General features: G+C 42.9%; 1 protein-coding gene across 4 annotated transcripts; it reads left to right on the forward strand.

The window, feature by feature from the left end:
- Positions 1–10,672: 10,672 nt before the first annotated feature.
- Positions 10,673–43,448, forward strand: MSANTD3 (Myb/SANT DNA binding domain containing 3). Of its 4 annotated transcripts, XM_006064062.4 has the most exons (4): positions 10,673–10,772; positions 10,856–10,923; positions 33,982–34,432; positions 42,281–43,448. In XM_006064062.4, exons 3-4 carry the CDS (start codon positions 34,015–34,017, stop codon positions 42,688–42,690), a joined length of 828 nt encoding a protein of 275 aa, XP_006064124.1. In that variant the 5' UTR covers positions 10,673–10,772; positions 10,856–10,923; positions 33,982–34,014; the 3' UTR covers positions 42,691–43,448. The 4 variants fall into 4 exon arrangements, with proteins under 4 accessions (XP_006064124.1, XP_025137927.1, XP_025137930.1 ...); XM_025282142.3 differs by lacking the exons at positions 10,673–10,772; positions 10,856–10,923 and adding an exon at positions 17,777–17,906; XM_025282145.3 differs by lacking the exons at positions 10,673–10,772; positions 10,856–10,923 and adding an exon at positions 17,954–18,062.
- Positions 43,449–57,695: the final 14,247 nt, after the last annotated feature.

Genomic DNA, 57,695 nt, shown 5'->3' on the forward strand with positions numbered 1-57,695 from the left:
CAGGCTCACTGTGCCAATTCTGCCAACAAAATTGTCTGTAGGAGCCTGAGAGGTGCCTTGACTTCCTGTCCAGTCAGAGGAACCTCTGAGGGCTTTGTGGATGTCCCCATATGGGGGTCCTTCCAGCGCTCCCTTGGTTTCCTCACTTACCTGTGAGCAAGCAGGGAGGGGACTCTCCAGAGGGAGACCTGTCTTTGTTGTTATCACTTTCTCTCCCAGGTGGTGCTGAGGACGTTTTCCCAAGCCCTAGGTTAACTGGGTTTTTGAGTGGTCCCCAGAGTCACAGGTGGCTTTCAAGGTAGATCCTGGAAGGGGTATGGGGTGAGCCCTTGTTAACTTAGAGCGACGTATGAACTTGAGGACCTTAAGAAGTAGGTCCCACCTGCACCTCACCCAAAACTGAAAGCTTATGGTGAATCGTGCTGGTATTCCTGGTCTCTAAAGGCGAAAATTTCAAAACTAAAATTTCACAAAAATTTCAGTTTTGACTGAAATACAGTCTCAGTCACTCAGCACTTTGTGTAACAAAGTTTTATTAGAGTGAAAAGTTTAGAGAAAGCCTCCAGAAAAAGGGGGAAGGAGAGTACCCACCGTCACTAGTTTTTAAGCAAGTTGTCATATATGAGAAGCATATAATGCCCTGCTTAAAAAAAAAAAAACTCTGGTGTTGGTTAAGACTCTTGAGAGTCCCTTGGACTGCAAGGCGATCCAACCAGTCCATCCTAAAGGAAATCAGTCCTGAATATGCAATGGAAGGACTGATGCTGAAGCTGAAACTCCAATACTTTGGCCACCAGATGCAAAGAACTGACTCACTGGAAAAGACCCTGATGCTGGGAAAGATTGAAAGTGGGAAGAGAAGGGGACGACAGATGATGAGATGGTTGGATGGCATCACTGACTCGATGGACATGAGCTTGAGTAAGCTCCAGGAGTTGGTTATGGACAGGGAAGCCTTGCGTGCTGCAGTCTATGGGGTCACAGAGTCGGACACAACTGAGCGACTGAACTGAACTATATACTTCTCAACTGGCTGCTGAAAACAGATAAAAAGAATATCTCGAGGTTGTAAGAGTTCCACCAGACCCTTTCCCAAGTCACACATCCTGAGATAACTTCAGTACAAGATTAGCCAGAAGGAAGGAGTTCGGGGAGTTCTGGAGCACCGTGTTTCTGGGCGAGATATATTGTTGTTGAGAAACAGACTCCCAGGCAAGATTTGTTACAATTATAATCATTAAGATAGAGTCTAAGAAAAGCATACCCATGAGTAAGATATATTGTGCTTTGTAATGGTTAGTTCTGGACCTAAAGAAGGCCAGGTCTCAAGCGAGATATATTGTTGCAATACCAGTACAGGGCTTAAAAGAAACATGTCCTACCTGACTAAGGCAAAAGAATGGATAAAGGAATGCTTGCTGCCTCCTCCTTTAAGGGCCTTGGGCTACTTGCCTATGCTTTAACTCTCTCATTCTCCCCCTTTTCTTTTAGGAGAATATTGTTTCTGATGGGAAAGGGGTGAAGAAATCTGTCTTTAACTGCTCTGTGTTGGCGAGGGGCGTTGGCCCTAAGTTGCTGAAGCAACATACTCTTCTTACCCTTTTATTTAGTGTTTCTGATCCAGGGGCCCCAAGTAATAGCTAGAGGAGGCAGTAGGAATTGCAGGAGCATGAACAATCATTAGCAACTTAAATGCCTCAAGCTGCTTAGATGCAAAATTCATTAGACAATTAAAGATACAGGGTGCAAATAGTAAAAATAACTACTAAAGTAGTTTTCCACCAGGTTAGGCCCACAGACTACACATTCCCAATAGTCTCTGAATTTTGGGAAACTATAATTCCCAAATCAAGATTGGATCTATGACCAGAGTGGAACATCAGGGGAGTCCATCTTGAAGAGTGACCAGAATCTCTACATCACTGTTACTTTGTCTGGGAAGCCATTGCATCATTTAGGAAGAACAAACTAGACAAGTAGATTTAAAAGGCAGAGACCAAAAATCAGTAAAAGAATTATTATAAGCAGCAGTCCAAGCAAGAATAAGAATCAGGTTACATTTGGCAGGAAATTTGATCCTGGTCTAGACAGAGTCAACACTTGGGTTGCCCTGTCTGTAAGAATGGAGCCATTTGGTGTGGTCACATACATTTTGAATGTGGGTATAGCAAACCCAGTTCTCAGAAGTAGTTGAAAGAGTGACAACTTGCATTTTAACAGACAAAATAAATCTCATCATTTTTTTTTAGGAGAATGTGTCTCAAACCCAATGTAGACAGGTGCATTATGTAAACGTATAGCCAGGCAGCCAGCTGTCCAGGTTTGTGCAAGTAGGCTTTAGCCTCTTACTGTGGTATTAACGTATAAGCCATTGTAGTTGTGACCGTTAACAACTTTAGTGTTTTTCTAGGTATGAGAAGATGCAAGAATTTGGGCTCAAGAAAATTTTTACCTGAAAATATCGAACTATCTGTTCCATAGATAGGCCTGTTTTGTCCATTTTGCCAAGAGCACAGAGTGACTGCATAATTTCTGATTTCTACTCTGAACTCCTTTCAGGGGATGTTAAAGGTCAGCAGCTATAATGTCCATGATTTAATATTTGTAGAGGAAGTTGGCAAGTGCCAGTTTCCAGTCAGCAGGGCCCCATTATGGCCATGAGTTTGACCATTGTTTGGGGCGTTTCATGATCTGAGCCACAGTCAGCTCCTGGTCTTGTTTTTGCTGACTGTATAGAGCTTCTCCATCTTTGGCTGCGATCTGATTTCGGTGTTGACCATCTGGTGATGTCCATGTGTAGAGTCTTCTCTTGTGTTGTTGGGAGAGAGTGTTTGTTATGACCAGTGTGTTCTCTTGGCAAAACTCTATTAGCCTTTGCCCTGCTTCATTCCGTACTCCAAGGCCAAATATGCCTGTTACTCCAGGTGTTTCTTGACTTCCTACTTTTGCATTCCAGTCCCCTATAATGAAAAGGACATCTTTTTGGGGTGTTAGTTCTAAAACTCATTGGAAAAGACCCTGATGCTGGGAGGGACTTGGGGACAGCAGGAGAAGGGGACGACAGAGGATGAGATGGCTGCATGGCATCACCGACTCTATGGACATGGGTTTGAGTGAACTCTGGGAGTTGGTGATGGACAGGGAGGCCTGGCGTGCTGTAATTCACGGGGTCGCAAAGAGTCGGACACGACTGAGCGACTGAACTGAACTGAGGCATTTCATGACCATCTTGTCCCATGGTGCTGGGAAGGCTCATTCCCAGGTCTGTCAAAGATTTCACTGATAGGCCACCCAGTGTGATATTACTGGACTAGGCCCTGTGAGTAACAAAAGTCTCTGGACCACACCTGTCTTACTAGCCTCTTGGTCCAGGAAAATATTTCCTCTTGTTGCTTCTTCTAATATAGAGAGTCACATTGCTACAATTATGGATTTCATATGGAACTGTATACCATCATTATATCAGTGGCTCAGTCACACAATTGATAATGTAAGGGACAATTTTTGAAACAGGCAATGTAGAAAACAATACAGTTAGCACTAATAGTAAAATCATAAGTAAGAACTTAAGAACTTCCATTAGATATAGCCCCGTGATATTTCCACGTCATCTGACTTAGTTTGTTACATGACTATAGCCTGCTGTTAATCTCCTGGTTGTAGATCTTGAAGGATCTGATCTTTATTCAAAGATTGGTTTAGAGATAAGATAGGCTTTAAAGATAAGCTTTAGAAACAAACTCAGAGAAACAAACTGTGTTCCCCAGTGGCTCAGAGGATAAAGCACCTGCCTGCCATGCGGGAGACTTGGGTTCGATCCCTGGGTTGGGAAGATCCCCTGGAGAAGGAAATGGCAACCCACTCCAGTATTCTTGCCTGGAGAATCCCGTGGACAGAGGAGCCGGCGGGCTACAGTCCAGAGGGTTGCAAAGAGTCGGACACGACTGAGCAAGTTCACTTTAGAAACAAACTCAGAGTGTCCTTTTCAATAACTTAATTAAACCTCTTAGCAATTTAACATAGCCACAAGGAGCTATCTCATAAATGAGTCTTAGTAAATACAGATCTTAATTAACAAAACTAGAACTTAGTATTCAGTGAAACATAATATTTTTCTACAATTATCCCCATTTTTATTAAATATAGTGAAAACTAATTTCCCTTCTAAAGTAAGTTTGGTCCATTGACTATAGATGCCATAGGACTGACATCAGTTTTTATCGAGGTGAATTTTTCTTTTAGACGTCCCCTGTATACTTTGGGAGAAGGCAATGGCACCCCACTCCAGTACTCTTGCCTGGAAAATCCCATGGGCAGAGGAGCCTGGTAGGCTGCAGTTCATGGAGTTGGACACGACTGAGTGGCTTCACTTTCACTTTTCACTTTCATGCATTGGAGAAGGAAATGGCAACCCACTCCAGTGTTCTTGCCTGGAGAATCCCAGGGGTGGGAGAGCCTGGTGGGCTGCCCTCTATGGGGTCACACAGAGTTGGACACAACTGAAGCGACTTAGCAGCAGCAGCAGCAGCAGTATACTTTGAGATTTCTGTATATATTGGGAGACAGTCTTTTTATTTACCTGATAAATCTGTTCAGAACCCAGTGTCTCCAATTTCTGGAAGGACAAGACAGAGAGAAAAAAGCTATAATTTTACCCACAGGTGTAAATTACTAAGTTGCTTTAAACCATCAGTAACTTGAGGAGAAGAGCCTCTTTATATCTGAAAACAAAGATTAAAAACCAGCAGTATGTCAGACAAAAAGTCATGAAAACTGTAATGCTTGTATGGTTTGTCCAGTAAAGTGGGTGCCTTGATCACTGCAGATTGTAGAAAACATAGTTGAACCATTTTTTCTCCACTGTGAGAGACTAACCCTGAAGCCAGGAAAAGCCTTATCCTATCAAATAAAAGTGAGGTTTGTCAGGGTGCCAGGAAAAGCCAAGCAGCCATATTGGATTTCCCATAGCCCCAGCTGTTTGGTTTACAGCCATTATTTATCCATTTTAAATTCCCTGATGAAGGGTTAATTTTGTAGAAGCAGAATGAGCTTTGTCTATGTTTGACATAGCCTTCATAGAGCTTTGTGAAATAATATTTATTCATTTTATCAAAGTAACAAAAGATTTAAAAAACAAATACGAATCACTTAAAGGCAAAGAAATCTACATAGTCTGTTATCAAAAGCCATATTCCAAGAAAACTTTGTTCTTTTCATCAGGGAGAGAAAACCAAATTCCAGTTTGGTGCCAGCTTACATTCGCTGTGAAACAATAGTTATCTACTTAATCAAAGTAACAATGAAAGATTTCAAAGGCAGTTTAATGTCTTAAGAAACTTTTACCATGTCCACAAACCTTTTTTATACTTTCAGTATTCATCACTTTATTTGTACTTATACAGGAATACTCACAGCAGCTTTATTCATAATAACCCAAACTAGAAACACCCCCACTGTCTATTGACAGAAGAATGGACAAAGAAATTGTGGTATATTCATACAGTTGAATCCTACAGCTATATAAAGGAAGGGACAATTCATATATATAACAGCACACACTGTACGATTCCATTTATAGGAAGTTCAAGAACAGACAAAAGCAAGTTAAGAAATCAGAATAGTGGTTGTGTTGTGCCATGGCAGGGAGTCAGGGGAGGGAGGGTTCAGGGCATAGAAAAACATGGAATTTTCTGAGGTGAAGGACTACAGATTGATAGAAAATTGCACAATACAAGAGTTGTGAGCTAAGTTTAATTTAGGGTCTTATTGAAGACTATAACCTGAGTAAGAGCCTTTCAGTAGCTCTGAGAAACTGCTCTGAAGAGATAGCTGGGGAAACTAATTTATATATGATTTTTGGCTGGGGAATACATGCAGTCAAGTATATTATATATCTTGGTAACAGATTACTGTTAGTCATCAAGAATGGATGTATCGAGCTAATGATTTTGGTGCTTTTCAATGCATGGAAAGTTGTAAGAAACTTCATTCACTAAAATTCTTCCTGAGACACATCTAACCACGTAAGGCCCTGCTTGTCCAAAGCACAGAGCATCCTGTTATCATTTTAATTTCTTCTGTCTGAAGCACAGAGTGCTTCATCCCATTATCATCTTAATTTCCTCTGAAGTAGAATGCACTGTCAGTCAACAACTGCAGCAAGTTAATCTTTGCAGAAGTGGGTGAAATGCAATGCTCTCTGTCTTTCTTCTTTTACAAGTCTTTTCTTTATATTGATCTAGACATTGGTTGCACAAGTATATCTGTCAAAATGCAATAAGCTTTACACTTAAATTTGTTCATTTTTTCATATATAAAGTATGTATTACCAAAACACCGTTAGGATAAAGAGTTGGAAAAAAAGAGACAATACACATTTGTGTGATTTCTTTTTTTTTTTCAATTATTTTTTAAAAAAATCTTAAAAAGAAATTTTTTGGGCCACAAGGCATGTGGGATCTTAGTGCCCTGACCAGGGATTGAACTTGTGCCCCTGCATTGGAAGCACAGAATCTTAACCACTGGACTGTCAGGAAGTCCCATTTGTGTGATTTCTGAAGGTGAGTGCAAGACGTGTTGATGATCTCTAAAAGCTGATGGCATTCATTCTTTTTTAAAGTTAATTTTCTTTTGAAACTTTCTGATGTCCTTTTCCTGTGTTCTATCACTAGCACTCATTTTACCAGATTAGTTTCATTTCCAGAACCAAAATAGGAGGAAAGGAGAAAAAATTGTACATGATGTACTATGATAAAGATAGAAAGACATAATTACTTAACAAAAAGCTTGTAATAGTATTAAGTAAGTTGTGGGTAGTGATAAATACAGGAAAAGAAGTATTTCTCTGGAGGGAAGGAAGGATGTCTTGGAGGAAGTCTTTGGAGGAGAGCGTGAGCTGAGAGCACTAATTAGCAGTACATGGCCTCAGCGAAGTCATTTGAGCCCTCTGAGGATGATTCCGTATTATACATTTCCTTAATTGGAGAAGGAAATGGCAACACACTCCAGTACTCTTGCCTGGAGAATCCCATGGAGGGAGGAGCCTGGTAGGCTACAGTCTATGGGGTCGCAAAGAGTCGGACACGACTGAGAGACTTCACTTCACTTTATATGCTAAATGATAGGATTGAACTGAGCTCAGAGCATCATGCTATAATATTAAAGTACAGTATAATGACTAATATCCCAAGTCATTCAAAAAAAGCTAATTTCTATTCTCTGTATTTAGTTTCATAAGGCAGAGAGGTATGTAAAACATGATTTGTAATAAGAAACTATTTTGACATATTGAATGCCTCCTCTGTGCCAACTAATAGGCACATACGCTAGGCAATATACTTTCATTGTCTTATTTAACTTTTACTTTAATTGATTAATTACTTTTATAACTTGTATTGGATCAAGAAAAAATGTTTTTAAATAACATATATATATATATATATTTCATCATCATGGTAATGTAGCATTATTGCAGACAACAGAGAAAAAATAGAAAAATCATAAAGAAAAAACAACCCTGTCATTCTTAGGAGCTATTACCATTTTGGCAACATATATGTTGACTCTTTTATACACACACATTTGTTTTATTTTTTTTTACACACATTTGTTTTAGTTTATTATCTTTGGTTTTATAAAACTGAGATCAAATTCAGTATATTCCTTTGTATCCTGTTTTCATTTTTCAAAAGTATGATTTTTCAATAACCAATAGCATTCCATTTTGTAAATACAATAGATTAGATAATCTCTTATTTTTGGCCAGAAGAAGGGTTTTGACACTAATAATGTAAATTTTAGTTATCTGAAAAATCCCAGGGGCAATGTCTTTATCAGGGTCCCCAGGGGAAACAGATGACACACTTGGAGACAGTAATTTGAGGAGTGTTTAACACAAGATCTGTTTACAAAAGAGTGGGCAGAGATTAAAGAAGCCAAAAGTAATAATGGAGTATGTGACCACATTGCTGATGGTACCTTTGGGCCTGAAGTGGTGACAGGTGGAAGGAGGGGCAATTATGGGAACCTGGAAATCAAGAAAGCTGGCAGAAACTCCTGCTTGACAGAAGCTTAGTAAGTACTTGGTTGAGGGAGCAGCTAGTCTTCAGGGACCCGAAAGGAGGAAGCAGGGGGATAAAAGCCACAATACCTCACCTGATTCTGAGCTCTTGCCTATGCACCCCACTCAGACTGTTCTCCCCAGTCAGAAGCCATGGGGCCAAGGAGACTTTGGTGTGTTCTGCACAGGTTGGCTCCCTTGGGTATAATGCATAGCAAAGAAAAGCGAAAAGTAGATCCAGAAGAGCAAATGGAATTCCAAGCACATACATTTTCTTGCTTGCTTGCCAGAGTTTATCTCTGTGATGACCTGCACTGGGAATCTGAGAAATGTTCTCCTGAGAAGTGATGTTGAATCTGAAATCTAAAGAATGTGCAGTTGTTTAGAATGTGATCAGTTCAAAGAAGACATAATGGTCAAAGTGAAAAGATGCTCAACACCACTAAGCATCAGGGAAATGAAAATCAAAATCACAGTGAGATATCACCTCACACAGGTTAAATGGCTATAAGAAAAAAGACAAGAGATAACAACCCTTGGTGTGAATGTGGAAGCATGTTGACTGTAGTTAATAATATGGTATTATATACTTGAAAATTACTGAGACAGTACATCACAAGCATTCTTACCTGAAAAAAAAGAGTTGTGTGAGGTGTTGAATGTATTAATTATCTTCACCTTGGTAATTATTCTAATCATTTGATAAATAGATCAAATCTCATTTTACCCTTTAAGTACATACAACTATATTGTCAATTTTTCCTCAGTAATATTGGAAAAAATGTGACTAATAAGTAATGTTGCAAGTAAGGAAAAGAACATTCTAAGCAGAGAGAATAGCATGTGCAAAGTCCCCTGAGGTGAGAGCACATTCAAAGAACTGAAAGAAGGCAGTGGGTGAAATAGACAAAGGAGAGAATAGAATCAAAGAGAGTGCAGATTTTGGCAGGGCATTGTACGTCCTGCCAAGGATTTTGGTTTTTATCCTTAAAGCAAAGGTAAGCCATTGATAGGTATTAGGCATCCAATGACAGATTAGATTTTGTTTCTCAAGAAAATTACTCTGGGGAGAATGGATTAACAGTAAGGGAAAAATGAAATGGATGTGGTTATACCAGAGATTCAGATGAATGCTTAAACTAAGGTCGTGGACAGACATGGTGAGACAAAGAAAAGTTTGAGAAATTTTAGGGATGTGAAACTGACAAGACTTACTGATATATACGGGATATAGCAGTTTGGAGGTGATGGCAGTGTCAAGGAGTGTACTAGATCACTTGCTTGTAAGATGAAATTAGGAGAAAAGCTTTTTGGAACTGGGAAGTTACAAAATAATTAATAATAATTAACCAAAAAGTGAAAAAGGAGAAGGGCTGACTGTTTTTTAGTGAATTAAAGACTGTAGACTCCAGAAATAAAAGAAGATGCTTTAGAAGCTGAACACTGAGAGCAGAAACCATTTCTAAAATTTAGCATTTGTTGAACAATTATTACAGGAAGGTGGAAGGCAGGGAAAGGAAAATCTGAGAGGGAGGGCAGAGGAATGACATGAGACAGACCTTGAGGAAAGAAGAACTTATGCAAAAATAGCACAGTTTGTTCCAGATTCAAGAAATGACTCAACTTTGGGGAAAATAGGAATGCAATAAAATAGCTATCACAAAAATACAAATAAGCAAGCAAACAAAATTATATTCATTATTTATTTCGTTTCCTCCTAGTAAATAGCACAGCCTCCTGTTTCCACCTCTTTATTTCTTTTATTCTACTGTCTGCCCCTCTCTTTCTTTCTTGAAACATCGTGAGCTCTCTGACGGAGGGCCCACACTTCTCAAGTATTTTGAACACTGGTTCTATCATTATCTAGCTCCTTTGGACCACAGTGAGGATTAACCAGCATGAGGATTAATCGTCTGCCTTCTACAGACCTATCCTTAGCTATTTACTCCTCTTTTGAGTGCCCCCTTTCCTCATCTGTATCATGCTGCAGTGTTCTAACCCCGCTACAGTGTAAACTTCTGGAAAGCAGAATTGACAGGACCCTGACATAAGGGCGGTTGGGATAAGTACAAGTGACTGGGAGAAGAGAAGAACATGGAATGACAAGCCTAGAGACAAGCGGGACCTATTTCCCAGGTAGGTGCAGATCTGAACCCTTGACCTGGCCCTGCTTTTCCTCCTGCAGTACAGGAATTCTGTGTTGGGGGTTGGGGGGTGAGGCTCAAGGAACCCCGCTCCCGCACGTTCTCAAGTATCTATTCAAGCTGGGGAGCCCTGTGGGCACATTCTTCGTGCTAAGTAGATAGCCGCACTCAGTAGCCACTAACACCTATTTCTGGAATAAATAGATGTGTGGATGAAATACTTGTGCAATAGAAACTTCTTGTGGCAACTCCCGAGCGAGTAGAATCCTTATAATCCCCGCCATTCATTCCGCAAGTCCTGGGCTCGCGTGTCTCCGCCAGTCACATGGAGGCCCCGCCCACCTCTGGGCGCGGCCCCGCTCGGCGCGCTCCTTCTGCTCGGGTCCGTAGCCCTCGGGGACGAGCGGAGAGGTAGGCAAGTTCCGGACCACAGTGCGCTTGCGCAGAAGGTGCTACGGCCCGGGGAGGGGCGGAGCCTGAGGAGCTTAGACTGAGGTGATAAGGAAAATACGGAAAGGATCTGGATGGCTGTCAGCTCTAGCTCCCCCGGGAGAGAGGAGATGGGCCAGGTTAGTGGGTGTTTGCAGGGTACACAAAGACAATCTGTTGGTGAGTTTACATTTTTACTGATTTTGCCTTTTTTTCAATTAAGCTCGGTGTTCAAGAGCTGATGCTTTGGAGGTCCCAGTGTTCTGACACCGCGTGCCTACGTGGCTTTGGGTAAGTTACCTGCCCGAGCTTCAGTGTCTGCCTGTGTAAAGTGGACCTGGTAATAGTTGTGGGCTTCACAGGACTTTTGTGAAGATGACATCAGACAGTGTGTGTAAAGTACTTGGCACAATGTTTGTCAGAAACGCCCAATAAGTGCTAAGTGCTGTTACTCTCATCAATGTTAGAAGCATTAAGTATCATCATAATGTGTTTTTTTGTGTGCCAGGATCTTTTGTATGCAGTTGTTATGCTGGTAATCTTTGGAAAATATCAGAGAACCTGAGAAGTAACAGGAAGTTAGAAATTGGAAAATACTCTGATTTTAGAAAGGAGAAAAAAGTAGATCTTGAAAAATGGACTCTAATAATCTTGAATTTTACTGAGCACCAACACAAACCCAGGATGGATCGTATCAAAGGTAGTTTTGTGAGGAGAATTTCCTGGCTATGCAGTGGTTAGGATGCCACCCTTTCACTGATGAGGCTGTAGGTTTGATTCCTTATGGGGCAGCTAAGATCCCACAAGCCAAGCAGTACTGCCTAAAAAAAAAAAAAGTAGTTTGTGAACTTTTAGAAAAGGAACTGGTACTCACTATGAAGCAGTCTGCCTTCTCTAAGAACAAATAAATCAAGCCAGATTAACTTTTTTGAACAAAGAGTAAACTGATAGCTCAGTGGAAAAACTTTCTTTGGTTTAGTCATTTACCTCAGCCTGAGATGCTGCCCCATTTTAAGAGTCTCTTGTCAGAGTCTCTTTCATTTCTGACATAAATCTTACAGAAATAATTTTTTAAGCTAAATGGGGAATATGTGAATACCTTTATGTTGTAAAAAATTCAAAAACTGAAAATGAAGGGAAAGTCCCCTTCCCAATTCTGTTTCCACCTCCACTCATCAATTTAGTGTGCATTTTGCTCTGATACTTAAAAATCTATCTCTACACTGATTTGTAGCAGTTAGAACTTTATTCTGCCAACTGAATAACCAGCAAAAGAAAGCAGTTTTTTAGTCTCATTTGAAAGGAAACCCAAGGGCAGGTAGTGTAGAGCCAGCAGACTCTTTCTGTCTTGGTTTCACCATCCACACATTTGTCCTCATGGTCACAAGGTGATTGCTGCTTCTCTAAAACTGAGTCCATATATTGGACAGGAAAGGACAAAAGCTATCTTGTGAAGTTTTATATTTTAATTCAGGAAAGGAAGCCGACTGGAACATCTGCCTACAACTCATTGGCCAGACTGTATCACATGACCCTGCAACAAGGGAGTCTGGTGGTCAAGTGGTTAAGACTCCATCCTTCCACTGTAGGGAGCATGGGGAATATAGACTCCTGAGAGTCCTTTGGACAGCAAGGAGATCAAACCAGTCAATCCTAAAGGAAATCAACCCTGAATATTCATTGGAAGGACTGATGCTGAAACTCCAACACTTTGGCCACCTGATGCAAAGAGCCAACTCACTGGAAAAGACCCTGCTGCTGGGAAGGATTGAGGGCAGGAGGAGAAGGGGATGACAGAGGATGAGATACTTGGACAGCATCACCAACTCAGTGGATTTGAGTTTGAGCAAACTCTGGGAGATAGTGAAGGACAGGGAAGCCTGATGTGCTACAGTCCAAGGGGTGCAAAGAATCGGACACGACTTAGTGATTGAACAACAGCAAAGTACAGAACGACATAGTAAAAGTGAGCGGTGAATATCTTTGGGCTAAACAAGTTTTCAGTGCCTGCTGCAGAAATATAGAGGTTGGTTTTGCTTTTCCGAAAATAAATTCACACTATATATTTTTGGCAACTTGCTAATTTTCCTTGGCAGTATGAATGAATTAATACTTTCCGAGGTGGCCTGTATGAAATTTCCTTGGCTCCTTTAGCTGCTGCATAATACCCTTTTTTCATTATTCTAAGGCATACTCTTTCATTCATATGTTATTATCTCTAAAATTGGTTTGCATCTTACACTTGCCATCATCTAGGCAGTAGTAGTGATGTAATTGTCATTGCCTGCTGGATATGCTTCAAAACTTGCAGAATGGATGTTAGCAGCCTGGAATATTAATGATTCTGAGTCTACATATGACTCAGAATGTTCTGACTCCAAGAAGAAGATTTATATATGTTTTAATCAATTTATTTGATGAATACTCTTACTTTAATGTATGCATGAGGATGACATGGAATTAAAAATTCATGTCTTAAGTTTCATGTGGCTTTTTGAATAAATATAAAATAAAAATTATAAGTGTTAAGAAAACTTTTTTGTCATAGTTTAATTAGGAGCACTTTTTTCTTTTTTAGTGATACATAAAATAATGGTGTTTATCATTCATGATGTCCTGAAGTCAGTGAAATATGATTTTCTACACTGTGGCTATTCCATAGTTTAATCATTTTTGTATTAATAGATGTTAAATTTTCACTTTTTTTACAGTAGTGCTTCAGTAAACTCTTTTTCATTCCTCCTTTTCCATATGTGCAAATAGTATTTCTCTTGATTCCTAGAACCACATTTTTAAAAATTCTAAAGCTGCTGGCCCCTCCAATCTATTGTTGTTTTTCAGGTGCTCAGTCATGTCCAGCTATTCATGACCCCATAGACTGCAGCACAGCAGGCTTTCCTGTCCCTCACTATCTCCCACAGTTTGCTCAAACTCATTTCTGTCCAATCAGTGATGCCATCCAGCCATCTCATCCTCTGTTGCCTCTTCTCTTCATACCCTCAATCTTTCCCAGCATCAGGGTCTTTTCCAATGAGTTGGTTCTTTGCATCAGGTGGCCAAAGTATGGGAGCTTCAGCTTCAGCATCAGTCCTTCCAATAAATATTCTGGGTTGATTTCCTTCAGGATTGACTGTTTCGCTCTCCTTGTTGTCCAAGGGACTCTCAAGAGTCTTCTCCAGTACCACAGTTCGAAAGCATTAATTCTTCAGTGCTCAGCCTTCAGTGCCATAAAGGTCCAATTCTCACATCTGTACATGACTCCAGGAAAAACCATAGCTTTGACTAAATGGACCTTTGTCGGTAAAGTGATGTCTCTGGTTTCTAATACGTTGTCTAGGTTTGTCATAGCTGTTCTTCCAAGCAGCAAGCATCTTTTAATTTCATGGCTGCACTCATCATCTGCAGTGATTTTGGAGTCCAAGAAAATAAAGTCTGCCACTGTTTCCACTTTTCCCCCATCTATTGGCTATGAAGTGATGGGACTGGATGCCATGATCTTCGTTTTTTTAATGTTGAGTTTTAAGGCACTCTCCTCTTTCACCTTCATCAAGAGGCTCTTTAGTTCCTCTTCACTTTCTGCCATTAGGGTGGTGTCATCTGCATGTCTGAGGTTGTTGATATTTCTCCTGGCAATCTGGATTTCAACTTGTGATTCATCCAACCAGGCATGTCACCTGATGTACTCTGCATATAAGTTAAATAAGCAGGATGACAATATACAGCATTGACGTACTCCTTGCCCAGTTTTGAACCAGTCTGTTGTCCAGTTCTAACTGTATGCTTCTTGACCTGTATACATGTTTCTCAGGAGTCAGACAGGTAAGGTGAACTGATGTTCTCATCTCTTGAAGAATTTTCCACAGTTTGTTGTGAACCACACAGTTGAAAGCTTTCCTGTGGTCAATGAAACAGAAGTAGATTTTTTTCTGGAATTCTCTACCTTTTTCTATGATCCAACTAATGTTGGATCTCTAGTTCTTCTGCCTTTTCTAAATCCAGCTTGTACATCTGGAAGTTCTTGGTTTGAACATTCTTTAGCCTTGTCTTTCTTTGGGATTTGAATGAAAACTGACCTTTTCCAGTCCTGTGGCCACTGCTGAGTTTTCCAAATTTGTTGGCATATTGAGTGGAGCACTCTAACAGCATCATCTTTTAGGATTTGAAATAGTTCTGCTGGAATTCCATCACCTGCACTAGTTTTCTTTGTAGTAATGCTTCTTAAGGCCCACTGACTTCACATTCCAGGATGTCTGGCTCTACTTGAGTGACCACACCATCGGGTTATCCAGGTTATTAAGACCTTTTTTGGTCTAGTTTTGTGTATCTTGCCACCTCTTCTTAATCTGTTCTGCTGCAGAGTACATCATGTGAAATGCCTGGTTGGATGAATCACAAGTTGAAATCCAGATTGCCAGGAGAAATATCAACAACCTCAGACATGCAGATGACACCACCCTAATGGCAGAAAGTGAAGAGGAACTAAAGAGCCTCTTGATGAAGGTGAAAGAGGAGAGTGGCTTAAAACTCAACATTAAAAAAACGAAGATCATGGCATCCAGTCCCATCACTTCATAGCCAATAGATGGGGAAAAAGTGGAAACAGTGGCAGACTTTATTTTCTTGGACTCCAAAATCACTGCGGATGATGAGTGCAGCCATGAAATTAAAAGATGCTTGCTGCTTGGAAGAAAAGCTATGACAAACCTAGACAACGTATTAGAAACCAGAGACATCACTTTACCGACAAAGGTCCATTTAGTCAAAGCTATGGTTTTTCCTGGAGTCATATACAGATGTGAGAATTGGACCTTTATGGCACTGAAGGCTGAGCACTGAAGAATTAATGCTTTCGAACTGTGGTACTGGAGAAGACTCTTGAGAGTCCCTTGGACAACAAGGAGAGCGAAACAGTCAATCCTGAAGGAAATCAACCCAGAATATTTATTGGAAGGACTGATGCTGAAGCTGAAGCTCCCATACTTTGGCCACCTGATGCAAAGAACCAACTCATTGGAAAAGACCCTGATGCTGGGAAAGATTGAGGGTATGAAGAGAAGAGGCAACAGAGGATGAGATGGCTGGATGGCATCACTGATTGGACAGAAATGAGTTTGAGCAAACTGTGGGAGATAGTGAAGGACAGGGAAGCCTGGCCATGGGTGCTGCAACCCATGGGGTCTGAAAGAATCGGACACAACTTAGTGACTCAGCAATGACAACATTTTCCAGGGAAGTCTCAATTTAAAAAATCTTGGTACATTATTGTCATTAACTAGCAACATACTTCAGAAGTTCTGAGATTTCAGTATCTGAACTATACTGTACTGCCTTGAGTTCCAGTGAGGCAGATGTCACACAGTTTGTTTCCAGATAGCATCTCCCTAGGGGTGGTCTTAGTTTCTAAGTTCTCTGGACAATTTCAGATCTACTTGGACACCTGAAAGATTATTGTTAAAATAATGAACAGGGAATATACCTCTACATTATAGTAAGGGTCTTTATTTTTATTAGTGCTTCTGACCGCTAGAAGTGTTTGGGTGTTTCTTTGCAGTCAAAAGACCTGGCTCAGCCTCTCACTTTCTGAGCAAGGTGACTCTGTGGGTCATGGGAGCTAGAAGGGTGGAGATAGCTTCACATATATCCAAGGAATTAAAAAAAAAACAGCAAGTGTTGGTGAGGTAATGGCAAATTTGGAACCCTCATACATTGCATATATTGCTGGTGGGAACGTAAAATCATTCATTTAGCCACTATGGGAATTTTTTTTGGCAGTTCCTCATAGAGAATCCCAGGGACAGGGGAGCCTGGTGGGCTGCTGTCAGTGGGGTGACACAGAGTTGGACAGGACTGAAGCGACTTAGCAGCAGCAGCAGCATAGAGTTAAACAGAATTACCATATGACCCAGCAATCCTACTCCTAGGTATATACTCCAAAGAACTGAAAACATAGACAAATACATTGATATAGGCACATTCAGAGCAGCAGTATTCACAGAGGGTGGAAATAACACAAACATCCCTCAACAGATATATGTATAAACACATTGTGGTATACATACAATGGAATATTATTTAGCCATAAAAAGAAATGAAGTAGGACACACGCTACAAGGAGGGTGAACCTTGAAAATGTCATGCTAAGTGAAAGAAGCCAGGCACAAAAGACTACCTGTTGTATGATTACATTGATACGGAATGTCCAGAATAGCCAAATTCAGAGAGAAAAAATAAATTAGTGGTTACTCTGAGTTGAGGAGACCAAGGGATAGGGAGTGACTGCTTCATGTGTGGGGAGGGGGTTCCCTTTTGGAGTGATGAATCTGTTTCAGAACTAGATAGAGATGGTGTGGTTGCTTTACACTGCATTGTCATAAATGCCACTGGATTGTTGACTTTAAAGTTATTTTTATGTTATGTGTATTTCACTCGTGTAATAAGAACAAGAGAAAGTTCAATCCTCCCCACCCTTCCGAGCTTGGAATCCTTGCGGGGGCACGATAAAAGGTGCCTTGTCCTACAGTTGCATATGTTGTGCATTCATTTGTTCGTGCAGAAATTCCCACTTACTCAGCACACAGCGTCTGAACCAGGTTTGGGCTGCAGAGGGAACAGTCTCTGCCCCGGGAGCGCACAGCCTAGGGGGAGACACATCCCGCAAATTACAAAATAAAGCAAAACTCCGTGATGAACCCAGCAAAGGAGGGTTGGCTACTTAAGTAGCAGGGTGTTCCGAAAGAAAAGGGGGCCTTTGTCAGACAGGGGGCATGGACTGAGCCGATTCCTGCCCATGGCCGCCAAGTCCCTGGCGACAAATGCATTCTTTTGTTGTTCGTGGAAATGAAACAGTTTTTCAGGCCCTTCAGGAGCTCGTCCGCCAAGGTGGGAAGACGGAACTCAATCAGCACAAGGACGTCGGGCAGGAGGGAGAGGGGTGGATAGGCGGGAGAGCCCCTGCACCCCGCCCCAAACCTCGGGGGAGGTCAGCGACCGCGTCTCGGGGAGGTGGGGACTGCGCGGGGCCGCGCTCCCGCCCTCCTCGGCGCCTGCGGACCCGCAGGCGGCGGGCGGCCCGCGAGGGGGCGGCGGCTCCCGGGCTTTGTGGCCGCTGCGCGCGCGGCGGGGCCTGGCCGGCCGGGGGCGCGCCGCCGCCGCCCGGCGCTCCGGAGCCCGCGGCCCTCCCGGCCGCCCAGCCTGAGAGAGGAGTCGAGGCCGCCCGCGCTCGCATCTCGCCGGCCCCTCCCCCGATCGCCGCTGCCGCTGCGCCGCTGCTGCAGGTAGGAGGCTCCCCAGGCGGGCGGGTCGCAGCGGGGCGGGGGCGCGGGCCAGGCGTGCGGGGGCTGCGGGGCCGGTAGGGCGCGCTTCCGGCCCAGGCGCCAAGACCCCTACCCCGCAGGCCCGACGGCCACCTCCGCTCACCGCGATGGGAGTCGGTGAGTGGGGCCGGCCTGCGGCGTACAAAGCCCCAGGGCGCGGACCTCGGGGAGATTCAGCGACGTACCCGGGGTCTGGGGACTCTGGACTCCGAGGGCAGAGGAGCGGCTTGGGGTGGGGGTGGGGGAGAAACCTGATGACCCTCAGTGCCGGCGTCTTCCCATCTCAGTGTCCCCACAGTATGCCGGGCACTGTGCTCGCGCTTTTGCATACTTGTCTTATTTAAGACCCCTTGTGTCCCTTACAGAGCTGTGAGGGGAGGGGTCCCTCATTCTGGGGCAGAGCGCCGAGCATCACAGCGGTGCCCGCCTGACCTTGGGAAAGCGCCTTTACTCCGAGCCCTGGCTGCAGCTCCTGTAAATGAGGGTGGGATGGGGGAGAGGGATGGTGGCTGAGAGTGCGTGGTGTAATGCCTACCCGCAGGTGCTATTGTGAGAGATGAGGTACGCAAATGATCATACATATTGAGCACTTTCTACATACCAGGTCTGGGTACCAAACAGTTGGCATGAGTTATCTAATTAAATCATCATGCTGGCGCTGTGATGTAGCTACTGTAAATTGCACTAGTAATCTTTATTTAGGAGTAGGAAATAGAAAAGAATTTAGCCTCCCTATTCTGATTAAGGAAATTGCGTGTTTCTTAGGCATGGTCACATTTAAGGTTACAGATGTCCCTGCAATGTTAGGAGAGCAGTTGTGGGATATATTTATTACACATTTAAAACCGGGAGGTAAAATAATATCAGGGCCAGGGGTGTGCATTTCAGCGTCAGGTAAGTCAGTTGTGTTACCAAGGAAATTGTCGAGTATTAATTAAAAAACATAGTTCCGGAGTTAAGACTGAGGACTGCTCTAGGAGTTTGGGGCCAGAGAGACAAGGGGTGGACTAGGAGGAAATGGAGGATTTTGAAGCCCTGGGTGGAGAGAGGGACCTGTGACCATCACCCCAGCAGTTTTCTGGACCAAGATTTCATTCTGCCCTTAGAGACCAGGCATCCTATCTGGAAGGAGGGAAGGGGGAGGGGTGGGGGAAGGATCCGGGGGCAAGATCAATGGATTGTCTCTTCTTACTCCCAGGCCACCCCAAAAGTAATCAGCTGGGTTGAGAGCCGGATGACAGGACCTCCTAAAGCACCATGGTCCCTTCTCATGATTCTTTAAATTCTTTTAATATGTTTGAGGAGATTGGGATGCTCACCAACCCTAAAGATTGGTAAGATGCTTAAAATACAAAGACCTAATTGATGTAATGAAGGAGTGTGTTTGGATACAACTCCCTTGGTTGGATAAGCAATGGGCCTGAGGAGATTATTTGGGGGTTCAATTTGGAATGAGGAGAACTGGAAAGATTCCGGACCCTGAAGAAAAAAGAAAGGCAGGAAGGCCCAGGCGCTGTACCCTGGAGCAGGGGATAGAAGGGGCACTGAGGCCCCCAGAACACCATATGCAGAATACCCACCCAGCCCCCTAGTGCTGGAGTACCCAGAAGGTACCCCTCTTCTCCCAGCTTGTGACTGCATCTTCGTTGAGTGTTGTGGAAGGTCGGGGCTCGACTCAGGCTGACTTTTCTCCTGAGTGAGCAGGAAAAGCTTCTTGGAGAAGGGTTGTTTGAAAACCAATCTTGAAGGACAGGGTGTTTGGGCGCATAGATTGGTGAAGGTAGGAGCCCTGTCCCTAGTAAAAAGAGCAGGTGCTTTGGAGAGACAGATAATGGGAGGTTTGAGTTCTAGGTCTGCCGTTTCTCAGCCATGTAATTTTTTGCAAGGATAAAATAATGGTTTTTCAAGTGCCAGATAGGGAGCTCAACAAGCACTAGGACCTTTCCCCCGTCCACGGTGACATTTGTTTAACTCTTGTCTCCCGAGCACCAGTCTTATGCTGAGTCATATGCTTCATGCTGGGGATCCAGAGATGAGTCAGAAATTATGCATTTCCCTTAGGAATTTCCCAGCCTAGTGAAGGAGACGGACACAATGAGCAAATTACAGAAAATAAGGGAAGTGCAGTTATCCACAGCTGGCAATGAGCTCTGGATAGAACACTCAGGGCTAACTACCTCTTTAACAAGATTTAACAAGATGAGATGTTATCGTAGAGGTTTTGAATGCAACACCAACTCTTAATTTCTTTTTTTACCTTTGTCTTGTCTTTGCCCTGATATTCTCTCTCTTAAAACAAAAAAACAAAAAAAACCCACAGCCCAGTTGCAGTGTGTACATAGTTGTTAAGCTGCCTCAAACTCATTTTAGGAGGAAGCTATTATAAATAAAATCAACATAATAGCCTGGGTGTTAGTTAAGGAAGGCTTCACAAAAATTTCATGAGAGTTGGACATTGAGGGATGAAGATAAGCCCTTGGTGGCCTTTGGGGTAAAGGATTCCAGCCAGAGGAAGCCCCATGTCCAGAGGCATGAGAACACAACAAGTTCAAGGGCATGAAGGTGAGTTTGGTCTGGCTGGGTTGAAACATACAGGGAAAGGGTGTTGTGGGATGTGGGTGGGGAGGGGGTACTGTAATCAGGGCCAGATCTGGAAAAGCCTTGGATGCCTTGTGAGCAGTTTGGACTTTATCACCAGAGGTCTACATGCAGGACTGTGGCATCATCACTGTGTTTTAGGAAGATTCCTTGAGGGGCCGGAAGTTTGGGAGGTCATTTTGGGAGACTAGGGCTCACCGTGGGCACAGGCAATGAGGATGGGAGCAGAGAGAAGAGATACAGAGATAAAATGTGAAGCAAGTCTTGACGAGTGGTTCCGTGGGATTGAAGAGCACACTGAGATTTCTGCTTTCAGCCGAGTTCATGTGGCTGAAATCATCAGAAATCGGAGGTTTGGGAATGAATAATTCATTTGCTTTGGGAGATTTCTGAGGTACCCATAATGGACAGCTAGATGGAGGTGGCCAGGAGACAACTGGAAATGTATGTGGTGTTGAGGGGAGAGGATGGGGCTGGAGAGAGGTTCTTCCTGACATCCCTACTTTCTTGCGATCAAATGCCAAGAATCAGCTATGTGCTCAAGATACAAATAAAATATAGTTCCAAGCCACAGGAGCTCATACTTGGATAGGGGACCCCCTGAGGCTATGGATAGACTAGTACAGAGTAATTCTGAGGCTGAAGGAAAAGGTAAATACGTGGGACCCTGGGCCCTGTGACTTGAGAGCTGTTGTTGCTGAAGTGGTGAGTGTTGCTGAAGAGGAGATTGTCCTCAGATGAGAAGCAGGCCGGAGCGGGAACACCTAAGTATGGGGACTTTCATTCTGTAAAAGCACTTTCTGTGGAGGGTACATGAATAATGATCCCAAGGGAATTTCAGGGAGACTGGGAAAGTGTGGGGAGATGGTTTGGGATGGAGCTGTGGGGGATGGGAGGGCAGGGGAGGGGTCAGGACCTCTAAGAACCTTCCCCTGGTTGGCAGAGGGAACTGTGAGGGGGGTGGGGGACAGGAGGTGGGAGCCCCTTGGCTTAAACACAGGGCTGGTTCTGCTCACGGTCACACTTAGACACAGATGGTAAAAATAAACACTTCCCGGTTACTTGGCCACCTGGAGTGGGTGGTGAAGGAGAAGAGGAGGGAGAGCACCAGAGGAAGCAAGTTTAGTGCTGGGTATAGATTGGAAAACCGTCTAAAGGAAAGAAAGAAGGTGGAGAGGGCACAGGTGAGTGGCCATCCTGAGTAGACAGGTCTGAACACCTGAGAGCAGGTACATGGCAAGGTGTGCACGGGAACAGGAATGTCTGATTATTCTTAATCTCTGTGACAGATGGAGGAGGAAATGGCAACCCACACCAGTATTCTTGACTAGGAAATCCCATGGGCAGAGGAGCCTGGCAGTTTGGAGTCCACGGGGTCGCAAAGAGTCAGACATGACTGAGTGACTGAGCATGCACTGCGTCAGATGAAATCAGGAAGGCATCATAGTTCTAGCTAAACTCTTAAAAAAATTTGACATACAGGGACTTCCCTGGTGGTACAGTGGATAAGAATCTACCTGCCAATGCAGGGGGCACAGGTTCGATCCCTGATCCAGGAGGATCTCATATGCTGCGGGCAACTAAAGCCTGTGTGCCACACCTACTGAGCCTGTGCTCTAGCGCCTGTGAGCTGCAACTAATGAGCCATAACTCCTGAACCTAGCGAGCTCTAGGGCCTGAGAGCCACAACTAATGAGACCCTGTGCTGCAACTGCTGAAGCCCATGAGCCTAGAGCCCATTCTCTGCAACAGGAGAAGCCGCTGCAATGAGAAGTCTACGCACCGCAACTAGACTGTAGGCCCTGCTCACTCCAGCGAGAGAGAGGCTTCACGTAACAACAAAGACCCAGTGCAACCAAAAAGAAATAAGTACATTAAAAAAATCTGGCGTACAGTACAGCAGTATAAGATGAAGCCATGAAATGATTTTTGTTAGGATAAATCCTTGGTAAAAGGAGAAATTTAAGATCGTGGGCCATCTAGATATAATTAATAATTAAAGAAAGTGCAAATGGCGAGCAGGTTAGTTTCAACATATATTTCCCCTGTATTTATTTCCCTGCTGTATTCCAGGTGTTCTTCAAGGAGCTTGGGCTACAGTAGTGAGGGAGGGGTCCATCACTTGCTTTAGACATTTCACTTAGAAATAACCTACAGAGTTAAACCTGGGCTAACCTCCCCTAAACTGCTGAGTTGGCTCTATTCTGTTGCAGTGTTCTCTTTCTTTGGCTAGTAGCCCCACTAGCCTCATAAATAATCAGAAAATGCCATCTATGGGTCTTTGGCAAAGGACCATGGAAATTAGGTTGCAGAAAAACCCTTGTAACAGCATTGTTAGTGTGGGCTACAGCACTGGATGGGGCTTTAGAGAACATGCATGGTAGTTTAGAGATGAGGAATCAACAGGAGGAAAGGGGACTTGCTTAATGGCACAGAGTGAGTGTCAGAGTTGAGGGCAGTGGCCTCAGAGTTTTCAGTTGGGGTAACGGGGAAGGCTTGAGGGTACCTAGCCAAAGGGCATCTTGATGGTGAGAGGGTTCCAGAAAAGAGATATGGGGGGAGGGGTTGAAAACAAATAATGAAGCTTCACTTTTAGCCCCTCCTCTGTCTCTAGGAACCCCTGTAGCTTGCTCTGAGACTCAGTTTCTCATCTGTAAGGTGAGAAGAGTGGATTGAAGTCCCTTGTGAGTTTAATGTCTTAGGATCAATGTTGTTCTCTAGAAAAGATTGTTTAGGGGGATGCTGAGAGAGGAGACAGTCAATAGACCAGGATAGGAAATAGCCTTTCTAGGCTTTAGAACAAACTGATCACCCATAACCTATGGCCAGGACCCCCTTCAGGGAATTGGCTGCCACATTTCCTGCAGCGCACTCGCCAATTCTGTATACTTTCCTTCTCTCCAAAGTTGCCCTGCTTTGTTCTAATGGCAGTTCTGATTCCAGTCTGTTCTGATGGGAGTTAAGGTCCTTATTCTAGGTCCTCCCCAATCTTGGAGTCACATCCCTTAGCACATTTCTTTCTCTGTGCTTATCACACTTGTCACCAGTCCATCCACAGTACACTGTGTTGTGTTGTGTCTTCATTGGACCGTGGTCTCCTGAATTTGTTTTGTTTTGTTTTGTTTTCTCCTGAATCTTAAGACATACCCCTCCCCCGTCCAGTGCCTGCACACGCAGGTGCTTATCTAGTCCTCGTGCATTCTCTTGGCCTCTGCTTTCTCTTGATCCCCCACCCTAGTGTAGACACACACACATCCTGGTCATTTCTCACTTTGAAACAGCCCTTGGCACTCACCGCCTCCTTTCCATTAACTTGCTGCCACTCAGAATCCAGGCCCTTCCTTATCAATTATTTATCTGTATGATCTCCTTCAGCGCTCTCTGTTCATATCCTATACATTCTTAAAAGATCTAGCTCAAATGTCCTCTTGTTCATGAAGAGTGCACATTAGCCTCTTCCCTCTTCTGAATGCCCAGGGCGCTTTGTCCTGTTTAGGTCTCAGTTTCAGTGTGCCTGTCCTTCTGCTTGTCAGTTTCTGCATGCCAGTGCCCTTCCAGGCTCTGTGGTTCAGATTGTCTTTGTATCTGCCACATATTCTAGGACAGTACTGAGCCTTTGGCAGGAATTCATTACATATCTGTTGACGGGTTTTTTTTTTTTTTTTTTTTTTTGCCAGTGAATAGAAGAACCAATAAGTATTTGAGTGTATGTTGTATTTAGACCACTGTTTTACTTTTGGAAGCAGTTCAGTATGGGGGAGAGGGGTGGAAAGAACTAAAATTTATTGAAGATCTAGTCTGTGCTTCTTGACTCCCATTGCAGGACAGTCATATACAGGGACTAAGGCAGAGTAGTGGGTATTAACTCTTACTGCAGATGAAGCATGAGGTTAATTGACATGCCCAGAGTCACACAGCTAAGTGAGTGCTAAAGTTAAGATTTGAGCCCAGGTTTTCTGCATCCAGTGTCTTCACTTCACTTTAAGAGCAGTAGTTCATATCCTAACATCTGTCTGAAGTCTCAGTGTCATGATTTTTGGTCATGGTTCCTACAAAGGGCAGTAGAGATTAAATCTAGCCAACTTTCTCTAGTCTTTGCCCAAATTTTAGGACTTCGTTTCATCCTTAGTGGACTTAGAATATTATTGGATGGTGTATTAGTCACCTTGGCCTGCCATAATAAAATACCACAGACTGGTGGAGGGGGAGGCTTAAACAACAAAAGTTGATTTCTTACAGTTCTGGAAGCTTAGGAAGTCCAAGATCAAGGTGCCAGTAAAGTAGGTTTCATTCTGAGGCCTGTTCTCTTGGCTTGTCGGTGGCTGCCATCTCTGTGTGCTCACATGACCTCTTTGTAACCTAGGGGTTGGTGGTGGTGGGGAGGCAGGGAACAAGAGCTCTCTTGTCTTTTTTTATTAGGTCACTAATCTTCTTGAGCCAGGACTCCACCCTTATGACCTCATTCCATCTTGTTGTTATTCAGTCATTCAGTCCAAATCTTTGTGACCCCATGGACTACAGCATGCCATGGTATGCTGTAGGCTTCCCTGTCCTTTACCATTTCCTGGAGCTTGCTTAAACTCATGTCCATTGAGTCAGTGATGCCATCCAGTCATCTCGTCCTCTGTCTTCCCCTTTTCCTCCTGCCTTCTATCTTTCCCACCATCAAGGTCTTTTCTAATGAGTCTGTTCTTCCCATCAGGTGGCCAAAACATTGGAGCTTCAGCTTCAGCATCAGTCCTTCCAATGAATATTCAGGACTTATTTTCTTTAGGATTGACTGGCTTGATCTCCTTGCAGTCCCAGGGACTCTCAAGAGTCTTCCCCAACACCACAGTTCAAAAGCATCAATTCTTCAGTGCTCAGCCTTCTTTATGGTCCAGCTCTCACATGCATACATGACTACTGGAAAAACCATAGCTTTGACTAGATGGACCTTTGCTGGCAAAGCAATACACTGTTTAGGTTTGTCATAACTTTTCTTCCAAGGAGGAAGCATCTTTTAATTTCATGGCTGCAGTCACCATCGGCAGTGATTTTGGAGCCCCCCAAAATCAAATCTGTCACTGTTTCCGTTGTTTCTCCATCTGTATGCCATGAAGTGATGGACTGGATGCCATGATCTTCATTTTTTGAATGTTGAGTTTTAAGTCAGCTTTTTCACTTTGCTCTTTCACCTTCATTAAGAGGCTCTTTAGTTCCTCTTCAATTTCTGCCATAAGGGTGGAACCACCTGTGTTTCTGAGGTTATTGATATTTCTCCTGGCAATGTTGATTCCAGCTTGTGGTTCTCCATCCAGCCCAGCATTTCTCATGATGTACTCTGCAAATAAGTTAAATGAACAGGGTGACAGTATACAGCCTTGACGACTCCTTTCCCAATTTTGAACCAGTCCATTTGTTGTTCCATGTTCAGTTCTAACTGTTGTTTCTTGACCTGTTTTCTCATTCAATCTTAATTACTTCCTTAAAAGCTTATCTCCAAATACAGTTACTGTGAGGGTTAGGGTTGCAACAAATAAGTTTTTTTAGGGGGATGGGTTGAATCCAAACATTTAGTCCCCTAACACATGGATTTTTAAGGTGGATATTAAATGTACTTATTACAGTCTTCTGGTGGTTTAGTCAGTGTTATTGTTTTGGGAATTGTGCTGATTATTTCCTCTGTGTTCTTTTATAGTGTTGAAATCCTGCTATTTTATTTAGTTCTGTCTGTGGGTCTTTGCTTAGCCCAAGAGGAATTTCCATCGTATTTGAATTTTGCTATTTTATTTGACCATTTTTACTTTCATGCAGCTTTTGATGTACTGATTATTTTATCACATATGATACTCATTCTGTGCATGGTAGGCAGTTTTATGTCTATATCAAAAGACATTGATTCGTTAAATTTTGCTGAGGGCCCACAATGTGAGGGTCTCTGGGCTGCTTGTTGTCCTACAGCCATGCATCTGCACCCTGTCTAGCAGAACAATGGGAAGAAAATTTGATCCATACTGAGTAGAGCTGGGGGCAGTTTCTAATAAAAGTTGATGCAGCAGAGGCTTGTTATGTTGTCATATATAACCAGTTATGGACATTCCTGAGCAGTTTTAAGCTGGAAGGTGCTAGTCTCTGCGTTTCTACTAATAAGCTGTGCCCGGACATCTTTCTCCTGGAAGTGTTTGCTTACTTAGGACTGTCAGTCAGGTGCTCCAGCGCAACATCAGCATCCGGTCTCCCTGAGGCGTGACCATTTTAAAGCTCCATATTATTGCTACAGTTACTTTTCAGACACACATTCTTAGCAGATCAACAGTGGGCACTATTTCAGTGCCCTGGTTAGAGTGAGAGCAGGGCACCTGTGTGGGGGTGGGGGACTGGGGACCCTAGGTTTGAAAGAAAGGGGGAGTGGGGAGCAGACAGCTCCTAGGCTGCTCTGCCCGAGGACCTTTCCCTGCTGACAGTTAGATTGCTGATTGACGAGTAATTCGAGCAGGGGCACTAGAGGCTGTCGCTAGGTCTGAAAGAAGTGGGCTAAGTAGAGCAGAGAGCAGCCTGGGCATGGAGTCAGACCTGGGTTTAAATCCTGGTTCTGCTACTTACTATTTGTGTGACCACAGGCAAGTTACTGAGCCTCATTTTTCTGATCTGGGAAACAGGAATAATAATTGGTTAGTGGGGATGTATAGCCCACTTCAGAAGACTGTTGGGAATCCATAGGGGACCTTTGGGGTACGCTGTCTCATACCAGAATCCTTTTATAGCCCATCAGGATGCAACCACGTGGCCAAGGGAGGCCTGCTGTTCTACAAAATTAGGCAAAGTAAATTGGTAACTTTCGATTTACTTAGCTAGTAATTAAATAACAGTCTAGTTAATAGGCTATTAATGGTCCCCAGGTGTTGGTAATTCTGAATATTTGCTTTTGAGAGAGTTGTATAATTTCTTCTGGTACTTTCAGTTTTTTTGTTTTAGCAGTGTAACAAATGATGCTCTCAGGGGCTATTTTGGGGAGGATTAAATGATATAGTGCATATTATGCAGTTAGTATAATGTCATGCCTACAGTATAGCCTCAATAATAGTTATCTGCTATTGTTATTACTGCTCTTATTAGAGACCAAACTGGCCACACTTAGGTTAAGATCCTTTATGAATTTAGATCCCCAACCAGCTCACCACCACCTGGTGGCAGTTAGTGGTACTGCACACTTTGTGAGGCGGAATTATTAAAGTGCTTGGAACTAACTGCCTGTAGTTTCAATTCCACTGAGTATCACAGGGACTTTGTTAGGCAGAGTGTGGCCTATTTGCTTGGGAGCTGCAATTCATATATCACTAAACAATGAAGGGACATATTTTTCACCTCCACAATTGACACAGATTTTTAAAAAATGTTAACAGCAGAAGTCAATAATGTGGGAATATCAGTTGGTATACCATTTCTGAAGGACAGATAGTGATGGAACAAGTCTTGAGTGTTTTTTATCTTTTTTGGCAACTGTTCCTCTCCTGGGAATTTATCTTGAAAAAATAATCAAGGATAGAAAAAGAGGTTTATTTAGAAAGAAAATGTATATTGTGTATAAGATATTATTATCTTTAGTAGAATGAAATAGCAAACAATCCCTTTTTCATTTGGGAATCAGATTCCGAATCCTCATAGCAGTGATTCTTAAAAAGAGTGGGGCATGGGGGAAGGTAGACATCTGGGGGCAGAAGAGTTGGGGTGGGCTTCATATAGTGTGGTGTGTAGGTTAAGAACATTTGGGATACCTATTAATTTCATAATAAAAACTATAGAACATAAACCATAGAACATAAAATTGAACACAGACATCTTGGTAGATAGAGATACTATAGGAAGAGATATATTGTAAGGAGTGCGTGTTAATAAATTTCAGTTTGGGAACGCTACTTTATAGGAAATAAGAGTATTGATGAAGGGGAAAATTAATTTTGGACCTCTGGGGGAGACAGGGTCTGAATTGGATGGATCATCATAGGAATATTAGAGCCACGTGGCTGAAGCATAGGCCTAGTAATTTAGGGGTTCAGGACTTGTCTCCAAAGATAAATTCTCCTCCCATGGACAGAGGAGCTTGGCAAGCTACAGTCCATGGGATGCAGAGTCGGACACGACTTAGCAGCTAAACAACAACATTTCTGTTTGCCCAAGACCTCAGGGCCAAACCGCCTCTGGCTTGTCTAAAGCTCTAGATTTTTGATGTGGATGTGTTCATAATGAATGTGAGGGCAGGCACCTTGTATCTGGAGACACTGATCACACTGACCTTAACTTTTGGGAGGAAGTGGTACATGGTGGGAAACCCAGACCAGGTTCTATTGCCCTCATGTTAAGCCCACGTTTCCTTGGCTTCTATTTAAAGGTTCTCTGATCTGGCCAGGTCCCCTCCACACTCAGGTCTCACAGATTTCAGTTACTTACAACTGCAACTGGGACTTCCCTGGTGGTCCAGCGTTAAGAATCTGTCTTGCGATGCAGGGAATGCGGGTTCAATCCCTAGTCTGGGAACTAAGATCTCACGTGCCTCAAAGCAACTAAGCCCGCATACCACAACTAGAGAGTCTGCAACGAAAGATCCTGTTTGACGCAATGGGGATTCCCTGAACCGCAACTAAGACCCAACACAGCCAAATAAATATTAAAAAATAAAAACTACAGTAACCCCTCCTCAGGCATAGTGTGTGAAGAGCTGACTTGTATAATGGTGTGAATTTAAGTCAGTGTTTTAAAACTTACAAGCCACAGTCTTTCTCCTCCACCCTAACTGTGGAACTTTTCAAATATGAAGATCAAGAGAATAATTTGATGAATCTTAGTGTACCCATCACTCTTATTCAGATGTCCCATTTTTGGCCAGTGGGGCTCGTTTCAAGTTAGTTTCTATTTCTTTTCGTAGCAGGTTGGTCAGTTTTAAATGGACTGCATCATCAGTATCTTGAAACTTGTCTGTTATTCTGAAAACTCAGAGGCTTGAAGAACATAAAGAGAACGGGGCGTATCAGCCCTTTCCACAAAGAGGACAATGCGCCGCTTGCTTTATTGCTGCATTCTCTGTTGCTTAGTGACATTCTTGCCATGATGAATCTGAGAGATTAATTTTGTAGGAAGTTTTCTGTGAATAAAAGATGTGGGAGAGTATGTGGTCATAGAACACATAGGTTCAGTGGAATAAGACATTTATTAAGCATCTGTTGTGTGAAAGATGCTGGCTCAGCACTGGGGAGGATGGCAAGATGACCTAGGGAGTCATAGTTGAGTAAGAGATAATTGTGAAATGATACTAAGACTACCAGGTGATTCGAACTCACAGAGGCAGAGAGTAGAACAGTGCATACCAGGGACTGGAGTTGAGAGTGGGGAAGATGGGGAGATGTTGATTAAGGGGCTACAAGGTGCAGTTATGTGGGATGAATCAATCTGGAGATCTAAGGTACAGGAATGAGACTATAGCTAATAATGCTGTATTGAATATTGGAAACATGATGAGAGACTAGATTTTAGGTGCTCTCATCACACACACAGAAGGTAACTATGTGAGGAGATATGTTATTTAGCTTGATTGTAGTAATCATTTTCACTATGTTTGTTACATATATACAATTTTTTTTAAATATAAAAAGGTATAGCATGTTTTTACGTTTATTAAAAATATAAAAATCTATGGTTCAGTTCAGTCACTCAGTCGTGTCCGACTCTTTGCGACCCCATGAACCGCAGCACGCCAGGCCTCCCTGTCCATCACCAACTCCTGGAGTTCACTCAGACTCATGTCCACCGAGTCAGTGATGCCATCCAGCCATCTCATCCTCTGTCGTCCCCTTCTCCTCCTGCCCTCAATCTTTCCCAGCATCAGAGTCTTTTCCAATGAGTCAACTCTTCGCATCAGGTGGCCAAAGTATTGGAGTTTCAGCTTCAACATCAGACCTTCCAATGAACACCCAGGACTGATCTCCTTTGGGATGGACTGGTTGGATCTCCTTGCTGTCCAAGGGACTCTCAAGAGTCTTCTCCAACACCACAGTTCAAAAGCATCAATTCTTCGGCGCTCAGCTTTTTTTATAGTCCAACTCTCACATCCATACATGACCACTGAAAAACCATAGCCTTGACTAGACGGACCTTTGTTGGCAAAGTAATGTCTCTGCTTTTTAATATGCTAATCTATGGTATATAGATTCTAATAATGATGAGGGCATGTGTGCTAAGTTGTGTCCGACTCTTTGTGACCTGATGGACTGTAGTCTGCCAGGCTCCTCTGTCTGTGGGATTCTCCAGGCAAGACTATTGGAGTGGGTTGTCATGCCCTCCTCCAGAGGATCTTCCTGACCGAGGAATTGAACTTGCATCTCTACGTCTCCTGCATTGGCAGGTGGGTTCTTTACCGCTAGCACCAATGTCATGCGGCATGGCCAAAAATAAATAAAATAAAAATTCATTAATTAGTAAAGGATATAGACTGTGCTATATCTATAAAATGGACTATCCTTTGGCAATAACAAAGAATGAAGTATTGATATGCACAGCAATGTACACAGACCTTGAAAACATTATGCAAAGTGAAAGAAGCAAGTCACAGATTATTCCATTTGTATGAAATATCCAGGGGGAAAAAAAAAGAGGGGCATTGGACTCAATCTTTGAAGCATTCAGGCCCTTACACCTCTGAAATTATATTAATTATTTACATGGAACTGTACACTTTTAAAAGTGGCCCTTATAGCTTAAGGATCACAGACTCCAAGTCCTCATTTTAAAGATAAAGAAACTGAGGTTCCTCTAAGAGCATGGACCTATCTGCAGCCACAAACATAGTGATGGAAATGTCAGATCTTCTGGGGTGATTTTGGATGATTCTACAATCTTGGTAGTATTTATATTATCTGTTATATTAGGTCATTCAGTGCCTTCTCTTTTATCTTCAGCTGTAACAAAACTTTGAGAGACCTGTGTAGTTCAAAAGGTGCCTACCATGAATTTGAGGAATTATCAGTTCCTTAATGTTTCAGTTCAGTTCAGTTCAGTCGCTCAGTCGTGTCCAACTCTTTGCGACCCCATGAACCACAACACGCCAGGCCTCCCTGTCCACCACCAACTCCCAGAGTTTACCCAAACCCATGTCCATCAAGTCGGTGATGCCATCCAGCCATCTCATCCTCTGTCATCCCCTTCTCCTCCTGCCCCCAATCCCTCCCAGCATCAGAGTCTTTTCCAATGAGTCAACTCTTGGCATGAGGTGGCCCAAGTATTGGAGTTTCAGCTTTAGCATCAGTCCTTCCAATGAACACCCAGGACTGGTCTCCTTTGGGATGGACTGGTTGGATCTCCGTGCAGTCCAAGGGACTCTCAAGAGTCTTCTCCAACACCACAGTTCAAAAGCATCAATTCTTTGGCGCTCAGCTTTCTTCACAGTCCAATTCTCACATCCATACATGACCACTGGTAAAACCATAGCCTTGACTAGATGGACCTTTGTCAGCAAAGTCATGTCTCTGCTTTTGAATATGCTATCTAGGTTGGTCATAACTTTCCTTCCAAGGAGTAAGCATCTTTTAATTTCATGGCTGCAGTCACCATCTGCAGTGATTTTGGAGCCCCAAAAAATAAAGTCAGCCACTGTTTCCACTGTTTCCCCATCTATTTCCCATGAAGTCATGGGACTGGATGCCATGATCTTCATTTTCTGAATGTTGAGCTTTAAGCCACCTTTTTCACTCTCCACTTTCACTTTCATCAAGAGGCCTTTTAGTTCCTCTTCACTTTCTGCCATAAGGGTGGTGTCATCTGCATATCTGAGGTGATTGATATTTCTCCTGGCAATCTTGATTCCAGCTTGTGCTTCTTCCAGCCCAGCGTTTCTCATGATGTACTCTGCATATAAGTTAAATAAACAGGGTGACAATATACAGCCTTGACGGACTCCTTTTTCTATTTGGAACCAGTCTCTTGTTCCATGTCCAGTTCTAACTGTTGCTTCCTGACCTGCATATAGGTTTCTCAAGAGGCAGGTCAGGTGGTCTGGTATTTCAGAATTTTCCACAGTTTGTTGTGATCCACACAGTGGAAGGCTTTGGCATAGTCAATAAAGCAGAAATACATGTTTTTCTGGAACTCTCTTGCTTTTTCCATGATCCAGCAGATGTTGGCAATTTGATCTCTGGTTTCTCTGCCTTTTCTTAAACCAGCTTGAACATCTGGAAGTTCATGGTTCACGTATTGCTGAAGTCTGGTTTGGAGAATTTTGAGCATTATTTACTAGTGTGTGAGATGAGTGCAATTGTGCACTAGTTTGAGCATTCTTTGGCATTGCCTTTCTTTGGGATTGGAATGAAAACTGACCTTTTCCAGTCCTGTGGCCACTGCTGAGTTTTCCAAATGTGCTGGCATATTGAGTGCAGCACTTTCACAGCATCATCTTTCAGGATTTGAAATAGCTCAAGTGGAATTCCATCACCTCCATTAGCTTTGTTCATAGTGATTCTTTCTAAGGCCCACTTGACTTCACATCCCAGGATGTCTGTCTTTAGGTGAGTAATAGAAACAAATTAACACAATAGAGTTCCACATAGATGTTCAGCTTTTCTTTTTTTTGGCTGTTCTGTACCACATAGGGCCTTCCTCAGTGGCTCAACGGTAAAAAAAATCCACCTGCAATGCTGGAGACACAGGAGATGTGGGAGACACAGGAGATGCGGGTTCGATCCCTGGGTTTGGAAGATCCCCTGGAGGAGGGCATGGCAACCCACTCCAATATTCTTGTCTGGAGAATCCTGTGGACAGAGGAGCCTGGTGGGCTAACGCCCATGGGATCGAAAAGAGTTGGGCATGACTGAAGCAACTGAACACACATGTATGCACCACATAATCAGGCTTCACTGGTGGTTCAGAGGTAAAGAACCTGCCTGCCTAGTGGGATGTGTGGGTTTGACCCCTGGGCAGGGAAAATCCCCTGGAGAAGGAGATGGCAATCCACTTCAGTATTCTGGCCTGGAGAATCCCAGGGACAGAGAAGCCTGGTGGGCTACAGTCCATGGGATGGAAAAGAGTCAGACACGACTAAACACAATAACCAGGTAACCACAAAATAGCCAAGAAGTGTAGCGAAGGTTCTACTGGAGTGGGTAGCCATTCCCTTCTCCAGGGGATCCCCCCGACCTAGGGATTGACTCGTTTTTCCTGCATTGCAGGCAGATAGATTCTTTACCATCTGAGGCACCAGGGAACCCCCACTTGAAAATCTGTTCTTAAGTTAAAACCCCATTCCTGGTAAACTTCTGAATATTTTCTTGAGAATATAACAACTCAATATTAAAGAGGGGAGGAAAGTACCGTATTTCAGACAAGGGAATCAAGTCAGGGATGGAGCTTGAGTGATTAGCTGATGCCTTTATAGCTGGAGTTGATAATGATTATTTCAAACTTCCTGTTCCAGGATAGCTAACAGCCAGGAGAAACACAGTGGAAAATGCAAAACAACGAAATCATAAAACCTGCCAAATACTTCTCAGAATTGGAAAAGAGCATCCTGCTGGCGTTAGTAGAAAAGTACAAGTATGTGCTGGAATGTAAGAAAAGTGATGCGCGAACTATTGCCCTCAAGCAGCGCACCTGGCAGGCGCTTGCCCACGAGTACAACTCCCAGCCCAGCGTGTCGCTGCGGGATTTCAAACAGCTGAAGAAGTGCTGGGAGAACATCAAGGCTCGGACCAAAAAGATTATGGCCCACGAGAGGAGAGAGAAAGTGAAGCGCAGCGTCAGCCCGCTTCTGAGCACCCACGTCCTGGGAAAGGAGAAGATTGCCAGCATGCTGCCTGAGCAACTGTACTTCCTGCAGAGCCCTCCCGAGGAGGAGCCCGAGTACCACGCTGAGGCCGCTGCCCAAGGTATCGTGCGTGCCGCCCGCTTGCACCTTCCCCTCGGGTAGCCGTTTGACATTGCAGTGTTCAAGTCCTTCATTTCCACGGAGCTTAGAAAAAAAAAATAATAACTTTCCTATCAGACTTAACTTTCTTAGTTCAGAATTTCTGGATTAGATAGGACATTAAAGTCTGTTGTCCATAAAAACAGAAGCTCTTCTCTCCTTGTGCTATCTCTTAAAGAAGTCTCAGTAATCACTATTATCACCTAAGAGGGGAAAATAAGGGGCTGCATCAATATAGTTATGAATGAAGTACCTTAGTTGCTTATCTCTATCTTATATATTAAAGAGACTTTGAGGATTTATACTCATTTCAGTCAATCATATTTTTTATCTTTCAAAAGTAGTTTTTGAGGACTGTTGTGTGCAAAGCACCACATTAAGTTCCTCAAAAGGCCACGTTAAGAAAGTGAACTATTTCAAAGTTACCAAAAGTACAGAGGCTAATATACCAAACACCCATTTAGCAGTCACCCAAGTTAAAAACTAGCATTTCTACCTATTATAATATTGTGATCTATAGTTTTGGTTTGTGTACTCCAGGAAACATGAGAAATTCTGGAAAAATTCATTTTTGAAAAGAGAAAAATATGACATACATAATTCTTAGGGAAGTAAAAGAATGTCATATAATTAAGACTGTAACAGTAGTGGGTCATGGCTTTAAAAAGTTGGAATTAAGGGGCTATTGAAATTTCTCCAGGCAAGGGGAGGGTGAGAATGCATATAGACAAAGTATCAGTAATTTCTGCCTCTTTTAAGATAGGAAGATCAGTTTATGTAAAGATTCATGGAAGTTTGCAGAAAATATACCTTGATGCAGAGGAAGATTTCTGGGAAAGCCAGAAGGCTGCTCAAAAGGCCCTCCAAGGACCCAGACAGCAAGGATTTGCCTGGAAAAATCCAACTCCTGGCTTGCAGGATGAGAAATTCACTTATTAGTGTCCTGAGAGTAAATTGAAGCTCTGAGAGACTGGTTAATTAAAAGTCACAAGAAACTGTTTAAAACCAAGAATGTTATTCATGTAGAGTGGAAAAGATAATAACATGTTTCTGATTAGCACTTTTTTTTCCCTGTCGGCAGATCATCCTGGGAAGCTTAATTATGATCAAATGTTTGTTTTCTGATCATTTGGCCAAGGTTAAATCTAGGAAGCCAGTTGAATGTCAGGCAACTCATGTGTTGTTTCTCAGGGTAGGATCTCTGTGTTTAAGTTGATTCTTGAGTTCCCCAGCTGGGGAAGCTTCCAGTGTTAATGTGGACACTGCCAGCTATTTCTCCTCCATCCTCATTGCTGCTTCTATGCTAAAGTGGGGTCCGCTGCTAATTGACAGTGTCCTTGCCTTGGAGATGTTTACAGCTTCAGCCAGTTCCTGTCCATTATGCTGGCCTTGGGTGATTCTGTGTCTGTGAGGCAGTGGAAGGAATGGTGCTGGGGGAGGTGAATCAGCAGGGCTGCTTTTCAAATTGCTTATATTCCCTGAGAGATGTTGCTGAGGAAGATGCTGGTGTGGACTGCGTGCAGTTCACTTTGCAAATCTCCAGTCTGGATGGTTGTGTATTGATTTCATCAGCTTATTCTAAGGGGACAGTCTTATTTCCCCATTTTCAAACTCTTGAGTAGGAACTAGAAAGTCTGTTCTTAGAGATTTTTTTCCACTTGCTTTTTAGAGGAAAGGATATAACTTATTTACTCATAAACACAATTTCTAAATTTTCAACAAGAAGGGAATAAATGTGGATTGTCAGTGTCATTCCTGTAGTGACGTTTGCTAGAGACTCACTTGTAAAGAGATTTACTTTAAATTGGCTGTGTGTACATATATGGTGCATGAGACTTTTTGCTGATGGTTCTTAAGGTACAGCCATATGCTGTCTGGTTCCTGTTTCCAGGTCAGATCTGGAGGGTGATGGAGAAGTGTGTTGCTTTGTCAGTTGGGAACTGGGTCCAAAGTAATTTGTATTCTCTAGTAGTTAAGGTACTGAAACTCTTTCCATACATTAAAACAGCTTTGAGGTTACCTTACCCATTTTGCATTTCAACTTACTTATAAGAAAGAGAAAGAAAGCTGGAATTGTTAATCATTGTTTCCGGGTCTCACTGGGGAAAAGGTTGAGAACCTGCTATCGAGTTATGGCTCTTCTTCTATCGTGTGTCTTTTGGCCCGTGGACTCTGTGTGTGTGTGTGTTTAGTTAGTATCTCTGCTAACTTTGTCTCCTGTCTCTCTGTCTCTACTGTGCTGTCCAGTATAGCAGCCACAAGCCATGTGAGGCTGGTAAGCACTTGAAATGTAGGGAGACTGAATTGAGAGGTGCTATAAATGTATGCACTATATCTCAGAGATTTAGTACCAAAAAACAATGTAAAGTCTTACTCATAACATTTATATTGATTGAATGTTGAAATGATAATACTTTAGATCTGTTGGATTAAAAATATGTTACTAAAATTAATTTCGCCTCTTTTTACTTCTTTAATGTGGTTATGAGAAGAAATTTTAATGGCATACGTACCTCATATTTCTGTCGGACAGCACTGTCCTAACACCTTATACAGTGCCTGTGACAGAATTAGTTGCTCAAAGATTTGTTGGAGTTTAAACAAAGGAGCCTAACTAACACATTCCCCTAGAGGCCTCCCACCAACTATTTCTTATGTGAGATGTCTTCAACTGTGTCATCTTGATCACCGTCCCTTGCATGTTCTTAGCTTTGTTAATAACTTTCATGAAATGTATATCTGAATGCACTGGTCTTAAAACTTAGGAACGTAGTTGTAAAAAACGGGTATTTTCTCCTTAAATATAATAAAGGAATTTATACCCTGTAGATTTATGATATGTGATAATTTGGCTTCGATACTTAACTTCCATAATCTTTGGGGAACAGGTTTACAAACAAACTAGGGGAGTCGACAAAATTTGCTGGAGGTGATCAGTTCAGTTCAGTCGCTCAGTCGTGTCCAACTCTTTATGACCCCATGAATCGCAGCATGCCAGGCCTCCCTGTCCATCACCAACTCCCGGAGTTCACTGAGACTCACGTCCATCGAGTCAGTGATGGCATCCAGCCATCTCATCCTCTGTCGTCCCCTTCTCCTCCTGCCCCCAATCCCTCCCGGCATCAGAGTCTTTTCCAATGAGTCAACTCTTTGCATGAGGTGGCCAAAGTACTGGAGTTTCAGCTTTAGCATCATTCCTTCCAAAGAAATCCCAGGGCTGATCCCTTTCAGAATGGACTGGTTGTATCTCCTTGCAGTCCAAGGGACTCTCAAGAGTCTTCTCCAACACCACAGTTCAAAAGCATTAATTCTTCAGCTCTCAGCTTTCTTCACAGTCCAACTCTCACCCATACATGACCACTGGAAAAACCATAGCCTTGACTAGACAGACCTTTGTTGGCAAAGTAATGAAGGTAGAATGGCCAAATGTCAGATGCATGTAGGAAAACTAAGCTTTCAGGTAGGACTCGAGTATCTTGAGAGAACTTACATTTAATTCATATGCTGTTAGTTCTCTACTATACAGCTATACTCCAGTAATGCAGACATAGGCATGCCAACCTATCAAACATTTCTTAATAAATTCCAGTATTAGTCTTTTTAGTTTAATCCTGTTCTTTTGGGGTAGGAACTCCAGTACAGAGGACTGATTTTTATTTCTAGTCATGACACATTAGATATATAAAGGGCTGGAAAAGTCCTTTTTTGTGTATGTATTACTTATACAAAAATCAGCATTATTTTTTTCCTTTTTTTTAATCCCCATTCATCACTTTCACTCTTTTCTCCTAAACCCTAATCATTCTAACGTGTTGTATATTCTCTTATGTGTTTTTGAAAGCATGCATTGGTGGTGTGTGTGTATATTTTATTTTTTGCAAATATTAAAAATTTACATAGATTAAAAATCATGCTCTAGATGCCATTCCTTTTTCTCTTACCTCTTTTCACTTAGAATGTTTTAAAGATCTATCCCCACCACAGTGAGTAAATCTAACTTGTTGCTTTTAGTTGATGTATGATATTCTGTAGTGTATATCCCCGGCATCTTATTTATCCATATTCCCTGTCAGTCCTGTTTCCATTTTTTCTGCTGAGAAGGGCTGAGTTTTAGCCTGTACATAGTTTCCTTCCTATCCTTTGACTGCCTTCATTGGTTTTCCTGATGAAATTAAACTTACTCAAATTGCCCAAGTGGAAGAACACCCCTTGACTGTGTTCTCTGCTCCCAGGAAACACTTTAGGCCTTCTTACGCGTTTTGCACACGATCGAGTTGTTTTCTACTTCAGGTGGCTTTGTTTTACCTGGGAGAGAGATTACATGGTGTGTGTTTGCAGCAGGTTGCCATTCCCAGGAGAGTCTTTTTCCAATTAAGAGGAGACTCTCCCCATCTGAACACTAGCTTCCAATCATTGGAGCTAATATTTGTGTGAAAGTTAATTAACTACTCCATCGGGCTTCTCTAGTTTTAAGCAACAGCTTCTAGCCGAGTCTTGAGAGATCTGGCTTTTTAAATTTAAAATATGCACATTTTTAAACTAAAAAAAAAATTAATTTTAAAGTAGACTCATTTATCTGTTCCCAGACATAAACATACTGTGTTCATGTTCATAAGTCAAGAGAGAAATTTGGAGGTCAAAATTTGAAATATACACCCATAGCCTTAATAATCAATGGTTTTGTAGTGGATACAACCTGAAGACTGCATTTCAAGATATGTAAGTAATCAGCTGAGCAGGTGATATAATGAGAGGGTGGGTGTTGTAATAGTTGAGCTTGTGTTTTAGAGTCAGGCAGACCTGGATTGGAGTCCTGGTTCTTTCAACTAGCCAAGTGACTTGAGCTTATTGTGTTTGGTTTTCTATAATAGTACCTCCCTCAAGGACTTCCCCGGAGAAGGCGATGGCATCCCTCTCCAGTACTCTTGCCTGGAAAATCCCTTGGACTGAGGAGCCTGGTAGGCTGCAGTCCATGGGGTTGCTGAGAGTCGGACACGACTGAGCAACTTACCTTTCACTTTTCACTTTCATCCATTGGAGAAGGAAATGGCAACCCACTCCAGTTTTCTTGCCTGGAGAATCCCAGGGACGGGGGAGCCTGGTGGGCTGCCGTCTATGGGGTCACACAGAGTCGGACACGACTGAAGTGACTTAGCAGCAGCAGCAGCAGCAGCAAGGACTTCCCTGGTGGTCCACTGGTTAAGACTCCATCTTCCAGTGCAGGGGCACAGGTTCGATCCATGGTCGGGAAGCTAAGGTCCCACATGCCATGGGGTGTGACCAAAAATGAAATAAAAAATAAAAACACCTCTCTCCGAGGGTTGTTGTAAGGATTGAATGAGATAATGCTGCAAAGCACTAGCCTAGTGCCTGGTTAGCTGCTCAGAAAATGGTATTGCTGTCATCATCGTCATCATCAAAAGGCCCCTAAAGCCAAGACTTATTGAGATAAAAATAAGCATTTAGAAATTGGGAGAGATGAGTAGCATTGTCAGGGCATGGACTTTTTAAAAGCTCAGAGGAGTATCCAGAACTGTCCTCCGGAATGAAATCAAAGAGAGAAGAGGCTAAAGCTACCAAAAAACGTCTAATGTGTCCAGTCTTCTTTGAAGACAGTTTCAGATCTGAGACTCGAAAGGAAACGGATGAGGTAATCCTCTTTGATTTTATCCCATCTGAGGGACCCCATTCTCGGTGCTCAGCCGTTCCCACTCCTTTGTCCTGCGCCTTGGCTCTGCACTCAGAATGCTATTCTTTCTTCACAGTTGTGCCGTGTTGAGAGTGATGTGACCCTCTGCAGCCAATTCATCCCGCACACATTTCTTACAAGCCCAGCAGTGTGTCAGGCCCTGAGCTGGGTCCTCCAGGAGGATGAATTAGAGGCAGTGTCTGTCTTCAAAGTGCTCAGAGACCTGAAGGGGAGGTAGTTAAACCGCCAGTTTTAACAAGTGCTCTGCCAGAGGTAGGCTCCGGAGGCAGTGGGAGCGTGAGGGAAGGACATCTAATTGAGGCTGTAGCCTCTGGAGTTGGGAAGACTCCTAGGGAGACATTTTCATTATCTCTGGATGACGCAGGAGTCCTTTTAACCTTCCCTTTCAAAAGTAAGATTTTTTTTTACCTTTTCTTTAAGCTTAATTAGGGACTAGTTATGGTTGTTACCTAACCCCTTAGAGTGAAATCACCTAAACAGCAGCCATTTTCCTTTTATTAACAGAGTGTTATGAGTTAGGTTTCCCCCAGTAGCCATTAACATTCCCAGCATCCCATCTTCTGGAATAATGGAGTGGACGTACTAATGTAATCAACTCGGTTAATAAATTGATGTTATTTTTCTCCAAGGAGAGGACTCTCATTACCGGAAATATAAAGCATCCCAAGAAAGCATTGGAGTCAGAGCTAGAATCCAGTCCTACCACATGGAATCATGGGTTAGTGGTGTTAGTGGTTTCCTTATGGAAACTCCCTAACCGATACTCATATCATTGACCTATAAAAATACTAGGGCAAACATGGCACCACCGAATGTGGCAACCTTTTGTATCCATAAGCTCTGTTCCCTTCTGTTCAAAGCTTCAGCGCTAGGCATCCGCTAGGTACCAAGCAAAATAATTGGTGCCCAAGGATAAAGGAAATGAATAAGTCACAGTCCTCAGACAATACTAGGATGTGTTAAGTTCTATAACAGAAGAGAAAAGGAGAGGGCTGAGGTTTCACAGAGCAAGTAGCATTGATCCTGAATGAAGTAGGGGTTAGGGAGGAGGTTGGAAGGGAAACTGGAGTAAGAATGTGTGTTTGAGTGAGGGGCTGGGGACAATTAGTGAGCCCAACTGTAGGCTGAAGGAGCAGTGAGACAGCATTATGGGAGAAAATAAAGATTGTGGTAGAATTGGAGGATACCTGGGATTTTGAAGAGTAAGTCAAGGAAGATAAAGGAAGGTTGGAATTAGATTATGAGGGTTACTTAGGGTGGATGGAAAACAGAGCCAGAGATAGGAACCCCAGGGAAACATTTAAGTGTGATCCAGAAAAGAGAAGAAAGAGCAATCAGAAAGGAAACTTAGGAGAAAGCAATGGTTCAGAAGCTAATAGGGGAAAACAAATGTCAAGAAGGATTGTCAAGTGCTAGGGAGAAGTTTCATAAGAGGGACGTCAGAAATTGTCTGTAGGATATGAATATTGACCCCCAGATGGCAGCGCTAGAGGGAACAGCCAAATGTAGGAGACTGAAGAAAAGTCTGAGGAAGTTAAGCCAGGGAATGTAGGCTCATCTTTCTAGGAAGAACCTTTGTGAGATGCCTATCTAGGGTAAGGGGTAAGACCTGTGAACAGGACCCCCAACAATGGTGCCCTTGTGGAGATTGAACTTCAGTGTTCATGGCTGAATGAGAATCAGAGAGGGAGATCAGACCAAGGGAGAACTTCTTAATCTGCAAACCGACCACTGGCTTCGTACTGTGGTCTTCTGCTCACTGGGGGTTGTGCACATTTCATTTTAGAACTTACATCCACATACCCAGGTCTCCAGTCCTTGATAAGCACAGTCTCCGACCACTTTTCTCATAGTTCGCAGTGTCAGAAATGACATGATGAAACCTATTATTGTTACTTTCTTAAGGGAAAATTGCTTTCGATGTATGGTTCTTTTTTTTTTTTAAAGTCAGGAGTGACAGGGGTACCTGTGGACCTGCAGACCAGAGCAGATGCTGTCTCAAGTCATCCTGCCATGGGGGACCCTGTCATTTGAAATAGGATTGATTTACTCTCTGCCTGTAAGATCTTTGAACATATGTTTTCTGCTACTGTTTTTCAGAATCATTTGCTGTTTCAAATAGAGAACTGTGCGATGATGAGAAAGAGTTCATACATTTTCCAGTATGTGAGGGGACCTCTCAACCTGAACCCTCGTGTTCAGCTGTCAGAATAACAGCCAATAAAAACTACAGGAGCAAAACCTCTCAGGAAGGTGCTTTAAAAAAGATGCATGAGGAAGAACACCATCAACAAATGTCCATCTTACAACTGCAGCTGATACAAATGAATGAGGTGCATGTGGCCAAAATCCAGCAGATAGAGCGAGAGTGTGAGATGGCAGAGGAGGAACACAGGATAAAAATGGAAGTTCTCAATAAAAAGAAGATGTATTGGGAAAGAAAACTGCAAACTTTTACCAAGGAGTGGCCTGTTTCCTCATTTAACCGGCCCTTTCCCAATTCACCCTAAAAGACTGTGGGGGTGGCCCCCTTGTAATTAATCTGTGCTGGCAAAGAAAGTCTGGAACACGAACTTGCGGTCAGTAACCTGTAACAGAGCTACGAACTAGGAAAATTAGAGTGGTAGTAGTCACTTAAGAATACATTCAGGTAAACAGCTGCACCCTGTGTACCCCTTCAGTGGTAAAGAAGCTGTTAGAGTCTTCTGAAAATTATCACTTTGAGTGCTATCCTTCTGAATGTAATGTCTTTTAATTAGAATTCATACAAGAACCATGTGTGAGTGTTGTTGTTGTATTTTTTTAATCAAATGCAAGTGTGACTATAAAGGGAGTGTGGCTGGGTTTTGTGGGTCTTTTTTTTTTAAACAGCAGACCTTTTCTATCCAAATGAATGCCCTCCCATTGAAAGCGGCTGTCTTGGGAGGATACACGTTTCTCCAGCGGTGATGCTGTTGCTCAGAGTTTGCTAGAGGTCTTTCGGGAACCTCCACAAGAGCTACAGCACACTTTTCAGTTTTTCTGTGTCATCTTCTGAGTGTGGATTTTCCGTTTTTAAACAGCCCGACATATGGAAGGTTATTTTCTAATGTGGCTCATAGACTGCTTTTTTTCCCCCTTTACTCAAAGAAGAGTTCCAGATAATGTCTCCAACAATGGTAGCTTTGTTGGAACCAAGGATGTGATTACTTTGAGAGAGAAATGTTCGTTTAGAGTTCTACATTCTGTCATGCTTATTTCTTATTTTATTAAAAGACAAGACTTGCAATTTTATAGTCACACTGTGTATGTTTTTTAAAGGTGCTGCTTCCCCCACTGTGCTGCAGTTTTTGCCTTCCTGCTGTAGGTTCCTCCCAACTTTGTACTACTGAGTTCATGCTTGCCCTTAGTTTTAATCTTTAGCCACCTAAGGAAAGACCCTTCCCTTGCTGTACTCGTGGTGCTGGCTGATAGTTATGCTCCATAAGCATTACACAGTTGGTATTGAGCTTTTTCAGAATCCATTACCAATAGATTTGGAAATATGGATTGATAAATGGATAGTTTGAGCTGTGATATAACTTCTCCTGTAGCCTAGTGTGAAAAACAGCCTTGGGAGCTGGGCATAGCAGTAGTTGGGAGAAGCAAAGTGACACTCAAGTGCCATGGCAGGTCAGCAGAGTCTGAGAATGAAACTTCAAGACTGTGTGTCGGGGAAGGAGGAGTATGTGTGACAGAGGCTATGTAGGTAGTGTAGGACTAGGAGTCAGGGCTTGAATTCTGAGCTAGGCTCTGGCTCAGGTGCTATGTGACCTTGGGTAACTCCATTTAGTCTTTGGCCGTGGTGTTTCCTGTCTCTAAAACAAGGGAGTTGGTCTAGATAATGATCAGACCAACTCCTTGACTATGGTGTGGTCTGCACAGTCTTGGACAACGGCTGCTAACATCATAATTGTCCGTAGGACGTGAGTCAACGGGGAGAGTTTATACAGTGGCTAAGCTTCCTTTCATAATTTTGGAATTTGGCTCTCAGGGTCTGTAAATTCAGTAAAGTACATATGTACTCATATATGCATATGCACTGCATAAAACTTAAATGGATATCAATTTATTATATGCACTGATCATATTTTAAATACCTTAGAGGAACCAGTTATTAAAGGGAACCCATGAAGACTAGTCTTTCAAAGGAAGGATGCTTTTGTAAGGATTTGTGTTCTTAGTTTTTTTTCCAAATAGACGCTTTAGAGAAGTAGCATCTGGAAAAAGTCTCAAGCTTCATGGGTTTATGGGAGACAAATTAGGCCAGAGAATGGCAGGTCCTCAACACAGATGTGAACTGACAAAAGTTTGATTTGCTTCATCTATTAGTCCACTTGAAAATCTCCTTAACATGCCGATTCTGGCACGGGGCTTAAGACTGCATTTCTTGCAAGTTCCCAGGTTATGCCAGTTCTGCTTGTCTGATCACCATGATTCTGTGCAGCAAGGTTTTAGAGGACCCTGGTCTTAAAAAAAAAAAAAAAAGCACTACCATTGGGTTAGGTACATTTTTGTATACAGCATTATGCCATATATTATTATTCTTTCAGAATTTGCCGCCTAATCACACAAATAACAATGTGGAACAACACAAAAAGAGCTCACACATATAATGGAACTGTAAAAGCATCGAACTAATTCCTAACTGAACAAATAAAGTATAATTACACCAGCAGGCTAAAGCACGTGTTCTACTGTTAATGGTATTTATGAGATTTATAACAGTTTTCAGCCTTGAGTTGCATTAGAAACAGTGTTTTATAAAAAAATTTGTCTCAACGGGTTCCATTCCCAGGAGATTCAGTTTTCCTGGTTTGAGGCCTGGTCTATATTTTGGGATTTTGCAAAGGATGATGATGCCCAATTGAGACTGAGACCCACTGGTGTAGAGTTCACAAACGTGTATCATTTGGTCCTTAATCCAGTGAAATCCAGCAGCAGTGAGGAAATGATGCTCAGAAGAAACACTTGCACCAGGCTGAAAGCTAGTGAATGGCAAAACAGGACCTCAGTGCTAGGTCTCTTGACTTGAAAACAAATAGCTCCACCTGCCTGCTCCCACCCCATCCCTCAAAAGCTCTGTCATGGATTTCCTTTATCCTGAGAGCCAGATGACATCTACAGCTTACTCCTAATGTCTCCACTTATGAACAGGTATATCCCGATGCATTCCACTTTTGAGCAGTTCTTTACCTGAGGTGGAAATGCAATAAACATCTCTTGGCAGGTGCTGTAGAGAATTGACAGATGAACACTAATATATCCCCTACCCTGCCGAATCATGGACATAGCCCAGTAGGAGAGCTTGTACACAGCTGTCGTGTATTTGATCAGTGCACGTCTTCTAGAGCATTTGTAGCTCAGCAGAGAGTGAAGACGGAGAAGGCAATGGTACCCCATTCCAGTACTCTTGCCTGGAAAATCCCATGGATGGAGGAGCCTGGTAGACTGCAGTCCATGGGGTCACTAAGAGTCGGACACGACTGAGCATCTTCACTTTCACTTTTTCACTTTCATGCATTGGAGAAGGAAATGGCAACCCACTCCAGTGTTCTTGTCTGGAGAATCCCAGGGGCAGGAGAGCCTGGTGGGCTGACGTCTATGGGGTCACACAGAGTCGGACACAACTGAAGTGACTTAGCAGCAGCAGAGAGTGAAGAAGCTTGAAGGAAGGCTGCCTGGAGGAGTTAGCATTTGAGCTAAATCTTTAGAGTTGGTATTTTGGTAGGTGGAGATTCAGAAAGGAGAGCAAATTCACTAGATGTAAGACCCTGATGAAGATTCGTGCAAGGAGATGTGTAATTGGGAGGATGTGGGGTAATTTCCAAATTCGGCAGTAACGTGATCAAAACGGTGCTCCAGGAGGAAGATTAGAAGATGGAACTGAGTTTAGAGAAGACGAGTCCAGAAGACAAGGTAGGAGGGCTTGGCTCTAGTTAGGATGAGATGATAGGAGGACCTAGAGGAGGCTGTAGTGCAAAATGAGGGAGACCGATGTGAAGGGCGGGAGAGGAATCACTCAGGCTTGGCAGATTTCTTTCGTTGAAGCGGATGACTGGGGTTTTGAAGGCGATGCCTGGAAGAATGATGTTGATTGAAACAAAGGAAAGATGCGTCTGGCTGACAATGTCCTAGGGGGAGCCTGGACGCAAACTAGTGCAGTTGCTGCCACTCAGCCTGGAGCACCAGCTCCTCCTCTCACCTCCTCTTTGGCTGTCGCCTCTGTGCTCTGACTTCTGCCACTTCGTCTGCCCGTGCTGCCCCTTGCACCTGTTCAGCTGACGTTTTAACCCCTCCTCGCTGGGTCCTCATCACCACTCATTTGGTGCTGTCTCTGCATCGGTACCTCCACTGCAGCTAGTGGTGTATCAGTCACCGTCTCTTATAAAGGCTTCACACTTGAAAGGTCAGGAAAGACTATCGTTGACCCTTAACAACTGGGGGGCTAAGGGCACCAACACACCCTAGCTGTGGGAAATCTGCCTATAACTTTACAGTCAGCTCTCTGTATCTGCAATTCTGCATCTGGGGATTCAACCAACTGCAGATGGTGTCGTACTATGGTACCCAAATATTGAAAACAATTTGAGCATAAGTGAACCTGCGCAGTTCAAACCTGTGTTGTTCAAGGGTCAACTGATTTCTTTTATCTTGGGCTTCAGTTCTCTCCTAGCTGGCACCCACAAATTTCAGGGTATTTTTTAAGTGTCCCTTGTTGTGTAAAGATGCACTGACTGGGAGGCTAATTCCCATGTATGCCTATTACAGCCCCTTTACAATAATCAAACATAGAATCCTACCTTATTATGCATTAAAAATTAGGAAATATTTTAGGAACTTTTCAGGGAGAATCTTAAAATACATTGTTTTTATTTTATTTTATTTGTTTAAGACAAGAGCCAACAGAAGGAAAGAGGCATGGTGGGGCAGTGTATTTGAGTTGTCAACAGCTTCTGCAGTGTCAGGTCAATTACATCAGCACTTGGTCTGGACCAGGGGAGAGGAATGGTTCTGCCTCCCGGGAATGTCAGAAGGACCTGATAATTATATTTGGCAAAGCCATGAAGAGTGACTCTGTAATGTCATTGCAAAGAATTACTCTCTTAATAGCATCTCTAGATGTCCAAGCTGTTCAAATGCAATAGCACTTCTTTTCTGCTGCAGCTTTCCTTTCCGTTGGGCTGTTTCCCAGCTGGTCCTCTTGTTCTTCCTTGCCCTTTTCTGTCTTCTGCCTTCCCAGCCCTGTTTCTGCAGCCCCTCCTTCTGCACCCATGACAGTCTCTGCTGACCCCTGTTTTAGAGTTGGAGTCACCTGAGAATGTGTGTGAGGGAGATACTTGCCAACACCCAGCATATTGAACATGTGGTATCAACAAGGTGAAGTGTGTAGCCTTAGACTAGCCATAATATCGACCATCTGCTTCCTTGCGGCATCCGCTACTTCTGTGTTGGTGGAACTCAGATGTCGCGGGAAAGGTCACCGGTGATACATGACTGCAACAAATTCTTTTCCTAATTGTGCCATATGTTATGCCCTTCAACACAACTTACTAATCTCTGCCTCGTTTTCTCCATCTGTGAAAGTGGTGTAATACTTATCTACCTCCCTTGAATGTTGTAAAGACTAGTCTATGTTAGTAAAGCACTTTTGAAATAAAGAGTGATGTAAAGCGTTTTAACATTATTGTTGTCATTGTGACTTGGATGCAACCCTGTAGAGATGCTGCTCTGTAGGGGAAGAACCCCAAGGGTACCATGCTTTAGGAATACCCACTATAGAAAATTTCCATAACAGATACCAGAGTGATTTTGGGGGGTATATGAAAAATTTCACCAGAGCATTTCTTTAAACAGCGCTTTGGTTCATATAGAATGAGATGTGATTATAGAAGAGTGATTTATGTAAGATTTTTAAAGAACATATCTATTGAACTTCTATTACCTAATATAATAGTAGGGTTTGCAAACTGATTATTAACCTAACAGTGCAGTGTATCATCATTAGGTGGAAAGCTTCTATTTCTACATTCTCCAGATGCCCAGATTTTGTGTGTGAAGGTTTTTTCACTGTTGCCACTGATTAGAGTAGACAGAATGGGGCTCCTGCTACTCCTGAGTGAGGGGATCAACAGCTCCAGTTCCACTTGAAAAATATTCTCACAGCACTGCCAGTGTGGAGGGGAAGACTCACCATGTGTGTTCATCAGAGTAGGGGGTTCTCTAGCCATAAACTTGAGTTCCCTGTCATAACTCCCGGTAACTGTCAAGAGATTTAATTAGGTTCTGGTCTGAGTTTTCTCTTTTATGGGTTTGTTGGGAGAAAAAAATTGCAAACCCTGCTGTTTAAGAAATTGGTTGTTTTTAATCAAAAGGACCTGTTATAATGGAACTACTGTAAGCAGCAGAAGTTAAGGTCCCAGGGAAATCCCTGATGGTCCAGTGGTTAGGATTCTATGCTTCCACTGCCTGGTGCCTAAGTTTGATCCCTAGTAAAGGAACTAAGATCCCACAGGCTGTACAGTGCAGCCAAAAAAAAAAAAAAGGTTCCAGTTCTTTTTTCCCTCATCGTCTGGTTTAGCTTCTAGAACAACCGAGAAGGAAACTCTGCTCTGCTGTGAGGTGCATGTGGTTCTAGATTTTTATCCTTGAACCTCAGAGAGGTTTTGGGTGGGCTAGAGTTATACTTTCTGCAGGAATGGAAAGTGGTCACTATAGTCACTCAGCCTTTGGGAAGTCTGGGGGCACTGCTGGGGTGGCTTGGAGCCCTAAGCTGCAGGGGTAGGAGCTGTCCAGGGGAAGCCCTTCTTGAGGTGTCGGCAGAAGGACGAGAGGGCAAGCCGACCTGGGAAAGCACATTTCAAATGTCAGTGTGATAGCTGCTAATATCTCCTTGGCCAAGGCAAGTCATGTGACTGAGCCAAAAGAGAGGGGGAGGGAAGCAGACGCCTCTTAAGCAGGTGAGGGGGAGGATTCCCTGATGGCTTGGATGGTAAGGAATCTGCCTGCAATGCAGGAGACCCAGGTTTGATCCCTGGGTCAAGAACATCCCCTGGAGAAGGGAATGACAACCCACTCCAGTATTCTTGCCTGGAGAATTCCATGGACAGAGGAGCCTGGTGGGCTAAAGCCCACAGGGTTGCAGAGAGTCAGACACGACTGAGCAACTAAGCATGAAGCTGGTGAGGGGAGGAGGTGAAAAATTGGAATGGTGATCTCATCTACCACAGTGACACAAGTGGGGAGGCTATGAGTGGAATACCAAGGAGTCGAGATTAGATGATAAACAGAACAGAGAATTTAGGGGGGAGATGCATCCCAGTTCCTTCCTCTTTTTCTTTTTTGGAGGGAGAGGCTTTAAAATAGTGATAATAATAGAATACATATCCTAGGGCTGTTGTATTAAATGAGTACTTGTATGTATTTAGAACAAAGCTTGGCACACAGACTCTAAGTTTTAGTTGTTTTTTTTTTTTTTTTTTTTTCCCTCTCTTAAGGTCATATGGCTTCTAAATGGGGCCAGAGAGATTTGAACCCAAGTGGCCTTGCTCTGGAGCTCATGCTTTTAAGAATCAGAATACAGTGTTTCTATTCAGAGCCTGCATTCAAGTCTTTGCTTTACAAAGAACTTCCCTGGTGGCTCAGATGGTAAAGCATCTGCCTACAATGTGGGAGACCTGGGTTCAATCCCTGGTCGGGAAGATCTCCTAGAGAAGGAAATGGCAACCCACTCCAGTATTCTTGCTTGGAAAATCCCATGGACGGAGGAGCCTGGTAGCTACAGTCCATGGGGGTCACAAAGAGTTCGACACGAGTGAGCAACTCCACTTTCACTTACAGAGAACATGGCCTCCTGAATATTAGACCATCATCTGTAAAAAAAACTACTTTCCAAAATGATTACATGAGAATATAAACATGAAAGGGCCATACAAACTATACAACCCCCTCCCCCCCGCCCAAACCCTGCACCTTTCTTCTGATATTCTGTGTCATAGGACAATCCAAGACTCTCTTCTTCCATCACGAAACTTCATCTTAATTTCTCCCTCCAGCCTTCCCACTCTGTGACAATCCCTGAACACACTCATCACCTCTTGGTTTCAGAGCCAGGCTCTGTGAAATTACTTCTGTTGATCCCTCTACCTGGAATGCTGTCAGCCTTTCTACAGCCTCTCTCCATCACTTGCTAAAGTGTTATCCATCCTTCAAGGTCAAGTGACACCAGGACGCACTCCTGTAACCTGGGCTCTGGACCCACTCATCACTCTCTGGATTAATATAATTCCCTTGTGTGTAAAATAAGGGTGTTGGAGGAGAGGATCTCTAAATTCCCTTCCCCTGTTTTAATTCACCTGATTCTGCAGTTAATCTTTTCACTTTACTGTATGTAACACAAGTTTTCAATTTGCCATTCTCCTTAAAAGATAATGTGTATATGTGTGTGCATGCGAAGTTGCTTCAGTCCAACTCTTTGCGATCCTATGGACTGTAGCCTGCTAGGCTCCTCTGTCCATGGGATTCTCCAGGCAAGAATACGGGAGTGGATTGCCATGCCCTCCTCCAGGGGATCTTCCCCAGCCAGGGGGAAGAGATTTCCAATGTGTATGTACATAGTGCCACTTGAGATTTCCAATGTGTACATAGTGAAGTTGCTTAGTCGTGTCTGACTCTTTGCGACCCCATGGTCTGTAGCCTACCAAGCTCCTTGGTCCATGGGATTTTCCAGGCAGGAATACTGGAGTGGGTTGCCATTTCCTTCTCCAGGGGATCTTTCCGACCCAGGGATCAAACCCAGGTCTCCCGCATTGTAGGCAGATGCTTTACTGTCTGAGCTACCAGGAAAGCCTGAAAATGTGTACATAAATGGAATTAAAATAATCCATTGAAGCGGGTCAACTTCAAAGTTGAAAGTGCTATTTGTGAAAGTTATTGAATTAGCATAATGATTATACTTAAACTGTTTCTAAAATAAACCAAATACAAGCAATACAAGAATTTCTATATAAGGTGTACATAAAGGTTGTTGGTTCCCAAAATGTAATTTTCCCAACAAGATGTAATTAGCTGCTGTTTACTTTAGCTCTTTTAAATTGCCCACTTCTATAGATTATAGAATCCTTCTATTTTACAAATTGCCCTGTTCTAAGGCAGTAATATACCCAGAATGTAGATTTTTGTATATGCTTTTAACACGTAATCAGTTGCTTTCAGTAGATGATATCTGTTGTGAACATCCAGGGCTGCCTGGAAACCTACTTCCAAGGATGGAAGTTAGCATTTGTTGAATATCTTTTATGGTCCCTAAGCATGTTCATATATTATTTTATTCTTAAAATACTCTGTAGGAGTAGGAATATTATCCATATTTTAAAGATAATGAAATGAAGCTTAGAGAGGTTAAGTGTCATTCAAAGTCAGATACCAAAAGTTCTACAGATGGTTACACAACAATGTGAATGTACTTTACATCACTGAACTTTACAGTTAAAAATGGCAAAGATGGTAACTTTTATGGTATTTCACTGCAATAAAAAAATTGCATATTTAGCTCAACTAGATTTAGATCCCGAGTTAGTATGATTTGATTAGTCTGTTTATGGCTGGTTATATTTATCAACATCTGTTAGGAATGATGAGCCAGAAACAAAATGAAGCAGAGAGAAGAGCTACACGAGGTTAAAGGTAACAGCAGCGGCAAAGGTGGTACCCAGTTCTTCTGACAGCAAGCTGAGACTCAGTGACCAAGGCGAAAGAGAGGTCACCCATCTGTCTTGTGGTGCTTCTCAAATGTTAATGTGCATTAGAATCACCTGGGCATCTTGCTGAAAATGTAGATTCCGATTCAGTAAGTCTGGAGTAGAGCCAGATTTTGCATTCCCAACAAGCTTCCAGGGGCTAGTGATTTTGCCAATCTATGGACCAAACATTGAGTAGCAGGGATTTTAAGTGAAGCGAGTGAAGTCGCTCAGTCGTGTCCAACTCGTAGCGACCCCATGGACTGCAGCCTACCAGGCTCCTCTGTCCATGGGATTTTCCAGGCAAGAGTACTGGAGTGGGGTGCCATTGCCTTCTCCGATTTACATGTATAGCAGACTTTAGCAAGGATTTTAGATCACAGTAATTTCCATGGCAGGCTTCCCTGGTGGCTCAGTGGTAAAGAATCCGCCTGCCAATACAGGAGACACAGGTTCTATCCCCGGGCTGGGAAGATCCCCTGGAGAAGGAAATGGCAACCCCATCTAGTTTTCTTGCCTGGGAAATCCCATGGATAGAGGAGCCTGTTGGGCTATAGTCCATGGGGGTCACAAAGAGCTGGACACGACTGAGTGACTAAACAACAACAACATCCTCGGTGGCTCCCTAAGTGTTTCAGATCTCTTGCATCAGAGAATCTGGCGTGCTTCCCCAAAGCAAGTTCTGGACCACTACCCAGACCTACTGAAATCAGAATCTCTGAGGGCAAGACTGGGAATCTACGCTTTTAACAAGCTTCCCAGTTGCTTGGTAGGTGTAATAAAGCTCAAGAACCATTGCTAACAGGACATCACAATAGTATGACTTCCATTCCCATTTCCAGTTTATAAAGTCTTTTTCCATCCTGTTTCTCCTGTGCCTGGACTGCAGGATGACAAAGGCAATATTATTACCCCTGCTTTGCAGATGAGCAAACAGACACCTCCACAGGTTAAGTGCTATACACAAAGGTCTTCAACTCCCAGAGAGTTTTCTTTTTATTATTTTGTGGCCCTCTCTCTCATTGTACCATGTATTCACTTATACTCCTACACAAATTAGAAATTCTTTTATGTCTAAAAGGCTTTGCAGAGCAGTTATCTTGCTGTGATGCTTTTAAAGATTTCTATCTAATTTAGCATATTAAGAAGCACAAAAAGCTATCCAAGGTCATGGCAAAAAAATATGTTTGAAGTAATGAAATAAATTGCACTGAATTTTTAAAAAATCCTTTTTTTAATCCTTCACCTAGATTCACCAATTGTTAACAGTTGGCTTTTCTCGCTCTTTGAACCACTTGAAAGTTGCAGACTTTGACACTTCACCATTTAATTCTTCAGCCTGCTCCTACATCTGCAATTCCATTATTACATGGAAGAAAATTAATATTAACTTAGTAATATCTTCTGAGTTACCACATAGTATCTATATGTAGTCTACATTCACTTTTCTCTAGTTGTAAGAATGTCTTTTATTGCTGTTTATTTTCTCAGATCCAATCAAGGTTTATTGCATTTGGTTGTTTTGTGTCTTTAGCCTAATTTAATTTAGATGAAACCTCTTTCCTTTATTATTTCTCCTTACATTAAATTTCTTTTAAAGTCCAGGCCTAGTCAATGTGCCCCATGTTCTGGATTTATTTGATTACTTCCTTGTGATTAGATTCAGGTTAAACTTCTTTGGCAAGACTATCTTATAGATAATATCACCTATCTCTCATTACATCCTTTCTGGAGCTGTGTGGTCAAAAGCTGCCCCACCGTTGGTGAGGCTAAATTTGATCACCTGGCAAAGGCAGCATCTACTAGATTTTTCCATTATAAAGTTATCTCCTTTTGTTTATAGTTAATAAGTTATCTGTGGCGTGATATTTTAAGACTACGTGAATATCCTGTCCCCTACAACCTTTCACCCCACAGTTTTAGCATCCATTGGTGATCATTACTCAAATCAGTTATTTCACGGTGATTGCAGAATGGTGATTAAATCACTCTTGACCATTTGCCAGCATTTGAAATGGCAACCCACTCCAGTATTCTTGCCTGGAGAATCCCAAGGACAGAGGAGCCTGGCAGACCACAGTCCATGGGGTGGAAAAGAGTCAGACACAACTGAGTGACTATCACTTTCACTTCTACAGAATAGAAGGCATGCTAGATTGGAGAGAATCTGAATTTAGGTTACCTCAAGGGACGGGGCAACTTTCACTTTTCACTTTCATGCATTGGAGAAGGAAATGGCAACCCACTCCAGTGTTCTTGCCTGGAGAATCCCAGGGACGTGGAAGCCTGGTGGGCTGCCGTCTATGGGGTCGCACAGAGTCAGACATGACTGAAGCGACTTAGCAGCAGCAGCAGCAGGGGACGGGGGAGCCTGGTGGGCTTCCATCTATGGGGTCGCACAGAGTCGGACACGACTGAAGCAACTTAGCAGCAGCAGCAACAAGTCACACTACTCAGAAAGCATAGGGTACACTTTGCCCAAACTTTCTTAAGAGACCATTTCCCTTAGAACCCTAAGTCAGTTTAAAGAAAAAGTAACTTTTTACATAAGACTGAGAGAATGCAACTGCCCACAGTAAAGATGGTAATGCGGATTGGAGTGGAACAGCCTAGAGGGAGCTGATAGAGATTATAGTGGGGCCAACAGTGCCTTCAGCTACCTTTGGATGCAGCACCTCCCCACCCCCACCCGCCAATATCCCACTGCGCCCTGCCCCCTTTCTTTTCAGAGAGACAATGAAGCCAAGATTCAGGATGTTCCTCAGTGTCTCAATACCATATCTACAACCCCCATGTCACCTTCCACTCTTCTATCTTGTTTCAAAGAAGAAAGTGTCTTCCTCAAAAGTCAGTTCCTCCATCTGCGTTTTGAATTCCACACCTCCTTGTCCTCTCAAGAACCTTACACTCCTGCTGATCCTTTTTCCTGTGTTGTACAGTCAACTCCCCAAACCCAGGATCTTTATCATCGTTTTAAATATTTTACAGTCTCATCTCAAAAAGTCCCTCCTCCATTCAGTCACCTCTAGCTTTGTTTCTCTTCTGTTCTTCACAAGCTGTCCAAACGTTCTGTTTCTACTTCCTACTCGTTTCTCAGAAGGCTCCAATCTGGATCCTGCCCCTACAATTTCACCAAATGGCTCTTGCTTAGATCACTGATGACTTCAAGTGACTATATCCATTGGACACTATTCAGGACTCATTTTGCTTGACCTTTCAACAGCATTTGACTAGGTGGGCATGTCCTCCTTCTTGGAAGATTTTGTTCCTTCATCACTGTGACCCTGTTCTTTCCTGGTTTCCTTCTAATTTTCTGGCAGTTCTTTCACAGTTCCCATCATTGGAGATCCTCAGGGATTCAGCCTAGACCCTCTTCTTTCTTTTTTTCTTTTTTTTAAAATTAATTTTTAATGGAGTATATAGTTGCTTTGTGACCCCATGGACTGTAGCCTGCCAAGCTCTTCTGCCCATGGGATTTTCCAGGCAAGAATACCGGAGTGGGTTGCCATTTCCTTCTCTAGGGGATCTTCCCAACCCAGGGATTGAACCTGGGTCTCCTGCACTGCAGGCAGTCTCTTTACCTTCTGAGCCACCAAGGAAGCCTTGTAGTCTTTCCTTTCTCCAGGGGATCTTCCCAACCCAGGGATGGAACCCAGGTCTCCGGCATTGCAGGCGTGTTCTTTACCAACTGAGCTACCAGGGAAGCCAAGAATACTAGAGTGGATAGCCTGTCCCTTCTCCAGCGGATCTTCCTGACCCAGGAATCAAACTGGGGTCTCCAGCATTGCAGGCAGATTCTTTACCAACTGAGCTATCAGGGAAGCCCTCTTTTTTTTTTTTAATTAATTTTTATTGGAGTATATAGTTGCTTTACAATGTTGTGTTAGTTTCTGCTATAGAGCAAAGTGAATCAGCTATATGTTTATATAAATCCCCTGATTTTTGGATTTCCTTCCCATTTAGGTCACCATAGAACATTGAGTAGGTTTCCCTAACCTGGGCCCTCTTCTAATTTTATAGTAAGTTTACCTTTGAATAACATGGGGGCTAGGGGGGCTAACCCCCCTCACAGTTGAAAATTTGAATATAACTTTACAGTTGGCCCTCCATATCCACAGCTCTGCATTTAAGGAGTCAACCAACCTTTTATGGTGTAGTACCATAATACCTATTTGTTAAAAAAAAAAAAACAACTGAGTGGACTCTTGTAGTTCAAACCCATGTTTTTCAAGGGTTAACTGTATCTTATACAATTTTAAGATGTCACACAGACTTCCATGACTTCAATTAATTTTTATTTGGTGTCTTCCATACTTATGTGTTCCATGTAAATCTCTCAGGAGCAACAGATTTATAAATCCAACTGCTATTGGATGTCCTAGTGATAGATACCTCACTGGCCCCTCAAACTCAGTGTGCCTACAACTGAGCCCATCATCCTCTCTCCAAACATGCTTTTTCTTTAGAGTTGGCCATTTTAGTAAATATCCTTGAACCTAGGGATAACCATGGCTTGACACTTTCTCTCCTTCACTCCCACATCTAGTCAGTCACCAAATTCTGTTGATTTTACTCCCTTAAGTTAATTCCTTTACTTATCCTCATCTTCCCTAGTTTCAAGCCACCATGATCCCTTACCTAGACTCCTGCAATTTTTCTCCTGTGGTTTTCTTGGGTACATTTTGCCTTTCCAATCCATTATGCACACTACAGCCCAAGCTATTTTTCAAAAGTGTCATTGGGATATAATTAACATACCTTACGGTTCATGCAGATAACCAAGTACTCTTTTTTTTGAAACTGAAGTATAGTTGATTTACAACGTTTCGTAACCAAGTAATCTTTTAAAGACATAAATCTGAGCAGGATATTCTCCATTCATAATCATAGGATCAAATACAAATCCTTACTCTGGCTTAAAAGGCCCGATGTGGTCTGGTCTCTAACTTCATCCTTTGTGTCATTTGCCTCCTCAGTCTTCAGGCTTCAACCACAGCTGCCTTTTCTCTGTTTCTTAAACTTGCCATATTCTTATCATTTACAGGTTGAACGTCTTTCATAGAATACTGTTCCCTCTCTACTCCCTTTTAATTCTTCATCAGTCTTCCAGGAGTGGCTCAAATATCACTTCTTAGGGGAAGTTTTCCTTATACTAGTACCCAACCCCTTGGAGTTAGGGTCCCTGTCTGATGCTTTTACACATCCTTCACAAAATCCTTCATTATTGAAATTTGCCATCTAAAGACTGACTTCCCATTAGACAGTAAGACAAAGACTGTGTCTATCTGGTTTACCTCTGCCTCCTCACTGCCTAACATGGTTGCCTGGCATGTAATGGGCAATCTCTCTATATTGTTGGGTGAATGGCACTACTGTCCTTGCTCTCCATGCCCTACTCTGACCCCTACTCCCATTGTTTTTGAAATCACCACTATCGGAGCTGCCCAAGGTCTCACCACTCTTGTTCTGCTTTGAGAGAAACAGCTTTAGTGTGGGGTCTTGCAGTTTCACCTTTACAACTCCCTTCAGTAGGAACCCAGACTAAGAGCCGAATCTAACTATGTTGATCCCAATGATGAGTTCCAAGGCCATCAGACTGTAGGGAATAATTTTCAACTGGCTGCCAAGGGAGAAAGGGAAAGAAAATCACTGACTTCATTCAAGCTCACATATGTACTGATGAGTTGCTCTATACAGGGATGTGTGCATGGATACACACATGTAAATGTGCATGTACAAACACAGGGTCCAGCTGTCAC

Source organism: Bubalus bubalis, chromosome 3 (assembly GCF_019923935.1).
Source record: "Bubalus bubalis isolate 160015118507 breed Murrah chromosome 3, NDDB_SH_1, whole genome shotgun sequence".
NCBI lineage: Eukaryota > Metazoa > Chordata > Mammalia > Artiodactyla > Bovidae > Bubalus > Bubalus bubalis.

What these genes read in the sequence shown, in the direction of transcription:
- MSANTD3 (XM_006064062.4), top strand. Translation starts at nt 34,015, where the DNA reads ATGCAAAACAACGAAATCATAAAACCTGCCAAATACTTCTCAGAATTG. An exon ending in CGCTGAGGCCGCTGCCCAAG is followed by an intron (nt 34,433 to 42,280) that starts GTATCGTGCGTG and finishes ACTGTTTTTCAG; the next exon opens with AATCATTTGCTGTTTCAAAT.